General features: G+C 36.0%; 1 long non-coding RNA gene across 1 annotated transcript; it reads right to left on the minus strand.

Annotated features, from left to right (window-relative positions):
- Window positions 1-5976: 5976 nt before the first annotated feature.
- Window positions 5977-37380, minus strand: LOC127560771 (uncharacterized). Its single transcript, XR_007953406.1, has 3 exons — window positions 37329-37380; window positions 8563-8700; window positions 5977-6272 (listed from the first exon to the last, which is right to left on the minus strand). It is a non-coding gene; the product is annotated as an uncharacterized LOC127560771 (long non-coding RNA).
- Window positions 37381-72089: the final 34709 nt, after the last annotated feature.

The raw sequence follows: 72089 nt of genomic DNA on the forward strand, positions 1-72089 counted from the left end.
TGCTCAGAGTGTTCTACACATCATTTCCCCTCAGGATTTGATTGTACAGAAAGAAAAATTATCTCCTCCTCCTCAGTTGCCATTATATTGGTTATTTTCTCATTCTTATCATACTCTATTATTATTATTTGTGATTGTGTCTTATCTCTCCTATATTGTGAATTCTTACTCAGCAGGTTCATTGTTCTTAGTAGTTGGCATAGTACCTTGTACATTTAAACAATCAATAGATGTTAAATGAGTGAATGAATGTCTATAGGCAATTCATTTAGGTTTTGTATGCCTAATTGCAGTGGAGAAGATAGAGTACTTGGCATACTAAGACTTAGTGTCAGAAAGATCTGAGTTCAACTCCCACTTGAGATACTAGCTATGTAATCCTGGGTAAATCATCTAACCTCTCTTTGCTTCAGTTTCCTCATCTGTAAAATGATTGAGATGATCTGCAGGGTCCATTCTAATGAGCTTTTAAAAATGATTTATTGATGATCTTTTTCTTTTATTTCTCTACCACTTACCAGTTACCTATTTTACCATAAAACTTTCCTTTAGAACAAAAAACAAGTTAAAATAAACTTTGTTTAAAAATAACTTTGTCCATATCTATTATACAGTTCCTATAATCAACTCCATCTCTCATAAGAAGAATGTATTGCCAGCAGCTCTGTGAAGTCATTGTGGGTCACTGCATTGATCAGAGTCCTAAGATGTTTTATTGTTGTTTTCCTTTACATTATCATTATCAACATACAAAAAGTTTTATTGGTTGTCATCCTAAATTTATTGAAATTCTTCCTATTTATTATTTCTCAGTATGTCACAATTTCTTGACAAAGATAATCATAATGTCAGATAATTTAAAGTTGTACAGGATCTTGGCATCTTTATAGTAAAATAGGATACAAGACTAATCTATGGGAAGGCTGGTTTATGGAAAGAGCACTGTACTGAAAGGCAGGAAATTCAAAATTCTTATTTCAGCTCCACAATTAAGTAGTACATATAACTTGGAAGAAAATATTACTCCTTTTTGGGTCTCAGTCTCTACATCTATAAAATGGTGATACTGAACTAGGTCCCTATGGAAGATCCCTTCTGGTTCTAACATTCTATATTTCCATGGGAATTCTCAAAAAAAAAGTTTATGGGGGTGTGAGATATTTCATGAAGTACTTTTTTTTTAAAAAAATTTTAGGGCTATTTGTGTTCTAAGTGAAATGTCCTTTGACGTTAATCATTCTCAGTTACATTTCACACAGTTATTTATAAACTCAGGTATACAAAAAGGGGGATAACAGCAGGAATTGATGGGAATGGAAAGTTTAAAACAAGAATTGACAGATGGAGCTGGGTATATCATTTAAATGCTTGTCAAACTCTCATTAGGGTATATTTTTGAGAGCCCAGGTGAGCAAGGACTCGTGCAAAGGAAGCACTCTCTATTTCTGGAGGAAGGCCCCAAATAAGGGTAATTAATAGATAAAGTAAGACCAATAAGAAAAGTAGGATCAATGGCACTACAAAAGAAGCATAAACCATTTGGCTTGCACCTGAAAAAATGGATAATTTTTGTAAGCCAGAGGAAAGAATATAACTTGTCCTTGTAACAGGAAAATGATGGTCTGCTCTACTATTCATATCAAGGCTATCAGTCTATGTGGATATGGGGACCAGTAGTCCTTTTCCTCCTTCCAATAAACACATTTTTAGGCAAGCCTACTTAAAATGAATTATGAAGAACATGTTGAAGTTGTAAAAACAATAATGAAAGGGCCACAGTGAGCAGTGTGTGAAGGAAAGGATGTTAAGTTTTATCCCTGTTGCCTTAATAAGTTTGGGAAGGAAGAAGTTTCTTATATGGCTATAAATGAGGTTCATATCTTTTTAAAAAATGTAAGCACTTAGCATAAAAATATAATTTCCTTTCAGCAAAATACCTATCCTATACACCCAGCACCCATGACAAATGTTTCACTTTCTTATACCTAAGAACCCCTACAAAGAGTAATGTATACTCTTTTTCTACTTTCTAGCAATGGGGATGAATTTGTGCTATTCTGTACATACTTTCATACTTCTCTCTCATCTCATCGGTGGCAACAGACCTTTACTAGGTGGTTGGGTTGTATAAGAGAAAATCTATGACCACCAATGAAAATAATTGACTAAGGTTAGATCCTTAACCCCATTAGCACTATATTTTAATCACTGAGCCAACTAGACATAGATCAAAGGAAAACAAAACTAAAGTTATAGTTGTGTCCCTTAGCAAGATTCAGACTGAATCTGCTTTTGAACCATATATGGATCTGCATTATTACTGCTTTTGTGCCAATTCTTTAAAGATCATTCTCTAAGCTAAGCTATCTAATAACTACAAAAGGAATTGATACTCAAAATGTATATATATATATGTATATGTATATAAAATTTGTATATGTATTGTATATATATAAATGTATGTATATGTATATTAAAAAATTAAAATATACAAGTAACTAAAAGGATCTGTACAAATGGCTAATAAATTTGGAAAAAATACAAAGGAATACTCCATGCAGAGTGTGGTCAACCTGTGGAATTCACAGCTGCAGGAGGCAATTGAGTCAAATACTGTGGGTGGATTTCATAAAGAGTTGGTGTGGCAGACAGCTGCCTAGGCAGTGTAAATTGTACTGCGAAAATTATGTACTGCTTGGGAAATAACGATTGTAGTGAGGGGACAGACACCAGGACTATAGACACAAGTAGGGGGTATGAGCTATTTATATTAGTGAGCACTTTACTTTTTCAAAGGGCTATAGTATCATTTCAAAGTACTTCCTTACAACCATTCCTCCAAAGAAAGGTAGCAATAACATCCTCATTTAAGCCCTGTGGGGAAGGAGCAGTACAGAACTCAAGTACATGGCTTTTTAGGAGAGAAAATATGCTGCAGTATCCCTTTTCACCTTCTGTAGCTGAGAGATTCATTTCATTGTTCCAATTCCTATTAAAGAACTGCCAGTTCTAAAAACAAAATAGCCAATATCCCTCCTCTCCACCTCTCCTTTTAAATGTTCCTCACAGCATTGCTTGAAATCTTCTATTTCTGCCAGGAGTTTGTATAGTAAAAAATAGTGGATTTAGAAATACATTTGACCTGGAGTGTCCCTTTCCTGTGCGACTTTAGGTGAGTCTCTTCAACTCTGAGTTTTTTCCCCTAAGTAAAATGGGACAACACTTGTAATATCCAGCTCATAGGATTACTCTAAGGATCAAATAAGTTCATTCATTCATTCATTTATTCATGACTAATAGGCACTCAATAAATGCATGTTGATTGATTGATTGATGCTTAAGTTGATTCCACAACCATTGACTAAGCAAGTCAATCAACTGAGAACCTATAATGCCTGAATAAATGGTCTCATTTGATTCCCATTCCATGAGGTTAAGATACTTGACATCTTACATACAAGACATTTAGTTAACTTAAGTGAAAGTATTTTGTAACCAAAAAATACTCTGACATTTACTGGCCTGTTACTGAATCTAAGTTTCTTTCTATGTGAAATGCAAACAAAAATACTTTTACTCCCTACCTTAGAGGGTTATGTGTGAGTTATTGTCATGTGAATATGATTATTAGAAATGTAATGATTTAGATAAGTGACAGAGCTTAGCTCTGTGTGGTTTACTTTCTCCTATCTCTGGGATCTCTACCTATCATTTATGTTCTATCTACACAAGCAAAGAGAAGTAGAGAGTTGGACAATCAAGTACTGAGTCTGACAGTAGATAGAATGCTGGGAGTCAGAAAGACCTGACTTCAAATTCAGCTTCAAGCACTTACTAGCTGTGTTACCCTGAGCAAGTCATTTAAATCTCTTTGCCTCAGTTTCTTCAACTACAAAATGAGGTAAATGATAGTATCTACCTTACAAGGCTGTTGTGAAGGTTAAATCAAGCAATATTTGTAAAGCACTTAGCACAGTGTCTGGCACATATTAAGTTCTTAATAAATATTTATTTCTTTCCTTTCTTCTTCCTTCCCTCCCTTTCTCTTTTCTTTCCTCTCTTTCTCCCTCTCTCCTTCTCTTCTTCTCTTCTTCTCTCTTTCCTTCTTTCCTTCCTTCCTTCCTTTTTCCTACCAGATGTGTTCTGAATTATGTGAATCAATCATGCACAACTCCTTGGTGGTTGTGAGTTCTCATCATTCTTTGCCCTCTTTGTATTTTTTTCTCATTCTAAAAGTGTTGAACTATTGCTATAGCATAGGGAATTATGAATTTTTCACTAGATTCTAGTTCAACTCTTTTTACAGATTAGGAAATTGAAGCTCAGAAAAGTCATGTGACTTGACCCAAAAGAAGGGCCAAAATTCTGACCAAAGTAATCTGACTCCAGGGACCAATATATTTTTTTTCTTCCGTGATATGTTGACTTTGAAAAGACCAGCTGAATTATTGACCTTGGTCTTTGATGGGAGATTGGGGGTTGGAGGATGGGATTGATGAAAGCTGAAAGGATGGTGTGTGCTCTGGATCTTTCCAAGGGGTTCAAGGGCAGTGGTAGCTGCTAAGCATCCAAACTAGGAGCAGAGGAAGTGTGGCAGCAGAGCATCCCATGTGCCACTGAAAGAAAGTCTCTGTGCAACCTTTAGCATGTCTGCTTTATGGCCAAGATCACTGAGGCACGCTGCCACCATGTGCACCTAACCTGCATCCTTTCCCACACTGGCTAACTGTGAATCTTTGTAATGATACTTAGGGTGCAAATGAGAAGGAACTTAAGGGATTCAAGTATATTAAGTGTTTACACCTAAGAGGGAAACTCCATTGACACTGGCCCTTAGACTGTTCCATCTTATCTTTTTTTGTAACAGCATTCCAGGGTCCAGTGGTATTCTAAAAAGGGTTTTCTTAATCTGTACTTTACTGGTTCCTGACTACAACTTCTAAGCCATCTTTGAGGAGCTCAGATCAGAACAGATAAACCTACTGAAGTTCCAGAGTCTGTCAAAACCTCAAATTCATTCATTCATTCTGAGTCAGTAAAACCAAAAACATATTTTTCTGAACACTCTCCCCCCCTTTCATTTTTAAAATCCTGTGTAATTTAAGGGAAATTCAATCCATATGCTTGTGATTTGTTTACACTTGTATCATCAAAATATGTTTTTAAAGAGCTTGTGGAGATCCCAAAAGGCTTTTCAGCCTTTTAAATGAGCTTTTTAAAGCCTTTTTTTTTCTTAGTAACAGGAGGTTGCATGTTGCCAAGGGTAAATGAACTTGAAAATGAAGAGGTTTGTGCTGGGTTCTGAATATCAAATCCACCCGTTTTGATTGGGGTTTGAACTCTAACATCCATTTGTGTTGCCTTTTATCCCCTATCCAGGTAACTTAGAAGATACTTCCTGAGGCTACCAAAAGAATTGTAAAAACACTGACCATATGCCCAGAACAATGGGCCCAAGGACTACACTGCAAAGACCAACTCAAGAGGAAAGAAAAGACCCAGACAATGTGCCTATTTGTTCCTTTCCTTCACCAAAATAATTATGAATTTGGGGCAGAGGGGAGAAGCCATCACTTGGTATTGAAAATCCTAAGACAAATTCTTGCCAGGACCACATGATAGACTCAGAGATGACATCAACAAGTAACTAACAAAGATTATTCTGTCCAGTTTCCAAATTCTTTGTGACCATGAAACCACTCTATGTAAGACTTTCAGTGTAATAAATACTTCATAAAATTCATAAAAAAATGAATTCTGGGAGGGAATTTAGAGTTTACAGTTCAGTCCTTTGTTTTTTTTAGAGAGGGGAAAGTGATACCCAGAGAGAAGCAATGAAATCATTCAAGGTCACATTACTAGGTAACTAAGTCAAAGAGCAAGGACCAGTGTCCTAATCTTCTCTCAGGATGCTCTGTTATCTCTGTCACCAATAAATCAATTGAGAGAGAAACAATTTATGTGATTACTTGATTATTTTAAATGTTTTGCATTACAGGTCCTGTTTTTCATTGTTTTGAACATTTTAGGTGTTTGATATTTGGGAGAAGGAAAGAATAACTTGTGCAAGATCATAATGACATGTTGAAAAATCAGAAATCCTTGCATTGCAGGGTTGTGATTTTTTTAAAAGTTTAGATCATTTGACTCATCTGGCATCCCTTTTATTCTCCTGTCCTGTGTATTTCCCATCCTTGACAGATGCTTTAAACTGAAGGTATTTCCAGCATGATGTCTTCTCTCGGTTCTTTTCTCATCTCAGAACAGGCAATCTATAAGTCAAAGGAATCAAAGTATGAAGGTTTTAGGAAAGAGGAAAAATACCTCTGAGCTCTTTCCAAAGCTTCTCTCCCTCATCATCAACAAATATGTATTGAATAAATGCCCAGTGCGTGCACAGAAATTTATTAAGTATTATAGGAACTTAGAATGAACAGAGACAACTCTATACCCTGAGAGATTAAAGCCTTATTTTAAGGTAATTTCCTCTTTGCGGTCCCCACTATGTAATCCTGGAACAGACTAAAAGTATGTTTAGAAATGACTCATTAAAGGTCTGCAAATAGACAAATGTTGGTTGGCTATGAGCAAATCAGCAGAGTCTATCTTGCTGACCCTTCTGTTTTCATCCTAATAGTTTATTTAACCAATGTTATTCTTATTAAATATTTCTTATTCTTATTGAATTCTTATTCATATCCTTATTGAAAAGGCCTTCTGAATGCTGCCTAAAACCCTTAAGATTAGCTTTGTGAACAAAAGAGTAAATCTAAATACTCTTTATCAGCTTTTTCAAGCCTTATATGAAAATCGACTTGATATGGCAACTCACAGGCTTTCGCTGATTCTTTCTCTCTTTCTCTCTCTTTTAATCTCTGTTTCTCTGTCTTTTTGCTCTGTCAGACTGTTTCTTTCTGCATGTGTCTTTCTCTTTCTCTCTCTGCCTTTCTGTCTCTCTCTCTGTGTCTTTGTCTGTGTCTCTCTGTCTTTCTCTTTGTTTCTCTCTGTGTGTGTCTCTGTCTCTGTGTCTGCTTCTGTCTGTCTCTCTGTGTGTGTATGTATATCTCTTTGTCTGTCTGTCTCTCTTTCTACCTTTTTTCTCTCTTGTCTGTGTAGTTCTGTTTCTGTCTACTTTTGTCCCTGTCTCTCTTTTTCTCTCCTCCTTTCGCCCTCTCTGGCTTTCTTTTTCCCATATGTTCATGTATATGAACAAATTGATATAAAGTGAAGTAATTCCAAAACAGACCATGGTCTCAAGGCAGATCATCAGTTCATTATTAATCTTATCTTCAGGTGTTAAAAATCAATGTAATTCAGTACAGTTTCTCTCAGAAGCCAAAATAAGAAGCTGTTGAAATGAAGAGGCCAAGTATACTTCATACTAGGAGTATGCATTTATATGATTCAGTATAGGGTGATTTATATAGTGTTTTCATTTTTAGAAGCAAGATACTAAGTACACAGTATTACTTTATTGCATATTTATAAGAAGCATATTAAATACTACATATTCATTGATTTAGCCTAATCCTAGAATAGAATCTTGGAACAAAAAGAGGTCTTATAGATCATCTAATCTAGCCCTTTTATTTTAGAGAGAAGGAAAATGAGACCCAAGGAAGGGAAATCATTTCCCTAAGGAATATTTGTTTAGTTAGTGGCAAAGTTGGGATGAAAATTTAGTTCTTCTATTGCTTCTCTGTGACCTGTGGTCTTTATTTTACCTTCAAAAGAAAACTGCAAAGGACATTGTATGTTCTGATACATAAGCAAGCTATGTAAGGGTCACAGTTGTAGTAAAGTGGAAAAAGTAATGGATTTGAAATCACTTCTCTACAGCCTCAGTTTTCTCATCCACAATGGAGGAGATCAAAGCAAATAAACTCTTAGGTTTCTCCCAGCTTTGAATCTATAATTCATTTAGGCCCCTTCAAGTTCTAAGTCAAGGAAAAATTTCAATATGTTTGGTGGACCTCATGGGCAAATTTATGAAAGGATATAGGAGTGATAAAGCATGGGTGACAATCTGACTACTTTCTGGTGGTTTTATCTTTTTTGTGCTCTTAATTACAGCAATGTTTTTCATGGAAACAAATCTACTGAGCCTGTAGTCTGAAATAATTATCAATCCAGCAAGTCATAAAAAAAAACTATCATTATTGAAGAGAGTGAATGACAAAAGAATCATATTCCTGGTGTATTTTTAGAAGCCAGTTAGTTTCCTTTTTTATTGAATGGTTGACCAAATTCAAACAAAAAAAAAAGCAAAATCTTCAATCACTTCCTCTGTTTTCTTTAAAAATGAAAACCAGGTAGAAGCTTAAGCAGAGCTCATTTCCATTTAGCATTCTTGCATGTCTCCGAGAACAGACAGACATCTTCGAAGGCAGTGTGTGAAGACTTAAAGTCTTGCAACTTCAAGATTCATTTAAAAATTATGGGTGGATCAACTCATCTTCTGAAAGGCTGCTATTCATTTAAGTCTCGCATTTGGATAGAACACAGGTGCAAGCCTTTAAAGCAATTCAGGAAATGAAACGATGGAAGACATTAAGCACTTACCTAAAACATTACTTCACTCCCAGCAAGATGGCTGAAGCAGGATCTACACCAAAGAAGAATCACATGTGGATGTCATGTCTCAGGTGGAGCCATAGGTCGATAAGGGAATCTTTGTTCCATCTGGTCCACATTTGATGACTTCACAGGATAACAGAGGGGTTTGAAGAGGGAGAAAAGGAGAGAAGTGGCATGAATGGCTTGTGAAGTCCTATTTCAAGTCCTTCACAGATTTAGAGTCTATCCTTTCAAAAGCAGATGAAATGCTCAAACTCTACAACCTTTGGCTTTCAGAGAATTTACCCACATGAGCTGAGAAAGAATGGTTATCAAAGAAAGTCAGTGACCCACTCTGTCCCAACTTGCTATTTGTGTGATCTTGGAAAAGTCATTTAAGCCCCCTTCTCCACCTCAGTTTCCTCATCTGTTAAATTAGGGGGTTGGATTAGATGGTCTCTGAGGGTTCCTTCCAGGATCTGTTATCCTTTGATCATCATTTCCCCTAGGATGGGGGACCACCCCCCCACTCTTTTCCCAGTATTCTGCTGTGGTGTTGGGATCATTTAGTCTTCTGTCAGAATTTTAAGTAAACCTTTAGAAATGAAATTGTTAGCACCAGGGTTATGTCAGAAAGCCAAAATTCATGATTTGTGACTGGCTTTTGTTATTTGACCTGTGGTGTTTTATTTGTGGGCTGACACTGTCAAGAACACTCCCAGGAAAGATCAGAGCACATGAGATTTCACAGAGACCACAAGTTTATTTCAGACATAACCTTTCACAGACAGCAATGCAAATAATGATTCAGCTAACTCAGCAACTGTCTTTCCAAGAGAGGTTTGGATGAGGTCTTTAGGAGGGAAACATCTTTGAAGGGCACCTCCTGGTCCCAGGAAATGATCTATCTTTTCTCCATTCTCTAACCCCTCCCTACAATTCCCTAGGGGTCTCATCCTTTTCCTTTTCAATTCATTTAAAAAAAAGTTTTATTAATGCCTTTGTGAAAAAATATCCCAGCATTCTGCAGATTTAGCCATTCCTACTAAATGATCCTTTGTAACAAAGAAAAACACTTCAAATCCAACTAACACATTGACCACATATAAGTATGTGCAACATTCTGTACCCATAGCTTCCATCTTTCTGCTGAGAGGAAGATCATGCTGTGCATGATCATCTGTTCTCAAATGAGACCAAGAATGGTCATTACGATTTTTCAGAGTTTGACTTTCATTTGATTATCTTTTCATGCATTGTATTCATTTCATATGTTGTTTGTTGTTGCGGTACTTGGATTCTGTGGCATTTTAAGTATTCTTAAATCATTATAGGAATATCCCTCTTTAATTAAACTACGATGGAGAGTATCATGGAGCTGTAGGAGATCTAGTTCTAAGTCCTGCCTCTAATTCTGACTACATGTGTGACCTTAGTTGTGTCATTTAACCTTCTTTCCTAATCCAGTTTACTCATCTATAAAATGAACAGATTGGACTAGATGGTTTTTAAAGTTCCTGATATTTCTTCATGGAATGTATATGTATGAAAGATATGTGATAAATATGATATTTAAGATATCTATATTTCTTTTTTAAAATTTCTATTGTTCTACTTATAGGATAACTTGATAAAGCTGTGAACCATGTGTAAAATTCTCTAAGGTAAGAATTGCTTTTTCTTTATATCCTTCATGTCAAATCAGAGCCTGGTGCAGAGTAAATGTTTAAGAAATGTTTCCTAATTTCTTGATTGGACAGCATCTCTCCCTATCACCTGCTCTAGCACAAAGACATATATAAAGTCAAGGAGACCCATCCAAGAGTTCCAGGTTAGAATTAAGAGCAGATACTTATACAACTCTGTTTCTGAAGAGGCCACCATTGAAAAAGAGCATGAGGGAGAGTCAGAAGATGTGAGTTCAAGTCCCACTCACCAATTCAGCTCTTGATTAGTTACATCAGTTGCTTCCCCTCCTCCAAGTCTCCATTTCTTCATCTGTGTGAATATACTAATGCTATCCTACCTCATATAGTAATTAATGCCTGCCTATTTTCCAGGGTTATTGTAAGGAAAAGGCTTTGGACCATAGAATGGGAACCATTATTTTATTTGCATCCTCTGAATGAGAAGCAAACCAGGATTACACACATCAGTCTCTCAGCTCCCTCCCAGAGCCTGTGCCTATGCCAGGGGTCCTTTCCAAATGGAGAAGAGCCAGGTACCTTTGTGGGGTTGTTGCCTGGGAACACAGCAGAGCTCACCTAGTATGCACAGTACCTTGGGTACCATGCTTCTCCTCTTTTTTTCTCTGGTCAATGAGATTTGGGTAACAGGAGACACAGACAACCTACTTACATGAATGGAGAGAGCAAAATGAGAGGCAAATCATTCTTTACCGTGTACTCTCCCAGCCAACAAACCAGGGGAGCAAACACAGCAGTTATGAGAGACTCCAGATTCAATGCCTTTGGCCACCCAGGCAGCTAACCCCTTCCACAAATAACAGGATAAGCTGCAGAGGGGAGGTGTAAGGCAGCTACATGATGTTACTCAGGCCCTGGAAGAAGGAAAAAGAAGGTGCTATTCTATGTCAAAATACTAACTCACTGAGCAAAAGTTTAATGAGAGAGGCTACCTATACTTATGAACTTGAACCCTGCTTTTTCTACTACAGTTATCATCCTAGCTGAATTCTTTATTTTTGCCCTGTTCTATTGTAATAGTTTGCTCACCTTTTCTTTACACTTTAGTCCAGGAATTCTTAATTTTTTTTGGTCATGTACTTTTTTGATAGTCTAGTCTAAGTATATTGACCCTTTCAGAGAATAATATTTTTAAGTGCATAAAATAAAATCCATAGGACTACAAAGGAAACCAATTATACTGAACTATATCAAAAATATAGCAAAATAATTTTTATAAAACAAATTTGTGGATTCCAGGTTAAGAAGCCCTGTTCTATTGCTTCTGCATCTGATGCCTCCTATATATCACTGCCAGATTAATCTTCCAAACATACAGTTCTCATTATGTAACTTTGTATTTCTAACCAATAAAGTCCAAACTTCTTAATCTGACTTTTGAGGCTCTCCACAACCTACTTCTACTCTGATGTTGCCTAATGTTATCTCCCTACATATAATTTCTGGATCAAACTTTCAAGATCACTTACTATTTTCTGAATACATGTTCTGAATATATTTCCTTTTAAAAATTAATCTTAGTATTTAATATGCCCTTCTCTTCTCCCTCCCCGAAATTTTCCTTCTCTTTTGTTTGAAATCTTACCAGTCCTTCAAGATTAAATTCACATACCACTCTTTTTTCCACCTTCCTCCCTCAGCTCTCAAATTTGAAGTGATCTTTCTTATCAGTGATCTCTCAAAGTATTCTTTACATTTTCCATGTTTCAAAGGATCATAGATTTAGAACTGAAAGGGCCCTTAGAGATTATACATTATCTGACCTTCTCATTTTACTGAGAAGAAAGAAAGTTGAGGCCCACAAAGGTTAAATGATTCTCCCAAGATCACACAAAAAGTAGAAAACCCAGATCATCTGGTTTCTAATACACTGGTTTTTACCACTCATTATACCATGTATCTATTCCTTACTATATTCTACTCAGTTCTGCAGCAGTTTGCTTATAATATTTCCCATCCTAAGTGTCCTAGGTCATGAAATTGTAAGCCAGACTTATTGGGACTATAAAGGATTTTAGATTTCACTTAATCTGATAATCTCTCATTTTCCAAATGAAGAAAGCATATAAACTTCTTAAGAGAAAAAATGGTGTTTATCTTTGCATCTCTATTAGGAGAGAGTTAGTGTCTTATACACAATAGTTCTTCAAATAGTATTGAGATGAATAAAATAGGGTTTTAAATAAAGTCCAATTTCCACCACCTGATCAGATAACTATGTTTAGATTGACTCTGGAGTTTAGAACTGGGAGCAATGGGTAGGTGTTACTATGTAACCTTGGCACATAATACTTAGCCTCTGAGACTTAGATGTCTCATCTCTAAAATAAAGAGGTTGGAGTAAAAAAAAAATCTAATTTTGTATCTAAATATAAAAATGTCTTAACAGCCAGCACTATCTGCTTATTTTTAAGTTGCCCTGTGGGATAGTAAATTCCCCATCACAAAGACATGTTCAAGAAAAAAGTTGATTGTGCACTTTTCAGTGATGTCATAGAGATAATTTATATTTCAGGTAGAAATTGGATGAAGGAATGGGAATGATAATGAATACCCTACATGACCAGAACAACATTCCAAATTATTTAGACTATTTAGAATGATAGGCCCCAATCTCACAGGATGAAATGGATTTATGACAAATATAAAGTCCTATACTTTGGACAAATTATTCAATCAACAAACATTTATTGAGTTCTGTCATGTGTCAGGGACTGTGCTAGGTGTTGGGGTCCCAGAGGGATATCAAAATAGTTCTGGTCCATTGTAAGAGGGGAGAAAGTAGACACTCTACATAATACATACAAAACAGCCAGAACATAGGGATTTGGGATTTGGAGAGGGAAGGGAATCTGGGAAATAAAATAACATGCAAAAATAGTGTTTGAGCTGAATATTGAAGGAATATAGGGATATTAAAAGTGAAGTTAGGCAGGAATACATTCCAGGCATGGGGGACATCCAGGGAAAAGGCATAGACATAAAAAAGGAGATAGTACACGATGTGTGAGGAATAGAAAAAAGGGTAATTGGGTGAGCATTTTCACTGTCCATTTCTCCCATAGTAAGAATGCTCTCTCTCTCTCCTCTTCTCTCCTAGACTCCTTGATTACTGTATATCCTGGATAAAATGATTTTCTTCTAAAAGAAGCCTTTTCTAATTTCTTTTTAAAGTTAATGCCTTTCCTTGATTGATTCATATCTCCAATATGTATGTAATATGTGTCTTCAGATTTATTTACATGTTATCTTTCCCATTATAATGGGAATTTCTTCAAGCAGGTTGGCTCCCTCCTTCCTTCCTTCTTTCCTTCCTCTCATTCTTGCTTTTTTTTCCCTCAGCACTTGGCATAGTGCCTAGCACAGAGTAGTGCTTAATAAGTGCTTGTTAACTTGCTGACTGGACCAAAGGTTAGTAGAAAGGAGACAGTCTGTGAAGAGGGCATTAAATGCTAGACAGAGAAATTTATATTTGATAATAGGGAAGGAGATACTGGAGTTGAATTTGGAGATGTTGGGGAAGGAGGTTGACATAATCAGTCATATTCTCCCTTTAAGAATAGAATTCTGGCAATTATGTAGAGGATGGGTAGAAAAAGAAGAGACCTGAGACAAGGAAGATCAATTAGAAGTTTAATGCCATAACCTAGGTAAGAGATTTGACAGCTAAATTGATATGTGGGGTAAGTGAGTGAGGAGCCAAGGAGTATTCTGAGGTTAGGAGTACAGTAGTGCCCTCAAGAAAAAAATCTGGAAGAAAGAGGGCCTTAGAATGTTTAACCTGAAGAAAATATTACTCAGGAGGAACATCATAATTATCTTGAAAATCAAAAGGAAGGTTTGGAGATGGTGAGGAGTGAGGGGATGGAGAATGAGTTCTTGGACTGGATGTAGAAATCAGGGACTTATCTGCAAAGAAATGATAATAGAACCTCTATAAGCAAATGAGATTAGCAGTTGCATAAATGAGAGAATGAGTGAACATTTAGTAAGCTCTTTCTATATACAAAGCTGTGTGCTAAGCGATGGAGAAATAAAGAATAAAACAGTCTCTTATCTTAAGATGAGGGCATTTCTAATGGGGAAGATAATACATTCGGAAGATTTTAGCTGCAAGTTAGATGGAAAGGTTTCATAGGTCTTAGGAAGCAATGGTAAATCAGATACTAATGCTTCTTCTTTAATGTCCTTTCCACTGATAATACATGATCCTATTCTAATACTGAACCATTAACAAGAGAGTCAAAATATAAAAGAGTAGAGTATTGGGCTTAGGACATAAGATGGATGAAGACTCAGACAGAGTCAATTGTTCAAATACAAAATGGGTCAGCTTGAGTAGACAATTCAGATGGAAATGAAAGAGGTCTTGTAGTAAATGGTAACCTCAATATGAATCAATATCTTGGCATCACAGCTCAAACCACTAACTTAGTCACAGAGGCATAGTGACCAGAACAAGGAAGGTGGTAGTGGACTCTGTCCTAGTCAGACCAGAGTTGGAGTGTTGTATTCTAGTCACATATGACATTTTAGGAATAGTATTGACAACTTGTAAAGAGTCTAGAGGAAAGCATTCAAAATGGTGAGACTTTGGAAGCAGGCAAAAAAAGATTGGTTGCAAGGTCTAAGAATGTTTAACTGAAAGAAACAGTTACTTAGGAGGAATATCATAACTGTCTTGAAGCCGAAAGAATTGTGATAAAAAGAAAAGTTTAGATGCTTGACCTTAAAGGATAAAACCAGGAAAAAATGGATGAAATTTGAAAAGATGTGTATTTTGGCTCAGTATTTTGGCTTTTGGAGGTATCTAAAAATGGAATGTACTCCTTCAAGAAATGATAGGTTCCTCATCATTAGAGGAGTTCAAGTGAATATTTTATTGGATTATTGCAGAGGGATCTTTGGCTCCCTACTTCCCCTAGAATTCCATGAGTTTAGGAATTCTGCCCTTTGGTAAATAATATTATGTTAAGGTTCCTTTGCTTAAAGTAAAACTCCTTTATTAAAAGTTTTTATGGTGCCTTCTACTTAGAGGTCTAGTTCTCTCCATTGTCATGTCTTATAACAGTGAGCTTTTGAAAGTTGAAGAAATTCTGCCACAGAAAACCCAATGTTATTTTTTTTCATGCATTCTTTATACTCCCACATCCAGGTACAGTTTCTTTCCTTGTATCTATCACTTTGGCCAAGGTCACATGGGAATCAGAATTTTAACAGTTTTGATATAGAAAAGAGTTGCTCTGCTACTGTTTGTAACAAATTGGGAAAACTGAGGAAATAAATCAAAGACAAGCAGATTCTCCTGTCAAATGTTAAATTTCTAGAATGAAGCCAGGGACCATCCATCTCTTGTCAGATCTGAGAAGTAAATGGATGTCTTTATTTTTCACAGATCAAAGTCAGGTCTAAGTGAACCCAATTTTAATAAGGTCACCTTTTAAAAAGCAACAATTCTTATCCTGTAGTTTATAGGAATGTGCCAAAGTTTGCACAGGATTATGGGGACAGACTGCAATTATTATTACTTTGACAGCTGTCTCTCCTCTGCCCCTACTCTCTTGTGGGGTTCAAAAACATTATTGCAACATCTTTCCTTCAGCTGCCAAGCTTTGGTCCTTGAGAAATAGAATTCTCCCAATTTCTTCAGAATAAAAAAAAAAAACTTTTAAGGAAGCTTAAATGCTTCCTAATTCCTTTCTTCTCATAAAGTGGAATGAATCTTTATTGAATCAATAAAATATGAAGATTTCAATACAAGTGCCATTCCAGAGATTTTAAAAGGAGCTTATTAGAAAGATTGCTTTTATTTTAAGGCCAGAGGTAAAAAGAATAAGATAGAAAGAAAGAAGAGGGTTTAAGGCAATAGCTACCCAAGAAAAAAAGAATGAAAAACTAGATTGTGCATTTACGGCAAAACCCTGTTATAAAGCCCCTTTCTGCACTATGTCATGAATTCCAATGTGCTGTGAATCACATGAGGGTGATATACAGATGCATCTCCTTTCATTAAAACAATGAAGCCAGTAACACCTTTCTCTCCAGGTACCAGTGTTGTAAAGAGGTGCTGCCCTAAGTGATACACCTTTAATTATGTACGTTAGTGAAGGTAGGAAGCAAAAGGATGATAAGAAATGTGTTACTTTATTTACATGATTAAGTGCACTACAGGTCCAGAGACAGACCTATGAGTTCTTTGAACAGGGAGTTCTTGAATGAGGAAACTCCCACTACCAATTCAGATTGATACCTTCTCTGTAATTTATAATCTTAGAGTGTTTTAGAGCAGTGAAGAGTTAAGGAATTTACCCAAGATCACACAATTAGTATGTGCCATGGGAAAAATTTGAACCCAGGCCTTCCTGGACACTATGTTGCCTCTGTATTCACTATGCCATCTTCCTTCTCTCAATTAATTATACTATATAGGATGAAATTCAAAATGGAATTCAAATGTAAACATAAATGCCCATTATACTGTCACATCATTAAACTCAAGCCAACCATTTATTTTATTGATTTGTACTTGACCCAAAAAAGAACTGGTCAAGAGTAGGGGAGGAAAGATCCAAAGAATCATTTTGTAATAAGGGAATAGAAAGAAGAATTGAGATGTGAACTTGTTGAGAAATGCTTCCTTCCTTACTTCATACCTGATTTTAGCCTAAAGGTTAGCATATAACATTGTGTGGCAGATGGGTAGCTTTTGACACATTGTATTAGTATTACACGTACTGGTGTTTACTGGTTGATAAAAACCTACTCCTTCTACGGCTATCCTCTTCCCTCTGTACTTCAGCTTTTATTTTCATTTTTTCCTATTCCTTTGTTTCCTCTTACTATCTTCTTCTTCCTGATTATACTAGAAATCAAAGGTAATGAATGAGAATGAGGTAAAGGTAATTTAGCCCAAACCTAAAATCACTATCTTTGACGAATAATTGTTTTTTTTTGTTTTGTTTTGTTTTGTTTTTTTGCAGTTGTGAAAAACATTTCCATGTTGGTATATATTTATACAGGAAGACTCAAAAAAATGAAAGAAAAAAATGAAAATAACATGATCCAATCTATATTCAATCAATATAAGTTTTTTTTCTCTGGAGGTGCTAATATGATTCATCCTTAGTCTAGTATGCTTAATTCTTAGTCCTTTGGGATTGTCTTGGATCATTGTATCACTGAGATTAACTAAATCATTTACAATTCTTCATCACACAATATTGCTGTTACTGTGTACAATATTCTTCTGCTTCTGTTAACTTCACTATGCATCAGTTCATGTAAATGTTTCCAGATTTTTCTGAAATCATCTTGCTTGTCATTTCTTGTAGCATAATAATAGTCCATTAAATCATTTATAATTTATAATTTACAGTGTTTAGCCATTCCCCAACAGAAGGTCATTTCTTTGATTTCCAATTCTTAGCCTCAATAAAAAGAGATATTTTATTTTATATGAATAGGTTCTTTCCCCTTTTTGGCTATGTCTTTGGGATAAAGATCTATCAGTGGTATTGTTGAATTAAAGGGCATGAAGCTTTATAACACTTTGGGAAATTTTGAATTGCCTTTTAGAATATTTGGATCAATTCATGACTCATGATTATGACATGAATATGAATATGACCATTCATGACTCAATGAACATCAATAGCATATTAGTGTTCCAGTTTTCCCACACTCCCTCCCACAACTGATGGTTTCCTTTTGTTATATTAGTCATTCAAAGTTGTTTTAATTTGTTTTTCTCTAATCAATAGTAATTTAGAGCATTTTTCATAACTATAGATAGCTTTGATTTCTTTGATTGATCGGTAATTTAAACTTGAGGCATCACTTTCAAAGTAAATCAGATAAGAAGTAGTAAACTGTGATCTGTCTATTAAATGGAAACAATACACGCCTAAATCAGATGCTAAAATTTTCCTCTTAATCTCATAATTGTTCCTTGTAAAAATAATGATATGGGTGAAAGGAATTGGAAATAGGCTTTTCAAACATTTGAGTTTGGAGTTTAATAAATATGATTTAAGGGACAGAAAATGGATGAACCAACACAAATATAAATAACACGAGAATATAACAAAAACCAAAAAAGGGTACAAAGTGATATGTGAAGTTTAAGGTAGGAAAAACCATTTTGTTTTCTTCTCCCTTCCCATCCTTTCCCTCCTTTTTTCTCTAATTCTATTATCTATTTTCTGAGTTGTTTTTGTTTGATTAGTTTTTATCATGGCAAAGGTATATGATAGTCATATCTTGAAATCTAAGAAAGATTTTTTTCTAACTGGGGAAATCAAGAAAGACTTTGTGAAGACAATGGTAGCTGAGGAGATTCTTGAAGTATAAATAGAATGAGAGCATCCTGGTTATAATGTAAAGAACACTGCATCTGCAGTCACAAGATTTGAGTTTGAATCTCATTTTGCCATTGCTATATGATCTTGAGTCAGTTATTTCACCTCCTAAGACTATTTCCTCTTTGCAAAATAGAAATGCTTAAACTACCTTTTTCACCTCTTTTACAAAGGTCAAATGAAAATATATATACAAGTTTTTAAAACATAAAGCCATCATATAATGTTAATGTTATTAACAGGTGGAGGTGGATGGGGAGAATGTTCTAGGTGGGGGGGGGGTTAACTTAGAATTTATGGATAGATATCAGGGAAATCCATGAATTTCGATAGAAACCTTAATTTTCATTGACTTATAACTGAAATATAGCATGACCTTCAAACATGCATTTAAAAAACAATGCTTTTTTGAAAAGGGGTCCAAAGGCTTCATCAGATTGGCAAAAAGAGTCCTCACACACACATACCTACACACAGACAGACACACACATATGTGTGCACATACACCAGATACTGTGGGTGTAGGAAATGTGAACAAAGACATAGATCTATGTGTGGGGCAGGGGGAAGAGGAGACAGTGAATAGTCAGATTTGATTAGAACAAAGACTACCTGGGAGGGAGCCCTGAAAATTTTCCAATTCCTTCCCTGCTTGCTCTAGCTCCTAATGTTATCTGCCTCCTCACTTCTAAAAAAATTTAATAGTTAACATCACACAATTTAGTATTTTCAATAATACAATCTCAGATGAATTTCCATTGCTAAATCTTGCTTCCCCAACCAGGTTTTACACTCTTCTGAGTCATTCACCATACACGTCTTTGTATCCTTTTAATGCTGAGAGGAAAGTTAGACCCACAATAGGCACTCAATATATACTTGCTAAAAGATCAATTTGTTAGCCTGAGACTTAGAATGAACTGATTGAAAAGCTGGGTACTCTCCTCCTCCCAAATTTCTGACTGTCTCTTCAGTCAAAAATATCCTGTGCTTTCACTGCCAATTCCAAAGATACCAGTTTATGAACTCTAAATAGCATGGAGCTCATTCTTATGCCAACACACCCAACCAACACGCAAATGAGAAGATTTCAAAGAAGGCAGCATTTTCTCGATGCAATTAATTGAAGACATTTTCTCCTCTGAGACAGGACTCAGGAGATGAGCTTCTTGCAGCAAAGGAACATTGAAATGATTTCTGCTTGTGGAAGATAAAACCTTTTTCCCTTTTTAATAGGGCATTTAGAGCCCATATATGCCAGGTAATAAATGTAAACCTATCAGAGTTATTCATCTATTGAAACTATCAGAAAAAATTGCTAACAATAAAACAACTCTTTTTCACCAGAGAAAAACATTTCTGTTTAAAGCAAAATGTTTTCCATTATTGCTAACACACATATCAAAACCAGCTGAGCATCTGTATCTCTCTAGTCACTTCCTAGACACCAGCCTAAGTAAGTCTGCAGAGTCTGAATTCTGTGTCTCGAATACTGGCAACAGACATTTGGATCTTCCAGGTGAAAGGGCTTCCCCTAAAGCATTCCAGGTTCTTTGAAGGCAATCAAAGACTTTGGGGGCTGGGGGAAAGAGTATAGTGTAGGGAGGCAGGAAACATAGAGTCATTTCTGGGTTTTAGAGTTGAAAGGAGCCTTAGAATTCATGTAACCCCCATCCCTCATTTTATAGATGGGTAAACTAAAAGTCACTGGGATTAAATGATTTGTCCAAGACCCCCAAAACAGAAGAATCAGATTTCAACCTGGTCTTTTAACTTCAAACCCAGTGCTCATTCGATATAATGTCATTCCATAACATTTGTCTCCTTTATCTATATAGCTAGCATTTATATAGTTGTGGAAGGTTTTTCTTCTCAAGAACTATTGACATTTTCCATCCCTCATATACCTCCACTATCCTCTTCCATGTATCCTCCTCCCTGCTTTCAGGTTTTCCTAAATTCTATTTATCTTTTCAGATCTCTAATCACTACTTACTATCTGACCACATTACCTCACTTACCTGTCAAGAGACATTCTCATTCCTCTCAGCTGACCAGAAATCTATGTCTCTTAAGAAACTGTTGCTCTAATCCCTTGATATTTTTCAACCATTCATTGAAAAATTATGTAATTGGAGGTGGAGTGAGAGGCATGTGACATTCTATAATACAAATGAAAATTTACTATATGACAACATGATATAATTGTAATAATACTGGATCTAGACTCAAAAAATGGGCTTTTAAAACTTGTTTGCTTACTATCCATTCATTTTTAGGCAAATGAGTTAATTTCCTCAGTTCTCATTCTCCTGGTATAGGAGTATATACATATATATAGGAGTATAAAGATATAGAGGAAAGGACACTGGATTGGGAGTCAGATGGCTTGAGTTTCAATCCCATTTCTAAGTGACTGGTCCTCTGTCTCCTCTTCTGTAAAGGAAGAAGTTAGCCCAGAAGATGTTGTTAAGAATGTCTTTGAAAAGTCACAAAGAAAAAGAGTTATAATGAGGAAGAAAATGGGAAACTGACCTATGTCAAGTTTTAAATGGTATAATTAAAATATGGAAGCAAGGGCAAATAATAGAGAGTAAATACAAAAATATGAAATGGTTCTATAAGAATAGTTTCAGAGTTCTGATTCTTAGAGCTAAGAAAAACAAAATTTAAGAACAATGAAAAAAATCCTTATTTCACAATATTGGGGAAAAGTGGAGGGCTAGGGCTGTTGTTTCAGATATATGGGATGATTATTATAGAATGAAGCAGAGCTTCTCTTCCTTTTTTTTTTTTTTTTTAACCAAGCATTTTCAGAATGGAAAAGACAGAGACAAAAATTGATAGTAGGAAGTAAGTGGATACTGCCTCCCAACTTTTTGTGGTTAAGAGAGCATCTAACTAATCTTAATGAGTACCACTCACCATGTCCAGATGATCAGAAGTTTCGAACAATGGAAGAATTGATAGAAATGAATCCCAAGGTACTACAAATGATGGAAAAATTATGGATAAAATAAGAAACTCTAGACAAAGAAGGCAAGATCATAATATGCACAGTTTATAAATGATTGGGTTCATCTTTGGTTACTGTCAAAATCTGAGGATGTATTATTTATTGGGTGGTCAATGAATACCTAGAAATAGAGGAAGTAATCTTCAAGAGCCAGAATAACCCATCAAAGACAGATCCTGCTAGACTAATTTCAGGTACTTTTTTGATATCAGCTTTCTTAGATGGGTAGATAAAGGAAATGCTATAGACATACATACATTCATACGCATACTTGCATATGTGTGTATATATATATGTATAAATTTCGAGATTTTAGCAAAGAATTTGGCATAATATTTGTTTTCATAAAAAAGAGAACTGTCAGTTAGCTGACAATATACTTAGGTGACTTCAGAATCATTTGAAAAGAATAATAGTCATTAGTGGCTCAATATTAAATTTGGGAAGAGAGCATCAGTGATTTCTACTTTGCGTTGCACTACTTAAGAGTTATTATTAAGGACCTGGCTAAAGGCATAAATGACATGCTCATCAAATTTATAATTGACACAAAGCTCAAAGTAATACCTAAAGCATCGAGTGACTAAGCCAAGATTCAAAAGGATTTTAAGATAAACATAAGCTAAATCTTATGCAAAATCTAAGCAGATAAAATTAGGGATAAATGTAAAATCTTACATTTTTTTGAGTTAAAAAATGCTACAAATGAAAGATGGGAGAGGCATGGTTAGAGAGCAGTTTATTTGGAAATAATCTCTAAGTTTTATGGAATTCAAGCTCAATACAAATATATAGCATAGTATTAGAATAAGTAAGCTAATGGGGTTTTAGGATGAATTAAAAGAGGTTCAATATCTAGAATCAGAGAATCCAATCTGCCCGCTCAGACAATAGTTAAGAGTATGTTGTGTGTTTCTGGGCACTACATTTTTTTTTTTGGAGAGGGGAGTCACACAGTTGGTGGGTACCACATCTTAGAAAGAGCATTGATAAACTGTAGAACACTTAGAAGTGAGCAGTCAACATGGTGAAAGAACCTTGAGATCATACATATTGAAGACTAGACAAAGGAACCAAACAATGTTTGGTCTTGAGAAGAGAAAACTAGTAGCTCTTGACAACAGAACTCCAGGACCCTCACTTTACTTCTTCAATGTACAGTGATTGGCTCAAAGTTTTTCTCTTTTCCCCAACTCGTGCCCTCATACTTCAAAATACATATTGATATTCCACTGAGGCACAACCAAAGATAGCAGAGTAAATGTAGGGATTCACCTGAGCTCTCTCAAATTTCTCTTCAAACAACTTTAAATAATGTTTCAGTGACAGAATCCACAAGAAGATGAGGTGAAACAATTTTCTAGCACATAACAACTTAAAAGGTCAGGAGGAAAGGTCTGTCTCATGGGGTGAATGTGCCCAACACAAATCAAGCCAGTGCAGACTGAACCCTGAAAAGCCAGAAGCAGGCAGTGGATGTGACTGAATCACTGATCACTGAATTAGCTTTCAAACCTTTCAGATCATAGATGGTAAGGATCAGACAGTTGAAGAGGGCCTTTTTGTTAACACTTGGAGCAGGACTTTGTCACATTGCTCATATAAAATTTCAAGTTGTAGTCTCAGGGTAAGGAGGAACAAAACCCATTCAAGTGATCAACCATAAGGGAGTGGGATCTTAGTCACAGTTCCAGGGCAGAAAAGCGTGTTTGTGATCATTCACAGAACAGAGCACAAGCCAGAGGAACAGTGACCACATCTCTCTTTAGAGCACAATACTTTTAAAGAACTGAAAATTTACAAAGCCTTAGAACAAGCTCTGAAAATAGCAGCACTAAAAAACTAAAGCTGGAGACAATACCCCCTCTACCCTGGTTGCAGAGCTCAACTTTAACACAAAGGTGAAAGTTAAGAAGAATGTCAAGAAAAAGTCAAAGAAAAATGTACAAAAAAAAACAAAGTTATGATGGTGACAAGAAAAATCAAAGCACAAATTTAGAAGAAAGCCAAGTCAAAATAGGTATATATAAAGCCTTAAAAATATAAATTGGTCTCAGGACCAAAAATAATTTTTAGAAAAAAAATTTTTTTAATCTTACAAATCAGACTTAGAGGAATTAGCAGGAAAGGAAATGAGAGTGATGCAAGAAAATGATGAAGAAGAAGAGTCACCATCTTGGTAAAAGAGGCACAAAAATTAAAGAAGAAAATAACACCTTAAAAACAGAATAGGCCAAATGTTAAATAAGGCACAAAAATCCCAGTGAAGAGAAGAATTTCTTAAAAAGAAAATCAAATGGGAAAAGAAATAAACAACCTCACTGAAGAAAATGATTCCTTAAAAATTAAAATTGACCAATTGGAAGCTAATAACTCCACATCAAAAACCAATAAAACAAAATTTAAAAAATGGGGAAGGGGAGTAAATGTAAAATATCTCATTGGAAAAACAACTGACCTGGAAAAAAGATTTAGAAGAGGTAATTTAAGAATTATTGGACTGCCTAAAATCTATGATTTTTTTTTAAAGAGTCTGGACATCATTTTTTAACATATATCATAAATTATCAAGGACAATTGTCCTAATGACTAGAACAAGAAGGAAAACTAGAAATTGAAAGAATCCACTTATTATCTCCTGAAAGATATCCCAAAATGAAATCTCCCTTAAATATTACAGCCAAATTCTAGTACTCCAAGGTCAAAAATAAAATATTACAAGCTGCCAGAAGGAAACAATTCAAATATCATGGAGCCACAAGCAGGATGACAAAAGATTTGGCACTTTCTACATTAAAGGATAAGAGAGCTTGAAATATGATATATATTTTTCTTTCTTTCTTTCTTTTTTTGCAAGGCAATTGGGAATAAATGACTTGCCCAGGGTCACACAGGTAGGATGTGCTAAATGTCTGAGGCCCAGATTTGAACTCAGGTCCTCCTTTCTCTAGGGTCTATGCTCTATCCACTGTGCCTTCTAGCTGCCCCAGAAATATGATATTCTGAAGGGCAAAAGATGTAGGATTACACTAAGAATCATCAACCCAGCAAAACTGTGTATAATTCTTCAGGGGAAAGAAATTCAATGAAATAGAGGTCTCTTAAGCATTCTGATGAGAACCAGAGTTGAATAGAAGATTTGACTTCCAGTAACTCAAAGGAAGCATAAAAAGATAAATAGGATAGAGAAGTCATAAGTTATTCAATAACATTAAACTGTTTACATTCATACATAAGAAGATGATACTTGTAATACCTAAAATCATTATTAGGAAAGTTAGGAGGAATATATTTAAGGAAAGATGGGAGTGGTGGTAGACAATACTTTAACTTTATTCTCATCATAATTGTCTTGAAGAGAATATAATATACATACTCAATTGGATATAGAAATCTTTTAACCACAAGGAAGTGGAATGGAAGGAGACAAGAGAAGGGGGAGGAAAATTGCTGAAAAGGAAAGTGGATTGGGAGGTAGTGCAGAATGGGTATGGGTAAAAGAAGAGAGAGAATGACAAAGAGAGAGAAACAGAGAGAGAGAGAGAGAGAGAGAGAGAGAGAGAGAGAGAGAAAGAGAGAGAGAGAGAGAGAGAGAGAATGACAGAGAGAAACATACATACACACACAGAGACAGAGATAGAGACCGAGCCAGAGATAGAGGCAGAGACAGAGACAGAGACAAAGATAGAGACAGGGAGACAGAGTCAGAGAGAGATAGAAACAGAGACAGAAAGACAGAAGGCTAAATTTGAGGAAAATGGGGTGGAGGGAAAGACAGAGTAAACATAATTGTGGAAAAATTTTCCTCTGATGAAGGCCTCCTTTCTCAAATATATAGAGACTGAGTCAAATTTATATATAAATCAATTCCAATTGATAAATGGTTGAAGGATGTGCACAAGCAGTCTGTAGTTATATGAAAAAATACTCTTAATCATCATCGAAGCTTTCAATGATTCTCAGATCCACTTGTCCAGCCCTAACCTCTCTCAGAATCTTCAATTACACATCTCCAACAGTTTATTAGACATCTTAAACTATATATCTTGTAGACATCTTAAAATCAACATCTTCAAAACTGATTTCATTATCTTACCTCACTCACTATCATTTCCTAGCTACTTTCCTTTTCTAATTTCCTTATTACAGCTGCCTAGGGTACCAATATTCTTCAAGTCACCTTGACTAGAAACTGAGATGTCGTCTTCCTTTTTCCCTCTCATCATCTGAACTGGACACTCCATGTCTAGACTATTGCAGTAGCCTGCTGGAAGATTTCCTATAGAAGTCTCTCTCCACTTCAATCCATCCTCCATTCAATTTGACCTTCCTAAAATGTACACCATATTTGTACTGCCTTCTCATTTCCTATTACCGTCAGAGTAAAAAAAAAAAAAAATTCCATTTGGTTTTCCCAAACCCTTCATAACCTGGTTCCTCTCTCTCTTTCTGGTCATTTTATACTATACTCTCCTCCAAGAATTCTGCGATCCAATGACACTGACCTTCTTGCTGCTCCTCATCTTCTGATTCAAGTATTTTCATTGTCCCTTTCCTATATATAGAATGCCCTCTCTTCTCATCTCTGCCTCTTGGACTTCCTTCAAGTGCCACCATTTATAGGAAGACTTTCCTGTCTTTTATCTTGGTATCTTACTTCCTGAGACTATTTTCAATTTAATCTGAATATATACTATTTGTATATTGTTGTCTGCATGTTGTCTCTCTCATTAGATTGTGAGATCCATGAGAACAGATATTGATTTTTGTTTTTTGGGTTGTTTTTTTTTTTTTTCTTTGTATCTCCAGTACTTAGTACATAGCACATAGCAGATACTTAATAAAGACTTCTTAACAGACTGACTGGGCAAGGAGGGTAGCACATTTGAAAGGCTGTGAAAAACAGCTTAAAACATTTATTTATTTGTATAACCTATTTATTTATATAGATTTTTTTTTTCTTTTTGAACCCAGAAGTTAGCACTTGGAACAATGGATAGAAGTTGCGGAGACAAATTTTGGTTCAATGTAAGAAGAAAGTTGCTGATAATTAAAACTGTTCAAAAGTGAAACATAGTTAACTGCTCAGGATATAATGCCAGAGAAACTGAACAAGACAGAGATTAGAGAATAATTTAATAATTTATTTAAAAGGGAGAGATTTACTGGGACCAAATGGATCCATGTTTGGTCCCAGGGCTGAATGAGACTATCGTCTCAAAGAATCCAGCCCTGAATGTCGGATACAAGATTCTTTTATAGGGTTACAAGACTGATGACATAATGGGGGAGGTACCTGGATGGGGATAACCTAATGGTGAGAGGCCCTTAGGATGACATAATGGAGGGAGATACTGGAGAGGCTCCTGATATGCTAATGATGTCTAAAATGGATAAAGACCTTTATCCCATTAAACATTAAGAGGGAATGGTTATAACCTGAGGCAAAGTAACTAAATAGGAAAATTAGAGAAATTGGATCAGGATGTTAAAAGAGAACTGTGGCACAAGGAGATAGGGAATTCCCTTTCACTGCAGATTTTAAGTAAAATCTAGTGGAGTATTTGTCAGGTGATTTGTCTATTGGATCATTGATTATGACCATGACCTCATGTATCACTTTCAAATCTGAGTCTGACACTAGAAGTTTTCTAGTCTTTTCTAGCTTTAAATCCCATGGTTCTATGGTTCCACAAATAGGATTAGAGAGACAAGTTGCTATCATTGTGCCAGAGCAAATGAGATAACATATATAAAGTTCTTTGCTATAAAAATGTATCCTATTGCTAATACTATTATTGTTATCATCCTCATCCTCAAGACAAAAACTTGAGACTGTTCATAGTCTCCCAAGAGTATCCGTTGGAAGGGGATAGAAGTCATTTAGATTATAAATCCTACCTTTCTCTTTGAAAAATCAGTTAAATGAAACTTACACAATGTAGTGAATAGGACTGAGTTAAAGAAGACCTGAGTTCAAATTCTGTCCTATTCGTACTAATTGTATAGCCATACTAGACCAGTGACAATCTCTATCAGTATGTTTCTTTGTCTGAAAAATGGGGATCATGAAAATAACATCTTCCTCAGAAAGTCTTTTGAGGATCAAATGGGATAAAACTTATTATGTAGCACCTTGCAAACAAGCATTATATAAATGCTAGCTAGCTATTTGTAGTCATGCTAGGTATGCAGAAACAGACCAGGACTTCACAGAATTAAAGTGAATCTGTCCCAAAGTCCTAGGGGCATAGGAGTGTCTTTCCCTTCTAAATTTTCAGTTTAGCTCTCAGGCCCTTGGTGATCCTCCCAATTAACACAAGAGGAAGAAATAAGGATTACTCTGGATGTCTGGACACTATTCCTGGTATCAGATGGAAGCAATTTCTTTAGAACTAGAGTAGATAGATGTTCTTTTCTAAGCAGGGGGTTAAGCTTGCTGAATCCTCAGTATCTTGAGCTCCTGTCAGCCTGGGAATTCTTCACCTGGACTCTGTTCCTCTGGGCACAGAATACTGCCACTAGACTGCTGGGTTAGCCAGACTGGAGTCTTTTTAAAGGTTAGCAAGTTTGTCTGATGCCATCTGTCTTTCTCTGCGTGTGTGTGTGTGTTTGTGCATGATTCTGTACATTGTGCAAAATTAGAATCTACTTAGAACAATACTTAGGGAACAATTACATTTGAACTCATGGGATATGTAAAGTTTCTTAAATACTTTTCTTTTAGAGACAAGAGCTAGGTAGTACTAGAAATACTAGTCATTCACCATTATGTTAATGCTGGCTGGGATCTTAGAGTTTATAGAGCCCCACACCTTCCCTTTACAGATGAAGAAACTGGGACCCAGAACTAAAAGTGCCTTTGTTCAATGTCGTGAAGTTAGTTAATGCTCGAGGCAAAAACTGAAGCTCAATTCTCAGATTGACATTTTTCCCAAGATGATAAATAATTTGTTCATTTGTGTTTTTACATTTTCAGGGGACTTTTCCATTTATTATTCCCGCAACAAAGCATAACTAGAACAAATTATTCAACTTTAAAAAGTCTAAGTTTTATATCTTTCTCTCCAGTTAATCTTGGTAAGTTTGGAAATGTCTCTGTTCTTAAACATTTATTTGCATTTGTTCCTCTTTGCTTTCAGAGTCTGTAAGTAAAATTTAGAATTTGCTTTGCACTTGATAATGAGCTCATCCCAGACAGTCTGGATGGTTTTGTTTATATGAAAGATTCCATCCTCTCTGATTCTCTCTTTAAGTACTTAAAAACATCCTCAAGTCTCTTGGCTGTTGTTACAGTTACTGGAATCAGCCAGCCAGCCACCTCCAGAGTCTTCACCTGAACCTTAATCATCAATAAGAGACGGATCCTATATATATTATGATCTTTTCCCTTTTCCTGGGACCATGTTGAAACTTGTATTGGTGGGCAGGGGAAAGTAAAGATGTGTTGGGCCATGTATTCAGGAACTATGTCAAAGTAAAGAAAGGTTTCTGAAAATGGAGATGTATGGAAGAGATATAGATATATCCACAGGGAAAAAGGAGAAAACTCCAACTTCAGAAATAGAATTTTTTCTTATCTTATGGGGACAGGGGAGTTAGACAGTGATAACTGCTAATTAAATCATAAAGAAGGTAAGAAGCATATAAACAGAATTATTCTTTCTGTAACCCATCTTAAGCTCGGAATTAAAAGTGAGAACACTAAGTTCCTTCTTAATAACCTTAGACTAATTGCTTCATTCATTCTGTGGCTCATTTTCCCAGTCTGTAAAATTAGAGGGTTGAACTGGTGATTCTAAGGACCATTTCAGCTCTAATATTCTATGATTGTAATAGTTATAATCTGGAAAAAATAGTTGGAAAAGGTTTCTGGAAATGAGAATATCTAGAAGGCACTGAGGACAGTTGAATGAAGATATCTCTGATCAACAATAAAAGAATAAACTATGAAAAAAGAAACAAAATCTCTCATCCTTGCAGACTTGAATTACTCACAATGTTTTTTTTTTTTTTAAGCACTGTATTTAGTTTAAATAAGTTGAGATTTTTACAAAATCCTAGACCTTTGATGATGATGAAAATGATGATATCAATCAACAAACATTTATTAAGCACCTACTATGAATCAAGCACTGGGTGGGAGTGGGGGGGGTGGTTAATATAAAGAATGATTATCTCTACTCTAAAGACTAGAGATAATCATTTTAATGAAGCAAGGGAAAGTATCTGGAAAACTCGCAGACAAGAGAAAAAGAGAAATTAAGTTTCTTTCTTCCATCCTTTCAATCAATTAATCAAAAAACATTTATTGAGCACTATGTTGGGAATGAAACACAAAAATAAAAGTTCCCGTGGGAAGGGAAAGGATTCATGAATAGGATTTGAGCTTTGTATTTATTTGGTTTGTATTTCTCTGTGATAGCAAAACTGGAATGGCTATCAAGTTAATATTAAGGACTATCTTTCTCACCTTTCTCCCTTCCTTCACCCTCTTTCCCTCCTGGTATCTAATGCTTTCAAATAGCCCTAACCTCCTGCTTTGGAGAACAAAATGAATAAATGACTACCAGGAGTGAATTCCCAGTGGGTTAGTCAACATAGAGGTATTTATGTTTAATAGAATATAACAGGGAAGTACATCCAAAGTTACGCTCTATGAGGAGACATTTTAAGAAAGGGGGACTCTCGCCTGATAAATGACTTATAAAAATGCACTGTAATATTCATGGTCTGTCCCTCATATACAGTTTGCTAATATTCTAAAACCAAATTGATCATCAAATTCTCTCTACTTACAAGTAGGAAATTAAATATAGTAGTCTAGGGAATTGAGTGAAGAGTTAGGGGGGAAAATAAAGGAATGAGTTAATTTTTCCTCTCTTTTTTCTATTATGTATTTCTCATTTTATTTCCAGGATGCAATTTACATGCAGGGATAAATTTTGTAAAAGGTTTCTGAGTAGGGTTGGAGAGATTGGTTACACACAGGAGTTCCTATTTCATTTAGAACAATGCCACCCTCCTTTTGTTGGACACCATTCCTTTCTTTTGAAGGCAATACTTCATTTGATGGGATGGGGAGGATTAGGATTCGATTATTTATACTTTAAACTCTAGAATTATAAAGTAATAATTCTATGCCATAGAATATATCATTTTAGGGCTTGGAGATAATTTGTTAAAACATCACATTTTTTATTTCAGTAGGTAGCTTCAAAAGCGCTAGAGACCTTTCCCAACTCTGTGGCTCAGTTTCCCTTTCTCAAATGACCCACACACACAAAAAAAAATCTTCTCATATTGTGAAGCTTTGTGGTGGGTAATTTTAGATCTTAAAGTTCTTAGATTCTATAAGTGCTTAATTAAAAAGAAAAAGAAATTCAGAACCACCACAACTGTGGGCTCTTTTTTTCCATGAGCTTGGCATTGAGTGTAGGGGGAAAGATCGGGGCGGATTCTAATTATATCCAAACCACTTGTCTAAACCATTTCTGATTTCCACCCAGCAAATATAGGTTCCAGGTATCCTATGACAGCACCTGAGCTAGTGGAATGTTAAGTCTCCATTTGTAGAACTTGGCAGAGGGCCAAAGAGCAATCTAAACCAATGGGTGTCTCTTAAAACTAAAACCAGATCTCTTGAGGTTGTCCCATCAGCCCTACAATGTGAGTGTATTTGTGTGTATGTTTTTCTTTCCCAAGTGGGAAGCTGTCTGTTTCAAGAACAAAAGCAGAAAACATCTACTTTTCTTTGTTCTGCCTTTCTTTTGTTTCTATTTTGTCAAATACCATCTGGAAAACATGGACGGATATACTGTATGTGCTATATGAACTGGCTTAGCAACATCGATGGGATGAAGAGGTTGTTTAAAACATAGTAAAGGGAAAATTATAGGATGAAACAGTGGAATTGAACAGACTAATGATAGGACCATCAGCTAGTTCAGAGCATTCCCTAAAATTGTGTGAATTCAGCTGCTGTTGCATTATTATTTGCTTAATGTTTAGGATTTATATACGTATATTATTGAAAATACCAAAAGGTCCCATGGTAATTAAAGTCAGGAAGGATTCACATTCATATAGGATTTAGATATTGACTATGGTGCAGTCAGTTGGCCTACAGATGAATTTGTGTTGGTACTTCAAATTATAACCATTAATCTATTAAGGCTGCGGGGTCAAATTCAATCCTTTCAATAACTCACTTGATAGCACCAGAGAAAACTCAGTTTACTGTTTATATGACCATAGACTTGATGTGGCTTTCTATGCTATATAACAAGTTTTTTTCTTTCTAAAAACTATTTTCTTAATCTATTTGCTAATAAATGCACTCCTGTTTCCCAACAATAATATATTTTTTAAATAGTGCCAATTTTGTCATGGTAGATATACCAGCACTTAGCCCCACTAGTGCCAAATTTCTCCTTAGGCAGGACAGGACTTCCCAAAGCCTTTCTTGGTTGATCCCACATTTTTGTCTGTCCTTGGAGTTTGTGTTCTAAGCTGCTTTGAAGTTGACCCTTTGCAGTATTCAGAGATATTAGTTCATAGTGTACTGTACTAAATTAAAACATTGCCAAGGAGAGGTCTTGGGGAGCTCCTGCAGTCAGCTGGTGCTCTGCTGATGGAGCTGCTGAGTTCAGCACCACAGGCACATTTTCATAATGCATTTGCACAGAGGGCTTTGATTCTGTTTCCGAGTCATGTAAGCACTTTTTGAGCCTGTGTTGACAAAGTTATTTGCTTGTTGACCACTTTGCAGCATACTTGATGTACTTCTCATTGTTTCATGGATATTTGTAGCATCTTTGGTTAGTAACATCCATGATGATGAGCAACTGAACCTTAGTCAACACTTTTTATCGAGTTTAGGTAAATGATGTAATCTAGGGAGCTCCCACTTTGGGGGAGGCACGAGTTCATTTTCTGAAAATGGGAAAATTCTCAACTTTTTTTTATCCCAACTTCATTGCCTCCCCTTCCCATTTATGGAAATTCTAGATACTAAATGATTTTTTTAGCATTTAAAAGAATCTATAATAAAGTTTCACCTTATTTTTTTTTTCCTTACTAAAATTGCAATCTCTAAAGTTAGTGATATCTTACCCAATTATTTTCTTTCAGGTCTTGTCCTTCTTGACCTTTCTGCAATATTTGACACTGTTAATTATCCTTTGCTCTTTGCTATTATCTCCTCTTGGGATTTTCATGACACTGCTCTCTCTGTCTCTCCTCGAATCTTTCTGGCTGTCTTTGTCTCTGTCTCTGTCTGTCTCTCTCTTTCTGTCTTTTTGTTTCTGTCTCTGTATCTCTGTCTCTGACTCTCTCTGTCTCTCTCAGTTCTCCTGTTTGATCACTCCCCATATCCCTTTGCTGAATTATCCATGTCCTACCTTTTTGCTAGGGATGTACTTGATCAAATCTGTGTCTTAAATCTTTTTCCACACATATTTGTCATTCTTATCAACTCTCATGAGTTCAATTTTCCTCACTATGGAGAAAAATTTCCAAATTTACCGTGTCTCCCTTTCCCTGGTCTCTCTCTCTCTCAAGCTTCATGAACTAGTTATTGGCAATTCTGTAGCAAATACAAACTCAATACATCCAAAACATAACTGATGATCTTCTACCATCTCTACTAAGCCCATTCATTTCCTGTTTCTATCAAGGTACCACCATCTTATTAAGTCAACAAATCAAATTAAGTCTAGCCAAAAAGCATTTAATTGAGTGATTACTATTACTATGTTTTAGGAACTGTAGTAAACATTGGGAATACAAACACAAGCAAAAAGAGTCTCTTACCCTGCCCTCATCCCACAAGAAGATTATATTTCAATCAAAGAAGATAACACATAAAAGGAAGATGCTAATATGGCAGATGGGGAGAGAAAGGATATTGAGGAGAAGATCCTTAAGCAAGGTCAGTGTTAAAATCCAGAGAGTCAGAAATGGAGCTAGGACATAAATAAAAGATGGATAGACTGGGCACTTCCTTATGACTTTCAGTGCCTACTATGTGCCAGATATTGTACAAACAAAGCCAAACAAGCCTGGAGCCAGAGGCAATAAGAGAGAGAGTGAATGCTAGTATTTAGCCCCTTGGACTCCCAATCTTGAGTCAATCTTGACTCCCCATTCTTTCTCAGCATATATAGTCAATCAGTCATTAAATTTTTATTGATCTTTACCTCTACAACACTTTTCTATTCACATGACCACCACCCTATTTCAGGCCTTCAACCCCACTTTCTTGACATTATTTCAAAATCTTGACAATAGCTTCATAATGTATATCCCTTGGCATATACCAATTCTCCACTTCATTTTCACAAAACTTTCATCTTTTTTGTAGCACACGTTTGATCATATCACTCCCCTAGTTATGAAGTCCTAGTTACCCCTAGTGCTCAAGTACAAATGATCTTTTTGATATTTAAATCTATATTACTTTGCTTCATGTACTCTATGGTCTAGTCAACTGAACAACATGTTATTCCTTACCACTGACTCTTTCCTTCCCATCTCCATATCTTTGCATTGGTAGAGTACCCATGCTAAAAGTCAGTGGACTTTTTATGGCTCTGAGAATTCCTATCCTTATTGTTGGTGGAGTTGTGAATTGATTTAATCATTCCAGAGAACAATCCAAAAGGCCATAAAACTTTGCATATCTTTTGATTCAGCAGTCGCACTACTGAGCCTGAATCCCAAAGAGGTCATAAAAAAGGGGAAAGGACTCACATGTGCAAAAATGTTTGTAACAGCTCTTTTTGTAGTGGCAGGGAATTGGAAATGGACTGGACGGATGCCCATCAACTGAGGAATGGCTGAATTAGTTGTCATATACAAATATGATGGAATATTATTGCTCCATAAGGAATTATGAGCAAGCTGATTTCAGAAAAGCCTGGAAAGACTTACATGAACTAATGCTAAGGGAAGACAGCAGAATCAGGAGAATATCAAACACAATAACAGCAAGATTACATGATAATCAATTATGATAGATTTAGTTTTTCTCAGCAGTACAATGATCCAAGACAATTCCAGTAGATTTGGGAATAGAATATTCCACCTGCATCCAGAGAGAGAGAAGTATGGAGATTGAATGTGGATTGAAGCATACTATTTTCATCTTTTTTTTTTCCCTCATAGTTTTTCTCTTTTGTTCTGATTTTTCTTTTACAAGATAACTAATGTGAAAATATTGTTAAAATGATAATACATGTATAATCTATATTGCTTGCTGTCTTGGGCTGAGAGGAAGAGAGGAAAAAAAATTTGGAACTTAAAATCTTACCAAAATAAATATTGAAAACTATCTTTACATGTAATTGAAAAAATAAAATACTATTGAAATTAAAAAAAAAAAAAAGAATTCCTAACCTCTTTCAAGGCTCAACTCAAATGTCATTTCCTACATGAAATTTTTCTTGATCCTTGCAGATGCTAATGCATTTCCTTCCAAAATTATCTTGTATTCATTTTTGTTAATATTTTGTATTTATTCAGATGTGTCCATGTTTTCTTCCTTAGTAAAATGTTAGCTCCTTGTGAGTAGTAATTGTTTTAATTTTTGTCTCTGTATTTCCAGTACTTACCACAATGCCCAGAACATAGTAAGACTTTAGTAAATGATATTTAGCTGATTTTGTTTGAAGAATTATGTTCTAAGAAAAAATCATGCTGTTTATATTTAAAATAGGAAAACTTTATTGAAAAAACCATATTAAGGTTTCTTCTCAGGGCAAAGAATTGGAAATTGAGGGGATGCCCATCAATTAGGGAATGACTGAATGAATTGTGGTGTACAATTGCCATGGAATATTGTTGCTGTACAAGAAATGATGAACAGAATGCTTTTGGAAAAAACAATAATCTAGGAAGTCCTCCACGAACTCAAGAAAGTGAAATGTACTATATGCAAAGAAAATAGCAATGTTCTGGAAATGATCAGCTGTAAATGACTTTACTGTTCTCTGCAATAATGATCCATGACTACTCTGAGGACTTATGATGAAAAATCCTATCCATACCCAGAGAAGAAACTGATTGTGTCTGAATACAGATTGAATCATACTCTCTCTTTCTCTCTCCCTCTCTCTCTTAAACTTTATTTTTCTTGAGAGTTTTTTAATTAGGATGGAAGGTCTATGTTTATTTTTACAACATGACTTTTATGGAAATGTTTTGCATAACTTTACATGTAGTTTCTTAATGGAGGGTAGGGGTTGGGATAAGGGAGAAAATCTGGAACTCAAAAAAGCATAAAAATAGTTTTAAATATAACTGGAGGAAATAGTTAAATAAATAAGACTAAAACACAAAAGAAAAGAAAAAAAGAAAAAAATCTCTTAGTTGAATTTAGATAGAGGTAAATTCTCTGACCTACCATTGAAAACTCCTCTACCCTGTGGAGGTAAGGCCTCTAAAAAAAAGAACAGATTTTCCTATCCAAGAGATAGAGTGGTTCCCTACAAGGTAATTTATAATTTTTTTTTTTTTTTGCAAGGCAGTTAGGATTGAGTGATCTCCCTAGGGTCATACAATCTAATAAATATTAAGTGTTTGAGTCTAGATTTGAACTCAAGCCCTCCTGATTCCAAGCATTGGCTTTATCCATTGAGCTATCTAGCTCCCTCACAATATTATTCTTTACACAGGACCAGGACCCAGCTTTAGAATATAATTGTATTTGTGTTATTACCAAGGAGCACTGAGCATCATTTCTTTCTCACCAAAGCAACACAAAACTTTCATTTCCTTTCTAGTACAGTGGGACTGGATTTGGAACTAGAGGATCTGAGTTTGAATTCTAGTTTTGCTTTTTACTGCCCATATGACTTTGGACAAATGAGGAAATGAGACTAAATGACCAGGGAGGTACCTTCCAGCTCCAAATTTATAATCCTGAGAATGATCATGGTACCTGAAAAGCTGCCATTAGAGAATTATGCCTTTGGGTCTCAAAGAGTCCCTTATTAAAATGCAAACACCATGTATTTCTCAGAGGAAAAAAAATATTATAAATCCTTAGAGATTTATTTAATAAAGAATGAGAACAAGGTCCCAAGGGAATGTGACACAGAATAGTCAGGAGGGAAGATGCTGGTCTGTAAGAAGGACCAAAAATATACAAAAAAACAAATTTTGCTTGCTTTGTAATCTTGCTTAGTGCTGGCTCTGCCTGTCACCTATCTTAATTAGATGCAAAAATTATCATGTACCTTTTATTGTTGTTCCAGTCATATCTAAGTCTTTGTGAACCTCATTTTACAGATGAGGATACTGAGGCAAACAAGGTGAAGTGACTTGCCCAGGATTACAAAACTAGGAAGTGTCTAAAGCTGGATTTGAACTCAGGAAGATGTCTTCCTAAATCCATGTTGACACTCTATCCATTGTACCACTCCACTGCCCCTTAGGGTTTGTACAGTACTATATACTTAAATGTTTGGGAAACATGAGCAAAACTTTCCAAAAGGACCTATAGAAAAAGGCTAAACCAATATGTATGTTTAATTAGTTCTTAGATAAGCTGGTTCCTTCTCCACTTAGCCATTTAGGGACCACTTGGTATGATGCTCCTTTCCTTGCTAACTCTACATTCTCCCAACTCTATTTCATATTTCCTAGTGTCCTTTCATTTTCTCTGTAACCTCTTTTCCTAAATAAACTTACCTTCTGCCAAAGAGAATGGACGTTGTGATTTCTTCACATGGCCAAACCCCAACCCCATTTGGTGCCTATATCAGTCTCATCACTTGGTGCTTACAACCGCATCACTAACAATTATGACAGGGCAAGTAGGTATCCCCACTGTACATAGGAGTGCTGCCAGACCTGGAATCAGGAAGACTCATTTTCATGAGTTCCAATCCAACCTCAGACATTTCCTAGTTATCTGATCCTGAACAAGTTACTTTACCCTGTTTGCCTCCATTTCTTCACCTTAAGGAGCTGTAAAGGAAATGGCCAAGAACTCCAGTATTTTTGCCAAGAAAACCTCATATGGGGTTATGAAGAGTGAAACATGACTAAAATGACTGAATAACCAAAGCATTTTTAACATTTGCTACCTAAGTAATCTTTCAAAAGTCACTTAACCCTTGCTAGGTCTTCTTCACTTTTTTTTTTTTTTTTCATTTACACAATGAGAGAATTAGACTAAAATATTGTCGAATTAGACTAAAATATTGTCAAAGTCTCTTCCTGCTCTAAGTTCTCTAAAAACTATCGTTTGGTGGATTTTTACAAGTCTTTAAATTTTTTATCTTCTTTCCTCTTTATTGAATTTGAAAAACTTATCATGTGGGCATTCATTTCTGTGTCTTCTGACTTGGTTTTTAAAGCTCCTTTGTGCTACTGAGGATGATGACTCTTGAATACTGCTTAGCCTAGAAGATAAATATGGTGGCAGTGATCTGTAATCCTAGCTTCTGGAGAGGCAGAGATGGGCAGATCATTTGAATCCTGGAGTTCTGAGTTGCTGTAAGACTAATGCTGATTGGATGTCCAGCAATAAAATGCTGATTCTCTGAAAAAGAGGTTCATTAAGGTGACTATGGAAAGACAAATTGGTCCATATCAGAAACAGGACCCATTAAAGCTTCTATGTTAATTTACAATAGGCTCCCTATTCAATGGGATAGCATACTTCCTCCCTGGGGGATAACTGGAAAAATTAGTTTCAAAAACACCAAAAGACTTGTTATTGAAATAATAAATGTTCTTAAACATTTGCCAAACCCTTTTACATTATATCTGTTGTATTTTAGAGATGCATATAATTGTTTCAAAAAGAGTAGTTCTGAATAGGTAGCTGTATACGGTTATTCTTTAAGATTCTCTATAATGAAGCAGGTGAGAAGCAGAGAACAACAGACAATGTGTCTGTAATACATGCTGCTGCTATACCTAATAGAAGGGAAAAAGAACAGGATAAAATACATTATTAAAGAAAACATTCCACACTGTCTATGGATGAAATTATTCACATGTTTTTTCATGAAAGTATACCAAATAGAAAATGTTAGGATATATGTTGTTAATACAAAACCAACTTCCAGAAGGGTTAAAATGCTTTTCAAATTCCTTTCTTCATTATGAAAAAAAAAATCATGATTCCCAGATCTCATGGTCTGGGAAAAAAATTTAGGTAGCTTGTGTGGTTATCAGGGTGCTTCAGTTTTTCCCATTTGCGTTTGGGAATAGGGAGGAAAAGTAATGTGAATTCTCATAGAGTTGTCCAAGTTATCATATGGAAACAGGAAATGAGCTGCCTATTGAAAATATAGAGGAGGAAAGGGAGATTAAGTAAAAAACAAATTAGCAAATCATGGAGCTAATTTAGTCTTCATAAATGAAGATATTTCTTCACACAATGTGGCATCAACTTTGGAACATGCAGCTCAAAGTGGTGTTTAAGAATAATGATATGGCTTCCTTTGGAAAAAAGAATAGAATAACTATATGTTACTAAGAACATTTATTCTTTGGAAATAACAATACTGTACCAGATAAGGAGAGTTCTTATTTTAGGAAATAAACTAATTGCCTATCCAGGTGAAGGAGAGTTCTTTCCTCTTTCCTCATAGAGTAAAAAGCTCCTCATTTTTCTTGTCTCTTTTGTATCTTGCAATGTTTCACTAGCACCAGGTTTTTCTCAACAATTCTACCCTTGTAATGATGAACCAAATTAATAATTGTTTTGTCTGTGGAATAGCAAGCTTTCCTAAACCCTTGGAGGAAAGCCCTCCACAAATGTACATAAAGAAGTTCCTTTTTTCTCTCTCTTTAAACAGAATCAGAATGATTCCTCATTAAAGCCATTCCATAGCTATAGTCTCTAGGTAGTAGAATGGGTCAGGCACAGCCCCAGTTAATCTTTAAATGAAGGAATATTGGTCCTGAAAAATACTCTGCGTGCGTGTGTGTGTGTGTGTGTGTGTGTGTGTGTGTGTTTTTAAAGAATATGCAACAAAACTGTAAGAACCTGTAGGCATCTGGATAAAGATAATTTTTTTTTTCCTGTATAGGGGCAGAATTCTAGGAAGGATAAAGATATTAAATACATTTTCCCCATTGCTGTGATTATTTTTTCCTAAGTTAGTGAGAATTTGGCCAAATAGTTCCCTGTTCCTTTAAGAAAGAAACTGAGGTTTGACCAAAAAAAAAAAAAAATCAATTCAAAATAAAACAAAACAAAAAACCAAACACATCAATTTATCTAATAATTCTGGGAACTAAACACAGTTCATTAGGCTTCCAGTTACTGAATTCTCCTGCTGTCATATATTGTCGAATTCAATTCATTCATTCATTGAGTGTTCAACACATACAGTACTTATTAAACACCTATTATGTACAAGAAATTGGGCTCACTTTAAGGAGCATCTAGAAAGATATAGAGTCATAAAACAATGCCCTATCTTAATTAAAAGGACAAGATACTGATACCTCTTGCTGGAGACAGGGACTGGGAGTTAATTAGCCAATTTTCTGATCCCATCCAGAAAACCCTGCAGAATGTTCCTAAACTCACTAAGGGCCAGATTCAACTTTTGAAATCTGTTTGTGGGAATCAAAGATGATGGCAGAGGCAGATGGTTGTGAAGAATGCTATGGTGTAACATTTTGTGGGTTATATTTTAACATGATGATTAGTGAGCCTTTCAAGCTTGTCTGGTCTCTGCCCTCCTCAAAATCTTTTATCCATCTATCATCCTTGTTGCTGTAATTTTGTTTCTGGGATTTTCTCTCTGAAGTTCTGTCTATAGAAACATTATAGAAATATTGTAAATTAATACAGAGGTAGTATGGTACCAAGGAGTTGATTTGGATTTGGAGTCTAAGGACTCCAAATATATGACTGTAGACAAGAAATTCAATATCTCTGAACCTCAGTTTCTTCAAATGTAAAATGAATTGAGTTATGTATGATGGCTTTTGAAGTTCCTTTCAGCTCTATCAATTTATGATAAAACTTTAAAGAAGCTATTTGTGTGTCTTCTGTCTAGCAAATATAAAAACAGGAAATTAAATATACTTTCATCCAAAGAATACCCTCACATGTTTCATACCATTTTAATGCATTTCTTCAAAGAGTCAAATAATTTTTTTCACTTTTCACACTAACTCTTTTTCTAAGGAAAAAAGAAGAAGGTGCTATTAATCTTATTTATTTGTTCAACAATCATTTATTAAGTACTTACTATGGACAAGACACTGAACTCAGTGCTGGGCATATAGGCAATTTACCCCTGAGAAGTTTATATTCTATTAGGGGAACAATATGTATATATGTATATATATACATATATATGCATATATGTATCTATACAAAACATATAATGTAAGTTAAGAGTAATTTTGTAAGAGTATTAACAACTAGAGAAATTAGGAAAAGTCTTGTTTGGAAGATGATATATGAACTAAGTTTTAAAGGAAGTTAGAGATGCTAAGAGAAGGAAGTGATAAGGGAGTGAATTCTAGCATGTTTAAAGCATGGAGACAAGAGATAGGATGTTATGTTTTATTATGGGGAATAAAAATTAGCCTGATTTAGCATTTTCATTTATAAGAAAACTGAGATACAATGAGAAAGTCAGAGAGAGAGATAAAGACAGATTTTTTAATACTCAGTTCAGGTACCCTACTCACTAGGCCACTAGACCATGAATGTGTCTCTGTCTCTATGTTCATATCTATATTTATATTTATATCTTTAAATATAAATCTCTATATCTGTATCTATACCTATCTCTATCTCTATAATCATCTCTATATCCATATCTAAGTCTAATTCCATAGCCATATCAAATATATTTATATTTTTATTCATGTATATTTTTGAAACATCCAATCTTACCCATCCACAACAACTGTGAAGATTATCTTCACAGTTAAAGAATGGGGAGAGAACATGGTAATTATATAGAAACATTTTTTGTTTTCCCAAACTAATACTAGTGACACAAAGAAAAAAGGTAAATTTAAATAGCAAAATGAATTTCTGTATCAAAACTCCCTGAACAAAGTGATTCTTTCATAGGAAAGAATCATTTTTTTTTCCATATAGTTTTCATCCACTGGTGGCAAAAATAAAATTCAACTAAGTCCAAAGTGTTATCAGATGAAAATCTGGCTGAATGCAGATGAGAAAAAAAAATCATATGTTCCAGAGATAAGTGAAAATTCTTGACCATGGGTTGAATGTGTATTTTCATTGACACTATTAACATTAACATGTTTATTACATGTATTGGCATATTATTAATTATTATATTCATTCTTTAAATGTAAGGTTTTCAATTCCAATTGTTCAGTAATGAAGAGAGTCATCTATATTCAGGGAGAGGACTGTGGGAATTGAGTGTGGACCACAATATAGTATTTTCACTCTTTCTTTTGTTGTTTGCTTCCATTTTTGTTTTCATTATCAGGTTTTTTTTTTCTTTCTAGATCCAATTTTTCCTGTACAGCAAGATAACTGTATGGATATGTATACATATATTGGATTTAACATATATTTTAACATGTATTGGACTATTTGCCCATCTGGGGAGGAGATGGGGGTAACGAGGGGAAAATTTGGAACAGAAGGTTTTGCAAGAGTCACTGTTGAAAAATTACCCATGCATATATTTTGTAAGTAAAAGCTATGATAAAAAATGTAAGGTTATTCATGAAAGTTACATTATCATATCAATATTATGTGTATGGCATTTTTGTATTCATTTACTGATGTGGGAATTAATATTTTCTGTTCTGGGCGTAGCACCTGAGAAATTGGCCAGGTCAACTCTGCTTTCTTTCTTTTTTCTCAAACTTCTGTGAACCTTGTGCATTTATTTGCTTTGGCACCATTCAAATTTCTTTCCTTATTAAGAAACCTGGCCCTTAATTAGTTTGCCATCCGTCACTGAAACTCGTTCCATTTGATAACTCCTTGGTGCTTCTGGAGCTGTTGGTGCAGTCTTGTGTGGGCTTCTACAGCACAAAAGCCAGATGGATTTTTTAAAACAGATAAATTTAGTCCTGAATAGGGAACTGTGCAACACACACACACACACACACACACACACACACACACACACACACATTCACCAAAAAAAAAAAAATATTTCTCAGCACTGATAAAACCAGTGAGAAATCACAGTTTCTCAAATTAGGAGAAAAGCAAACTTTGCTTTTTGTTTTGTTTAAAAAAAATTTTTTTTTTGATTTGGGCTCAAGAATTGAAAAGTTCTGTTCCCATTTAGAAATGATCACATTTGGCTGTGAGAGAGAACTGGCTGGCTCTGTAGGAGGCAGCAGCCTGTAAGCTCCAGATCTCTTTGGTGATAAATGCCTCTGACCCTCAGTCTTCTCATCTGCAGTAGAACAGTGGTGAACAAGCATGTAGGAGAGGGGGAGGAGGAGGTAACATTCTTTTTTTTTTCATCCTGATACTCCTAAAGGAAAGGCATGGAGGCATTACAAAAAACAAAAACCAACAACAACAAACAAACCCAAGAGAATGCTAGGAGTTTTTTTAAGTTTATTTTTTATCACAAGTTAAAACTGGCTCTTACCTTATCTTGGTTTGCATGTATTTACCCCATACAAAGATGGAAAGCTTAAGCTCCATGTAGATTTCTATGTTCTATCACTATAAACTGTATCCCAAAACTTAGTCAACCACCTATGTATTTTATAAGGACTCCTGGACAAGAGAGTTTGTAAAGCTCACCTCAAATTTATTCCCTTTATTTTGCACCCCATTGATGGTGAATCAGGGGATTAAACAAAAGCGAGCTCTTTATTCATCTTAAAGGAGTCTCTCAAAATATTTTCATTACCATCAGAAGTAATTTGGTTGGGATATTAATATTGCAAGGATAACATTTTGAAAAATACTACTGCTCTTTTAGAATGATAACAGCCAACATTTATGTGATATTTTAAGGTTTAGAAAGATTTTATTAATATCTCATTTTATCCTTGCAACAATCTTGACAGGTAGATGCTATTTTTTTTTTATTTTACAGATGAGGAAACTGAGGCAAACAGAGGTTAAATGATTTTAGAGTTATAGCCACCTTTGCTCAAAAATGATAACACAAAGTTAATGGCCCTGAATAGCCAAGAAAGGTCATATAGGTATGGCAAGAACTAAATGTCATAGGAACAGAAAGAGAAGAAAGAAATATAGGAAATTAGAAGAAGAGAGAAAGAGAGAGAAAACATTCAGAAAGAAGGGAGTGAAACAAAAACTACCAAAAGGAGAAAGGAAGAAATGACTCTTATTTTCCCTAAGCACCAATCTCATCCCTCAAAGACCATACTGGACAATCACTTTCCTTCTGAATCAATTGGGTTTTGGTGGTGAATATACTCAAGCATTGAGAGTTCCACCCATAAACAATAGTTCTAGTTTGACCAAAATAACTGGACGTGGTATAATTATGTCCATTGCTAATTTGCCAAAGGCAAGCTAGATGGCTCAGTGAATGGAATGCTAACTCTGGAGCCAAGAAGGCTCACCTTCCTGTGTTCAAATCTGATCTCAGATACTTACTAGCTGTGTGACTCTGGACAAGTCGCTTAACTTTTTTTCCTCATCTGTAAAATGAACTGGAAAAGGAAATGGAAAACTATTCCAGTATCTTTGCTGAAGAAGTACCAAACGGGGTCATGAAAAGTCAGATATGACAGAAAATGACTAAACAATAAAAATTGTCAAGAACAGGTGATGAATCAAGAAGTCAAAATCAAAAAAGACCCACTGAAAATCTATTATATTCCTGAGACTGACCTATGTGGTTGAGTAAGGAGGAGGAAGGCAAAGCAGGATATGATCTCTATCCTCCAGAAGTCCCTCTACAGTTGAATATAGAACATGTGAAAAATAAAATAAAAGATTAAAATAACAATTCAGGACAATAATAGAAGAGAACACAAGGAAATAAATGATTAATTTCTGCATGAGTAGAACAGGGATTCAGAAGAAGAAAAAATAACATCAGGAAAGACTTGTCAGAGGAAATAATAATTGAACTACATCTTTAAGGATGGGTAAAATCTAGATGAAGTATCTAAAAGACTCAGTGGGTAGAGCACAGGGTCTAAAGTTCTAATGACATGACTTCACATCTGTTCTTAGATTCTTACCAGCTATGGCACTTAAACTCTGTTTAACTTAATCCACTGGATAAAAAAATGGCAAATTATTCTAGTATCTTTGCCAAGAAAGGTATGTTCCATGGTCACAAAGAGTCAGACACAAGTGAACGATAAGGATTTAGATTGGTTTCTACGGGATGGAGACAAGCATGAGATAGGTGAGGCAGCATAATTAAAAATAGAGAGAGAATAAAGTATGGGGTATATTTGAAGGAGAGCATAGACTATAGAGCCACATAATATTAGTGCTAGAAAGTACCTTAGAGACTTATTTAGATGGAACAAGAGAGTCCACAAAGAGGAAGAACAGGAGATAAGTCAAATGGTTGAATAGGTAGTCATAAAATTACTCAGCCCCCTTGGTAGATGGTTTCTCAATACATTGCTTGAATTCCCTGCTGTTAAAACATTTTTAAAGGGTTACATTTCCAATTTGGTTGACTGAACATCCTGGGCTCACATTCTGTGCCTTTTTTTAAAATAGCAAGCAGTAACACATTGAAATGGTACCTGTGTTTGGTCTCCATAGCAGCAATTCAGAAAAGTCTTCATAGCATCTAGCTGAGAGATACAGAGCCATTGTTATCCCCACCTCTATTAGGAGATGAAGAGGAGATAATAAAGAATAAAATCATGATTTTCCTTTCCCTTCATTGCCTGATTTAGGGAAAAGGACATCATTAGCACTAGCAGATCCAGAAAGAAGATATCATGGCAGAAGACAAAGGCACCAGAATGTAATAAGTTTGATGTAATTGGGGCTGAGGCAGACCACAGGCTCAGTAAAGAGCTATGAACCATAGCCATTGTGACTCCTGGCCCAATAGCAGCTAGCACTAGGGGATAAGATCCTAAAAACAGGAGGCCAGGTCAAAGGCTTGGTGACTGAGTGTGGCACCTCTGTATATCAAGTCATGTCTCTGAAATGTTTGGGAAGTGACCCAAAGTGATTCAGACACATTTAAACTTTCTCTGGCTTGAATGGATCATCTGAATAGCTCTTACAACTTGAAGTTCAATTTGGGTAATTCTTGGTTTCCCAAGGGAAGCAGTGTGATACAATAGGAACATGGGCCTGGGGTCAAGTCCCACCTTTAATACTACCTCTGTGACTCTGAGCAATTCATGTAACAGTGCAAACTTCACCTTTCTCATCTGTAAAATGATGTGATGTATAAAAAATTTGAGAGACATAGTTTCTGATTAATCAATCATTTTATTAATCATTGCTAGCAGATAATTAATAAAAAGGGGTCAGTGACATTCTCCAGTACTCACAATCCCTCATAGAATCCACTCAATGATTATATGCCCTTGGAAGAGGGGATGTTCCCAAGGGTGGCAATCAACTCTGATTGGTTAACAATTAATGAGAAAAATGAATATTGTAATGAAAGATGGGCTTATTTCAATGAGGGTCTGGGAGATAAGACTCTAATCTAGACAAAAGGGATCCATCTCTACACAGACTTGGCTAACTAAAACACAACTGGCCAAATTTCACCTTAGATTAAGGTGATCCCACCGTTTTGGACAGCAATCTCAAACTACACCCAAAGAGTTATAAAACAGTTATAAAAAAGAGTTTTAAAAGGGTGAATACCCTTTGACCCAGCAGTGCCATTACTGAGTCTGTATCCCAAGGGAATCTTAAAGGAGAGAAAAAAACCCACATGTGCAAAAATGTTTGTAGCTGCTCTTTTTGTGGTAGCAAAAAAATTGGAAAGGGAGTGGATCTCCATCAATTGGAGAATGGCTAAACAAGCTGTGGTACATGAAGGTAATGGAATATTATTGTTCTATAAAAAAATTGATGAACAAGCTGATTATAGAAAGGCTGGGAAGATTTACATGAATTCTGTTTTGTTTTTTAAATCTCTCCCATGGTTTTTCCCTTTTGCTCTGATTTTTCTCTCCCAACATGATTCATAGAGCAATGTGTATCAAAAATAAACTTACTGTAATAAAAAGAAAAAAAAAAGATTAAGGTAATCCCACCTTAGATCTTTGTAAGATTAGGTGAGGTTATCCAACCAAGATCAAAAAGTCTGATTTGGGATTTGGGCAATTTCATCTACCAAAATGTTCTTCAGAAACTAAACACCTATAGATTTATGAAAAAATCCTGATCCTAATTAATTTATTATTAATATAAGAAAAATAATCATTTCTTTCAAGGAGGAGGTTGGACTACATGGCCCCTGAGGTACCTTCCAGATCCAGGTCTATGATCCTATATATAAATGGTATTTTGGAGATAGTCAGTATAGAAATAACGAATCAACACAATTTCTGAATTGAAAAAGATCAAAATTGTCTGAGCCAAGATGAATATCTCTTGAAAAATTTAGGGAATAGGGAAATTTTAAAATATGTGACTAATTGTGTAATTTGGGGAAAAAAAACAAAAAACTTCCAGTTGTATGGATAAAGCAACCAGAAGACAGTAGTAGAAAGTTAGCAGGAGGCCAGCAGACATTTTGCACATGGACCTTTTAGCAAAAGTTCTTCCTGACAAATGGCATGGCAGCAATTGGCCTTGTATGGCCTTATGCTCGTGCCTATTGCTACTCCTGCCTATGGCCTAACTTCACAGCCCCTCCAGTGGCCTTGAAGTGGTCAGGATAAGGTCAGGAAATCATTAATATCCATCTTCTTTTCATTAGTATTCTATGGTATTATTATTGTCATGACTATAATTTCATACGTGTGACTGGCAAAAATGTGCTAAACACACACACTAAAGAAGCCAAAACCTCTGATGAACAACAAAAGAGAGACTTTGAATATATCATTTGTTATCTTCAGCCTTGGGATTTACTCCCTGACCATATTCCTTTCAAGTCAGTTAATATGTAATGAGGCCCTACTCTGTGCAAGACACTGTGCTTGATGCAGTGGGAATACAAAAATTAAAACCAAAGAATTCCTGCCCTCATATTGCTTACATTCTAATGGAGGAATACAACGGATATACCAAATGGCAAAAGAAGACACTGGAGGGGAAAAAACAAGAGGAAGATTTCACAGCAAAGTCTTCAAGATACCGGAGCTTACCTTTAAAGGACAATTAGGATTTGAAAAGGGATTATGTCCCAGGTATGGGAGAAAGCTTATGCAAAGGCAGTGAGGTGGAAGATGGGATGCTGAGTTTGAGGAATATTTATTGGTCCAGTTTGGCTATAATGCAGAGTACAGAAAGTGGAATAATATAAAATAAGGCTGAAACAACTGATTGAATAGAAGGGGTAAAGAGGATATAATAGTTTTTTTTAAAAAAGAGCTTCTAATTCTGAGAGGCTGGAGGATGATAATGTCATCGATGGATGCAGAAACATTGGTCACTTTTTTTTTAATGTAGACAAATAGAAGAAACCTTCAGAATGAAGCAGAAAAGAGGATGAAATACATAATTTTGACCACATCAAACTAAAAAGATTTTGTAGAAATAAAATCAATACCATTGGAGAAAGAAGAAAAACTGATTTGGAAACCAATATCTCAGATAAAAAAATTGCTATTTAAGATATATAAAAAATGTGCACTAATATGGGAGACTAATAGATATTCCCTAATAAATAAGAAAGGAATATAAAGAATTTCAAATCATCGAGTCATACAAAATATATTCCATATACCTAATTAAGGACAGGTAATATGTACTTATACAGCATCTACTCTGCGCCAGACACTGTTAAGTGCTTTACTATTATCTCATTTGATTTTCACAACAACCTGGTGAGGTAGGAACAGTTATCAACATGTCCTGTGGAATGAATGAAATTATCTCTATTTTATAAATAAGGAAACTGGGGCAAACACTGGTCAGTTGGGTTTGTCCAAGCTCACAGAGCTAATAAAAGGGGGCCAGCTAGGTGGCACAGTGGATAGAGTACCAACCCTGAAGGCAGGACCATCTGAGTTCAAATCTGACCTTAGACACTTAACACTTCCTAGCTGCCCGACCCTGAGCAAGTCAGCCCCGATTGCCTCAGCAAAAAAAAAAAAAAAAAGAAAAGAAAAGAAAAAAAAGTGTATGAGGCTAGATTGAAACTCAGTTCTTCCTGACTCCAGACTCAAAACTTTATCCATTGTATCACCTAAAAGCTGCCTCTGCATCTGAGAAGAAATTTTAAAAAAAAAATCAAATTAAAACTGCTGAAGCTTCTTTTCATTCTCATCAAAATGGACTGACTAATGCTCATAGAAGGAAATAGTCAATGCTGGTTGGGTTTCAGAGAAATAGATTCACTGATTCTAGAAAACATTTTGTGACAATAATTGGTAATATTTTTAAAAATTCTTTTATGGGCTTATTTTGCTGACTCTTCATTTAACCAAAGGAGGTCACTGAGGGGAAATAACAATCCTATAAATATCAAAGTATTTATAGCAGTAATTCTTACATTTACAACAGACTGCAGACAAACTGACCTCAATTTTCTCAACCAAGTGAGAGATTAGGTTATCTGCCAGTATAGTGGGGTTAGAGGAGATAGAATTTTAAAAAGAGACAAAGGTTTGAAACTGTCACTATTGGGGGAGGGTAATAAAGGACCAATCAGGAATGACTCAAGAATTGCTGTGCGATAGTGAGGACCCCGATTGGGATTAAATAATAAGAATTAGATTATAAACTCTTTGAGAGCAGGGACTTCTCACCTCTTTTTTTTTTTTTTTTAAATCCCCAGTGTTTAGCACAGTGCCTGGCCCAAGGTAACTGCTTAATAAATATGTATAGATTAAATGATTGATTATGATTGATTCTGTCAGCACCATTGCACAACTTCTTTCAAAACATTCAACACCAACTAAGTAAAACAGAGAAGGAGAGAGTAGGAGGTGACATGATGGTTGCCAGGGTGCATATGGTGACAGGAAGATAGGGTAGATGACAGAATATAGTTGAACTAATAAACTAAAAGATCAAAACTGGAAAGAGAGGAAAATAAGCCTGAGCAGGTGTCTTGGTAAGGACAAAGAATAGCGTTGAGAGGATCAAGACAGAGGGAAGGAAGATAATGATAATATGTTATGTCTATATATATGTGCATATATATGTAAGTATGTGTGCATATATGTGTATAGATAAATAGACAGATACATAGACTGACAAACAGATAGATAGATAGATTATAATCAGAAAGAGGAATGCTAGAATTTGAAATTATGAAGATGACAGGTGACTATGGTCATATAGACAGCATCTTTCTAGGTGGTTTAACTGGAGGGAAAAGGCAGATCATAAGATCTGAAGAGACTAATAAAATGGAAGGCCTGGGTGTAAATAGTTAAGCTTCCATATATAAGAGTAAGAGTACAGGTAGAAGGGAAGACTAAGAACCAGTTACTGAATTTCTTATAATAAAGCTAAGAACAAAGTTACGTACATTTTTCAGACCCAGCCAATGTGGGAATTTGTTTTTTCTAGACTAGGCATATATTCACTGAGTGCTATTTCCTTCCTCCCTCCCTCTCTTCCTCCCTTCCTCCCTTCCTTCCTCCCTTCCTTTCTTCCTTCCTTCCTTCCTTCCTTCCTTCCTTCCTTCCTTCCTTCCTTCCTTCCTTCCTTCCTTCCTTCCTTTCTTTCTTCCTCCCTTCCTCCCTTCCTTCCTCCCTTCCTTCCTTGCTTTCTTCTTCTATATCCATTCATTTTTCTTTCTTTCCTTTCTTTTTTTCACCTCCTTTCTTTCTTTTTTTTTTTTAAAGAGATAGGTAAGGGAGAGAAGCTAAATGACAGAGTAGATAGAACACTGGGCCTGGAGCAAGGAAACCCTTAATTCAAATCTGTCTTTATACATTTTCTAACTGTGTGATCCTAGATAAGTCACTTAACTGATGTTTGCCTCAATTTCTTTATCTGTAAAATGGGAATGATAAAAGGTATTACCTCTCAGGATTGTTGTGAAGATCAAATGAGAATAATTGTAAAGTTCTTAGCACAGTGAACGGCACAAAATAACTGCTGTATGAAGATTTAATATAGCTATTGTTAATAAAAAATGAATTTTTTAAAAGAAGCAAGAAGGAAGAAAAGAAGGAAGCTTTTATTAAGCTATGTATGCACTATGATATGCACTTTACAAATATTATCTCATTTGAAGCCAGCAATAGCTTTGAGAGATAGGTGCTATTATCTTCATTTTTACATTTAAGAAAACAGAATTTGGTAACCTGTCCAGGGACATAAAGCTAGGAAGCATCTGAAGCTGGATTTGAATTCAGGTCTTCTTGCCTCTAGGCTCAAGGCTCTACCCATTGGATCATCTAAGCTATAGGTACCTAGAACTTAGTATATTATGACAAAATGGATAAGGATAGGTTGATGCAGATGGATAGAGTGAAGATTATAGGAGAAGTTACAAAGGGATCAAAGCAGAGAGAATATCCTAAAGGGGCCGTGTGGAGCAGGAAGCCTGCCAGCTCCTCCTCCTGGCCTCATGTGCCAAAGTGTGTGGGAGAAAAAACAGTCTTCCCTGTTGCCAGGGACAGGGGGTGCAATGTCTTCTGGAGAAAGTCGGGAGCCCTTCAGAAGATGGAAAGAATGTGAAATAAGGAGATGTTGAATGAAGGGAAGTTTATTAACAATAGTGGTGGGGAAGCTTCCAAACGGCTCAATGGAATGGGAGGGCAAGGTAGGATAGGAGTTATGGAAGAGCAGGGTTGAGACTGCTCATTGAAAGCAAAAATTGATTTTTTCCCCCTTTGGCTTTTGTAATCTCAACACCTAGAATAATGCCTTAGCACAAAATAACCATTTAATAAATTCTTATTGATTGATTGATGAGAATTCAGGAGAGGTGGTCGAGGTTCAAAGGGGTTTTGCCTTAGCTGGTGGTGATTATGAATCACAGAAATGAGGAAGCAGCCAGCATGGCATAGTGGATAAAAAATAGCTCCTAGAAGTAGGAAGGGCTGGATTAAAATACTATCTGACACTACATGAAGGTAGGATTTTAGGCTTAGCACCCAAGACAATTTGGTTGCAAAGGAGCTGCTAATTTGCTTTAGCAGAGTGAAACTACTGGGTTTTTTAAGGGAGTAAAAAGGTAAAAAGGTTAAGAGGAGATCACTGGAGAGGGAAAGAACAAGTTAGTTTACTGGGGTCCCCACTTTCTGGGGTTTTGTGAGCACTGAACATGTTATATGTATGGTGATGGGGGGATTGGGCAGAATATTTTGTTCCTTAGCTTGATACAAGTAATCTTATAAATCTGCAATTGTAGGTGGCAAGAAGTTTGGAAAGGCTACCTGGGCCACTAAATACCTGGTAATTGGGTCAGGCTGACGAGGTCCTGAGTGACTGGATGTGGTTGGTAGAGAGGGACTGGAGTATTGATGGAATTGCTTCTTCTTGGGGCAGACAGAAAAAGGCACAGATAGGGCGAAGTTTAACCTCATATTTCCACATTCTATGGAGGTCTTAGGCAGCTCCAGGTTGCTATGTCTAGTCAGAAATCTGAGTTGTGTCAAGCCCCTGAGGTTAAATTTCCCCTCTAAAGCTATCCAAAGCTCACAGCATCTTGGGTTAAAGTCCACCATAGCATTCTGCATCATGATGTCTTTTCTCTCCCCTCTCCTCTATGCCGTGTGTATCTCTCCTCTCATTCCCCATCAAGTCTCTATTCTTTCTCCTTCTTATAGCCAACTAATTCTTTTAGGGTGTTATACTCCTCTATAGATTTAGCCCATCAGTTAAGGACATGCTCCAAACTAATGGAGTGTTCTCTTTCTTCTGGTTAATTGTGGTTTCATTAGGAAACTTGTCCTTTTTGTTGTTAATTGTTAAAACCCCTTTCCTTGCAAACTCTATGCTCTCCCAACTCTATTTCATATTTACCATTCCTAGTATCTGTTGTATCATTCATTTTGTCTGTAACCTCTTCTCTTAAATAAACCTACCTTTTGTCAAAGAGAATTTCCATTGAGAATTTTTCAAACCCAACATTTGGTACCCACATCAATCTAATAATTTGGTGCTGAACCCAAACACATCATTTGGAACCAGGAATTATTCTCCCAAATCTTATCATTTGGTGCCAAAAATGCCTGCTCCTAAACCACATCAAGGTTGCCATCAGAGGTCATCTTAGAAGGCTTTACAAAAAAACATGAGTAAGTGTTGAGAAAATAAAATATGCTATAGTTTTTATCATAACAGCAAGAGAAAATTGTTTCATATTATTTAAAGTGATCTAAGGAAAGTGAATTAGGAGTGGAGAAAAAGGATTAATCAAGTAAGCATTTATTAAGCATTTACTGTGTGCCTAGTATTGTGCTAGGTACTAGGGATACAATGTTATTCTTTCAAGGATGACAAGTGCAAAAAAATCAATACAAGAGAATTTATTTGAGGGGTGTCGGAAGGAAAGTACGAATGGGTGGGAGTATTAAATATTAAACAATGGCCATTTCCTAACTTCCATTTGCACAGAATGCTGACCAGCAAGACCAGCAGCTGACATGCACTTACTGGGGGCTCTGTATTTCTTCTTTTGCCTCCCTAAATTAGCAACAAGTGTTATCAAAGCATGAAACTGGGATGAAGTCCAGTGGAACCGGCTCATTACCCTTTAAATTGATGGAGGAGAGGATGTAACAAAGGGTCAGAAGTGGATAGGGCAGGCACAGGAAACCTTCATGGTGTCATTTCTGTCCCAATGCAGGATGCAGGAAGGAGAGAGGTCAAAGTGCCAGGAAGTCTAGCACAACAATCAAATACTTCATCAGGACCAATTGGTTTTTAATTGTTTCATTCTTTGTGGCAAATGCTGCAAGAACGCTTAAGCTCTGATTGTCTATTGTATTTTAATGGAGGGGGAGAGAGGCTTATCATTATTTTTTCAAGGTCAGCAAATAAAGTACAGCACATACTGTGGTACATAGGGCTGGGGGTTTGGGGAAGTGGTTGGAACTTTTTCTAACAAAAGATCTAAAAATGAAAAAGGCTCTGGCAGATACTTTATGTGACCATGATCCCCCAGCCACATGTCCTGCCAGTAATTTGAGAGCCAGGTTATAATTTGGTATCTCTGGCAGTGGCTCAAGCAGTGCCCTGGAGTCCCTGGGAATCCAATTCCATCCCATTCACTAGTAGGAATTATAAAAACAATATTTACATGCTACTTGCATTTACATAGTACTTTCACATATTTCATTTAATTCTCACATTGAGATAGATGCTATTATTCCCATTTTAGAGATAAAAAAACGAACACTCTTAAAAGTTAAGTCATTTGACTAAGAACATATGACTTTAGGGGGAAACCGGGACTACCATGGGATTATATTTTCTAATTAGTACAGAACGCTTATCATCACGCTGAATTGTAAGTGGGATTTATGTGGTATTCAGGAAGGCTTGAGAACGTGCTGAGCCCTTTTCTGAGTTACTTATCACCCTTTGCTGGCCATTCCCTCACCCAACTCTCACTTATGACTTCAACAAGCTGTAACATGTACAATGGCCACATCCCAATAAAATTGTCTAGGTAGACGGGATAAACCAAGCTGAGGGTAACTGGTGGGAGTTAGAAGGGTGTCTATGCTAAGCTTGTGAAGACTTTCCTTGGTGGAAGAGGTGGATGAGAAGAAGAAGCTCTTGGACTTGGTCAAAGAGGCTACCAAGGTTATCCTGGGCCATCACCAGTCATCCTTACTGTTGAATTCTGGACTTCACTAATTCTGGAAAAGAATGAGGTTGATGACTTTGCTCAACTCTGCTGCATTTAAATCCATTTGCACACAGATCAAGACATCATTCTATGATGCCATTGGTTCTCTTTGAAAACAAAGGAAAAAAGTCCTCTTTGAAAATAACAACAAACTATAGTACCATCTTCCTATCCAGTGGAACTTGTACCTACTCCCCTATCATATAAGCATGTAATTTACATATTATATATAATGAATATTTATGTGTAGATCACACATTTATAGTCCCCTATCATATAAAACTATACATATTAACTAATCATTAACTAAAAACATTAATATTAATATTACTGATGAGGGGAGCCCCAAAACTCTCTTTCTCTCTCTCTGACTTTGGGGGAGAATGCTAAGCTCTCCCCTGAGAGACCCACCCCAGGGAAAAATAAAGTGGTTTCATTCTGTTATCTAGGTGGGGCTAGTTGGGTACAGGACCACTCTTACTTATTGGAGCTGGAGATTCCAATTCTATTGAGTTGGAAATTAACCCAAAGATACTCTTTCAATTCCAAGATTTTCTATTCTGATTCTAACTCAAACTGCTCCCAGCCCTCATCAAGAGCTGCCCCCAGCTTCTAGCCAAGGCTTCAATTATAAGAAGAGCCAATGTGGAGTTCATTTCTTGCAGAAGGCCTAAAGTAACTTGTTCAGCTGCAACCCTCTGCCTGCTGAAATGATATTCTCTTTCAGCGTTGCCCCTTCTTTATCTCTTTCTCATTTATTTCCCTAATAAGACCTTATTCACCTCTCTATTAGAGGCCTCTAATTCACCTCTCTGCTAGAAACTTTCTCTCCCTCTCTGCCAGGACTCCTCCACTAGAAACTTTATATCTTTCTGCTAGGACTTTGCCACCAAGGAATTAAGTCTTTCAGGCAAAAGCTGACTTCCCAATGCCAATAATAAACTTCTTTTTGCCAATCTAGCTTTTTGGGTTCATAAATTCTTTTACAAGGACCTCTGTACCAACCAAAGGAGTTCCCACAATTCCCTGCCCTGCGCCAAATCCTAGGGAAATTGAGGGGACCCTGTGCCCGACTGACCAGTGGGAGTTGAGGGGAGCTGAACTCTTCATTTGGTTCCCTGACCTCCAGCAATCCCAGAACCTCTTCATTTGGCTCCCTGACCACCAGGAATCAAGGGAAGCCAAACCTCTTCATTACTAAACAATATCTAATACATGCATATCTTTACCTAATAATTCTTATATAGTACATAGTATATAATACATAATAGGTACATAAGATATAACATGTTGGCGTATATAGACATTACATCCGTGAAACAGATCAACAAAGCTATTTCCTCTAGCAAATCACAACCTTTAGGAACACCTTTATCCTCACCTCACAAGAGATCAGCAATCTGCCATCTGAAGACACATGTTCCTTCAGAGCAAGCCCATGAACTGGGGACATGATTACTTAAAACTTTCCCTTTCCTCTGGAAGTATGTAAATAATGACAGCTGATACATACCTTTCATAGCCCAGTTACTCAATCTGGCAGCTTCTTTGACTATTTCTGAAATTCTGGGTATTGGGCAGTAGAAGGTACAGGGTTCTGGTTCTGCTGGATATTCCCATTAGCTAGTTTCACTTCTCCAGGTTCAATTTCTGATAATTCAATCATTCAGTCAATAAACACTTATTAAGCATCTAGTAAATACCAGGCACTGTGCTAAATATTAGAGATAAAAAGACAAAAAAATAGAGCATGCTTTTAAGAAGCTCATGTTCTGTTATGGAGACAATACACACATGTACAATAAACACAAGATAACTGTCATGAGAAAAGCAGCTGGGTAGGGAGGAAAGATCAGGAAGTTCTCATGTATGAAGTAGTTCTTGCACTGAGCATTAAAGGCAACTTGGGATTCTAAGAGGCTAACTAAGGTCATCAGGCTATTGCCCGACTTCTTCAATCTTTCTCCTTCGTCCCCAAAGCTTGGTTCCAAACTCTCAGTTCTTTTAGGGAGTTCTGTAAAACAGAACCCCTCTTGAGCTCTCTAGTGGCAACTATCCTGTTACATGATATGTTTTAGGCAACAGCATGCAATGTCCTATGAGAATTAATAAATCATGAAAGCATGTACTTAAAAAAAAAAAAAAAAAAAGCTTTCACACTTTTCCTGAGTAAAGCACACAGAAATCTCACATCATTATATGTTTGCTTAGGAGAACAAGTCCAAATGATAGCACATGGTCCTGCATATTCAACCCTCAGAACGCCTAAGCTTCCTGAGTGAAGGGTTCATGCATGTTAAAAAATCTTGGATCTCTCTCCCTGCCCTCCTCAGAACTTAGCATAGAGCTCTACTGTCTTTATTTCTGCTTTTATTTGTATTCCCAATACATGGCACACTGCCTAGAACACAGTGAGTGCTTAATAAATGCTGGCTATCTTGATTTTAATATGTATTGCCTTGCCTCTCAATTCTTTTCTGGGATACTGCAGCAGATCCCTAAGCACTTCCTTGGCTCAGTGTGAATTCTAGGGACTCCAGCTGCACTCTTCCCCACCCCTTCCCAAACAAACAGTGAGTTGGAAACTACTAAACACACTTCTATAGTGAATTCAGTCTAAATATTTCAGGGAGAAGTTACAGTCACCAACATTGGCCTATAATTTAAATGATTTCTTGTGGGGGGGGGGCGGTTTGTCAAATAAGCTATAACTATCTGAAGTGCTATTCTAGCAAAGTATAAAAAGAATAGATTGCTCAAAGCAATTAATAATGTAAGGTCACCTTTAGGTAATCTTAGGGAAATTGTTTTACTGCTCTTTCATTCATTTTTTTTTCCTGTGAAATAGGATGTTTTGACTGGGTTATCTCTAAAATTCCTTCTATCTCTAAGTCCTCTGATCACAAGCATGTCTTCCAATCCTACTAATTTATGATTTTACAATCATTTTCTTTTTGAAAAAGACCTTTTCTTGGTCTCATCAATTGATTTCTAGGGTGAGTTACTCTTTCTTAAGACCAGAGTGGGTGTCCTACTTTTACAATAGATTAAATAGATCATAGATTTAGAGATGAAAAAAAAAAACTCAGAGGTTATGGTTCTAGCCCCTAAATGTTACAAAATGAGAAACTGAGGTTCTCATAAGTGATTCATAAATCTAGTATTTCTGCTGGAGTCACTGATTCCAAATGCTGTGCTCATTCTATGCACTACTTCTTCTTTCTTCAGGATTCTCTGCTTCCAAAACTATTCCTGACTAGAATAACATATTGCTGACATCCTGGCAACTGATGCTTGGCAGGTAAGGGGGGAAAGAAAAGCTAATCTCAGAAAGCTGCTTCCCTTTCATCTGCATAAGAGAGTAGGAAAGAATGGCTGGATGGGAGGAGTGCTACTGTCATACATACTTCCAGCTACACAGCCTCAACACACTTAATTAGAATTTAATTTGTGGGAGACTTTATGAATAAAGGTAAAACCTTCAAAATAGTAATCCACTTCTATTCCCATATTCATAGCTGAGTGGTGGCAGGGGAAAGAAAAGGGAAAGTTGGGCTTATTGGGTCTACATTCATGTTATATGAAACCATACCCTTGAAAGGCAAAAATAAAATCATCGTTAATAAAAACCACCATTTCTCCAATACAGCTATCAACCAGTTTCATTACCCAATGTCAAACAATTTTGGAGATTGTTCTTTAATAATTTTTTTTTAAATTTAAAATTGAGGTTCTTCCTATACAAACTGATTTTAAGTAGAGGGAATAAGTACAAGTCAAAAAAAGAAAACAGATGCTTGATAGAAGCAACTGGAGTTCTTAAAACTTTTAGTTTCAAAATGGTGGGCTCTTTCCAAATCTAACCAAGTGTTCTTACAATTGGTTCATATATTGTTTGAATATTATTTTTTTTTTTTGGCACTAGGTAGGTACCAAAGAACCTACTGGAAATGGTCACAATTCACTGTGCGTGTAAGTACAAGTCTAAACTAACTAAATGTGGGTAAAATCTGCAGTTTTCATATTGGCAGCCTTTCCAGAATGCCTTCTTCATTAGTTACAAATGGAATTACAAATTGTCTTATGCGACCTAAAGCATCATAATTTCCAAGCAACTCCTAAATATTGAATGACTTTTTAGGACAGTACAAAGACAGTTCAATCAATATTTATGAAAATTTCTAGAAAATTCTATTTCCTGATCAAGAAAAGTATAAAGGAAATAACTCTTAACTACTGAACACATTGCCACAATTATTAGAGATTAACTTAGAATAGCTTCAAAATATCTATAGGACAAGAATTCTTTTATTTCCTTGGTATCAAAAATCACAGATCATAGAATTTAAGTTGGAAGGGACTTTAGGCATCATTCACTCCAAAGGCTTCATCTTGGGATTGAACAGGCCCAGAGAAGGAAAATCTTCTTTGGGTCTCTTGAACCATGAGATGGTTAGACTGTGGGTTAGACATTGGTACAGAAATCACTCATCCAAAAGTCCATTCCATTGTCAAACTGACAGAAAGAATCATTCAAGCAATAACCAGGACAGCCCATTATAAGACCTAAAATACTGTAAGTAAAGTCAAAGAATTCAGTACATGATCTGTATTATAAACTAACTCCAGTTCTAAGAATGAAGCACAAATAGATCTCTGATACTAATATATCTCTCAGGTAACATTCGGTACAAGATTTGAAATTATCTTAGAGTATCCCAAATTATTTATTGAAGAACAAGTAATAATTTACATTTTTATGGTATTTATGGATTATAAGATAGTTCCTTCAAAACTGCCCTGTGAGATAAATGAGATAAGTGTTGTTCCAGAGAACATAACTGAGTCTCAAAAAAGTAAGGTGGTCACAGAACTTTTTAGTATCAGAAATGATATTCAGCTAAATCTGCTTGCTCCAAGTCCACTGCATCTTCAACAAGATATTAAAAAAGGATCTGAATAGAAATTAGTCATACTTAGAATGCTATCCCTAAGGAATGGGCTCTCAGAATAGTAGTATCATAAGGCTCCTCCAATAGTTATTGAAATGAATCAATGAGATGTGATAGAATCAGCAACTCAGGGATAGAGTAAGTGTTATGGCTAATGCCATTTATACCTAAATGTGTTTATGCATCTTGAATAAGCACATAGCTGGCATTCAATAAATATTTGATTAGTTGATAAGAACTGAAACCTGAGAAACAATATTCCTTACCCCCTGGCCATGTTGGTGAGAGCCTTATCCTGGCTGCCTGGATCAGAAACCACATTGTTGAAGGTTTTAACCCTTTTTGTTTCCAGAACTTCCATGCAGAGAGTCCTGTTTAGTGACTGTCTCACTGGTGGCTTACTATTTTGGTCAGGGCTCAACTATAATTTCACTTCACTCTCTAATGCCATCCATTTGCCTTCACAATAGTCTTGCCATCCCACCCCTCCTTGCCCCAGTACTTTCTGACTCTGTTCTCAACTCTGCCATTTTTTTCCTGGATGACATGCAATGGTTTAAATAATAATAATAATATAATAATAATAATAATAATAAATGACATTTAGATAGTATTATGTGCCCCTTGTAATGTTAAGTATTTTACAATTATAATTTCATTTGATTCTCACAACTACCCAGCAAGTAGGTACTGTTATTTTTCTTCATTTTATAGATGTGTAAACTGAGATAAACAGAAGATAAATGACCGACTCAGAGTCACACTGCTAGTAGATATTTAAGGCTGGATTTAAACACCACCTGGTCTCACTGTAACTTTACAGACTAAAATGTAACTTCCTGGCTATCACCTTCCTGTGGAGGTTTTCTTCCCTTGCTAGAAAATAAGTTCCTTGGAGACAGGGACTAATGTTGCATTTATATTTGTATTCCCATTACTTATCACAATATTCAGCATATTATAAGCACTTATTAAATTACTTTCACTCACTACCCATTCATTCAGTATTGTGAGCTAAGATTTAAAAACATAAATGGTATGGAGAAAATCACAGGATTAGTAATGATCAAAGGGGAAAATGATGAGCAGAGAAGTAATATTTGGTATAAAAGTCAGATAAGCCAAGTAAATTCCTGAGCTGTGGAGGAAAATGTTTCACTCCTCTCTTCCAAAATTGTAAACCATCAGTACCTCTTTGGCCAGCTTGTTAGCTTCTTGGTATTTTAGAAAACTATAATGCTGATAATACTTCCCATAGGAATTCATGGTACTACTCCATTTCATATTAGCAGTTCTGCTTGGCTTGACTCTCTGGAACCATATGTCCTTCCTCCCCAATCCCCAGAACAAGCTGATTGTCTGAAATCTCATCAGACTTGACTGATGACTCAGACAAGAATGGATATTCTACATTTTCTCAACCCACCCTCAGATAATTCCTCTGATTGGAGGGCTGCAATATGGAGCACTAAACTCCTCACAGCAGGTACCTCCTGGTCATTCCACCCCCTTTACATTTTATTGTCTTCCCTCAGTAAGACTATAATCTCCTTGAGGGTCAGGAATTGTCTCCTTTTCTTATTTATATCCCAAGACTTTATCAATAGTGCTTGGCACATGGGTAGGTGCTTAATAAATGCTTATAGAATTTAAATATGAAATTGTATTCAAATTATTCTTTCAAAAAAGAATTAGGTCCAAATCTGAGCTTTGTGAGTAGGAAGATAGTGTTGGAACCATTTACAGGTAATTTTTTTCCTGGATTCTAAAATTCATAGGTGTTTGGGTTAACGATGAATGCTTCAGCACTTCCATGGCTATGCATAAACATCTACAGGCAAAACATCAGCCACTCTGTTTATCACAGCTGTATGTAAGCCAACAAAACTGTTTCTGCCATTGAGCATGGAGATTTCTCTTTCTAAGTTTACCATCGAAAATACCTTGAGGAGAAGTCATTCCTTTAGTGTTACTTTCTGGAATGTCATATACCCATTAAGGTTGTTGAAAAGGTTTGGAATAATCAAAACTAAGGAGACTTCCACTGATAAGCTTGGAAAGTCCAACTGCAATCTTTTATTTAAAGCAAAAGTTTCTTTGAACAGTGAAAGTAAAAGCAAAATGCTCATTTCTGAACTCACTTAAGAGTGGTCATTATAAGTAATCATTGCTAATTAGGATTACTAAAATGGATCCAATTTTAAATATGTGCCATGTTTGTTAAGTAAGATGATAAAAACAACAACAGCAGTGTCATAGTTAACATTCCAAACAAAACAGAAGTGACTCAGAAAGGGGTCAGCATCTTCCCAGTGAATTGGTCTCCACAAATCTTTCCACAATGCCAAGTCCTCATACAGAATTCCCAAGACAGCAGGGCACTTTGCTCCTTCCCACTTTTGGAAAGGAATTAAAGAGGAAAATTACCCCATAGAGCTCTAAGTAAATGCCTCTGAAGTCCTCTAAAGTGGATTCCATTTTCCATTTCCATGCATTTGCAAAAACTGTCTCTTCTTCTTTTTTTTTTTTAATGTAACACTATATTTTATTGTATTTTTATTTATTTTGTTAAATATTTCACAATTGTGGTTTAATTTGATTCAGGTTGAATTCAGGAATTTTATGGACTATATGTTTGTTTTTTCTTCCACTTAGTTTATTTACAGGACAGAGTGGACAGAGAGAACAAATGTATATATCAGGGAGAAAATAGGATAGAGGAAAATACAGAGCGGGTAATCATAACTGTGAATGTGAATGGAATGAACTCTCCCATAAAACAGAAGTGAATAGCAGAGTGGATTGAAAAACAGAATCCTACAATATGTTATTTATAAGAAACACATTCAACACAGAGAGACACATACAGAGTAAAGGTAAAAGGCTGGAACAGAATTAAGCTTCATCTGAAGTAAAAGAAGCAGAGATAGCAATTCTGTTCTCAAAGAAAACAAAAGTAAAAATAGATCTTTATTAAAAGAGATAAGGAAGGAAAGTACATATTGGTAAAGAATATTTTTTTTTCCCCAATGCCCTTTTAATTACAGGCAGAACAGGCAGTTGATTCCATGGAGAGGTATTAAGGATATCAAGAAGACCTAAATGTAATTGGGGGAAATTGCCTTTACATGGTAGTTAATGTCTGAAATTCTATTTTTACTCTTTCATCCATTTTGCCAGGGACTCTGATCCATTGATAAAGTGCAGGGATAGCCAGAGGCATGTGGGAGTCAGTTTGAACTGACTACTGAGAGCACATTGTTAAATTTTCATTGAGAGCATTACAGGAAATCAAGAAACACTACAAATTGGGGCCTGATATGGCTTTATTGATTGTTAAGCCTTAAGAAAGTGAAAGGAGCAATGTTAATAATGTACATCAGTGGCTTCAGACTGGAATAGAAACAGATCCCTGTAATCCACATGTTGATTTAGAAAACCACAAATTAACATTATCTATATTGTGTTACATTTTTATTTATTTTGTTAAAAATTTACCAATTACATTTTAATTTGTTTGGAGTAGGAATTTTGTGAGTCTCTCAGGGGTAAACTGGGAGTTTGACAGCTTTGGTTTAGATTAAACTTTCTTCCCTCCATCCTTTCCTTCCTTCCTTCCTTGCTTCCTTCCTTTCTTTCTTTTTTTTTCTTCCTTCCTTCCTTCCTTCCTTCCTTCCTTCCTTCTTCTTCCTTCCTTCCTTCCTTCCTTCCTTCCTTCCTTCCTTCCTTCCTTCCTTCCTTCCTTCCTTCCTTCCTTCCTCCTTCCTTCCTTCCTTCCTTCCTTCCTTCCTTCCTTCCTTCCTTCCTTCCTTCCTTCCTTCCTTCCTTCCTTCCTTTTTTCTTTCTGTCTCTATTTCTTGCTCCCTTTTTCTCTCCTTCCCTCCTTCTACTTCTTTTACTCCCTCTCCCTCCATTCCTCCCTCCCACCATTATTTCCTAGGAGAGAAATTTGCCTGGCCAAAACATCCCTAATCTTTTGCACATATCTCTAGTCTGAGGAGGAATCATTTAAGAGTGACACTGTCCTGAAGAAACCATGCAGGCCTTCTTTTATCATTCTTACTTGGCCACAGTTTAATTTCCTCTGGTTACAAGCAAGTTTTTTGTTTTGTTTTGTTTTGGTTTTTTTTGGGGGGTGGTCCTGGTTTTATGGTCTGGTGCTCATTTAAATGGCTCTAAGAATGGATTAATGAGAATGACTCATAGAATGTTGGAACTGGAAGGAAACTTAGACTTTATGTAGTACAACTTCTTATTTCATAGATGTTGAAACCGAGGACTAGACAGACTAAATAAGTGTCTTTTACTGTGTCTGACAATGAGCTATGGAGAAAGCCAGGGCAAGAAATTGCATTACCTGAGACCTGACACAATGGTCTTATCAGGACAGGCTGCTGCCTCTCTTCCCAAGAGTATATGCATCCTATTATAACCAGTTACTTCCCAAGTACTACAAATTAAAAGAATGACAAATGAGCTTTTCCATTTAAAAATTGAGTAAATGGAATAAAAGGACTAAATTGTTGCCCAATGAAAAGTCAAAGATAGACCAAAATTGGCTCTTTGAGCTTCCACTAAATATCCTGAGACCCCAAAACAAGAATGAAATGTGAAACTGTGCAAAGACCACTGGATATGGAGCTTTTTAGGTACGGAATTAGAGCATTTGAGTATGAATCCCATCTACCTGTGTGGACTTGAGTATGTAACTTCATAATTCTGACTCCTATCAGTGAAATGAAAATGTTGTACTAGTTGATCTCTGAATTACTTTCCAGTTCAAGAACCTATGAAAGCAAAATGGACAGTTGAGTAGCATGGTATTATTACATGTCATTTTTATAACAGCATTATAGTCATGAGAGCAATCCAACTCAATTTGGCAAACATAAGGGATGATTAATAGTATGAGACTGAACTCTAATCTAACAAGAAAAATCTCAGCATCTTTTTTTTTTTTAGAAAATTTCCTTATTTTCCTAAGATACCCTCTAGTTCTCATAAATCAATCAGAAAATGTCCCATGGCGTTTAGATGTGCTATAATGACTTCCTTACATATTAACAGCATAAATGACTACCTAGGTAATTTTATTTCAAGGATACTTTGTCTTTGTTTATTTTTAATTGTGTTTCATTCTTTGTGACCCCATTTATGGTTTGCTTGGCAAAAATACTAGAGTAGTTTAGTACTTCCTTCTCTGTGGTGTTTTTCTTCTTTAGAATAATATAATGGTTCTCTCTGGGAGAAAGCAGGTTTCTTGGGGAGGTTTCTAGTTTCAGTTGAAAGTAATAATCACTCCAAAATCCAGCCAGCTGATAAAATGCAAATGTTTATTTTCTCCTTCCAAAATAGCCCGATTACTTTTTCTTAGTGGCCTATCTTCCTGCTTGGTTCCAAGAGCTCTTGCAGCTTGTCCTTTGCCTCTGCTTTCTTCAGCCTCCAGCCAGCACAAAGGTGGAAGATAGAATGAATCGGACTCCACCTCCGAGAGTGGGCATGTGGGCTTCCTCCCAGAGTACTCCTCTCTCAATCTGATTCAGCTGAATTCCCTTGACTGGGTCACTGAAGCTCTATTTATGCTCTTTCTCCGAAAGAGTGGGATTATGGATTTTCTCCCAGAGTGCTCTCTGGCCCTAAGAGCTTCAAGGGAGGTGTCAATTCACAAATTTTACAAAGTTTACATACTTGTGAACTCCAATGAGTACTTAAATACTTCTTGCTTATATGAGCTCTCTAAAGGTATGAACATAAGCATTGTATCAATTAGTTCTACTTAGTACTTTGTTTCAGGTTCTAGCCCAAAACATCTCCTTGTAAGATCAAATCAAGGATAGGGAACCATGCTAAATTAGATAATTATTGTCTCTATCAATTCTAATGACTTAACAGTTTGTAAAGATTCCAACACTTTTTAAGTTCATTTTACAGACAAGAATGAATGAATGAAGAGTCGAACTCTAACATAATCCTATGAATATTGCCTGGAAATGTGACTGATTTGGGAGTAATGCTTCTTTTTGCTATTCTATTCACATCAGAGTTTTCAAGCATGAATTTTATGATCATTATTTACTGGGAGGGAAATTTGTCCAACCAAATTATCCATTTTTGCACAAATCTCTAGTTTGAGTGAGGAAGCATTTAGGAGCAACACTGTCCTGAAGAAACCGTGCAGGCCTCCTTTTATAATTCTTACTTGGCCACAGTTTAGTTTCCTTCAATTATAAACAAGTTTTTTTGAGGTCTTAGTTTTATAGAAGAATAATATTCTATGAGTCATTCTTCTCATTAATCCATTCTCAGATTATCTGAGGTTAAGTGACTTGGCCAGGATTACACAGCTAATGTCTAGGACCAGACTTTAATTCAGGCCTTCCTGACTCCAGGGTGTATCCATTATACCATCCAGATATTCTAGGAAAAATCTATTAAGATATCTTTTCTTTTCTTTATGCCCTCAATCTTCCTGCACTCTTTGACTCCCCACCTTCCACTCAAATTCCATTTCTGTTCAAATGTTTAATTGAAGGCATCAGACTTTAGGATCCTTTGATGTTTCCTGGAGATATAATATTTTAAATTTATATCAGTCATTTATATCTTAGTATGAAATAATGCTACAAAAGAAGATTTTTTTTTGGTAAGAGAAAGCTTGAAGACACTAAGAATCTGGGAAATAAGTGGTTGCTAGAATAAAAGACACATAGCAAGACTCCTGGGGCTCAGAATCTGAAACAGAAGCTAGTAAAATCATAGTTTTGTTCAAGGCTCCTTTTGATTCTTAATTAGAGCCACTCTGAACTACCTGAGAGAACAAAATTCAGAGTCTATCATTGCCTGATAGACAAAATATTTTTCTAATTAAAACAAAAAAGAAAGAAAGAAAGAAAGAAAGACAAAAAAAAAAGGAAAGAGGAAGGAAGGAAGGAAAGGAAGAAAAAAGGAAGAAAAAAAAAGGAAAGAAAGAAAGAAAAAATATTGTTTTGGAATCCTTAAGCTATGTCTAATTAGAAGGCAAAGCATAATAAATAATATGGTTCCTTTAAAATCCACTGCCTTCCTTAGAAAAACAACATTAGAATCGTGTTTGATTTTTTTTTTATCTTTATATTGACTGTGCCTAGTAAGTACTTAATAAATACTTGTTGATTGATTGATCTGACTGAACACAGGATAAAATGGCATTGAGAAAATTAACTGAAATTATTTGAGATTTACTCAGACTGTCAGTAGTATACACTGGCCCAAACCAAATTACTTAAAATAATTTGGAATTACCAGAAACTTCCCCATTAACTATGATGAACCTTATCTTCATAACTATCATCAGATGGGATCATTGAAGATTATGATTTTAGGATTAATAGTGAGCAACAAGAATGAAATTAATAAAATTACAAAAAGGATTTCTATGTTGTGTTCTTAGTATTTGGAAATTTAATTTCTACTGAATTCAGGATGCTTCAGGTTTGACTTCTTAACATATAAAAATATACTCTTTCTGTAGGTTTTCTTTCTTTCTTCCTTTCCTTTTTTCTTCTTTCTTTTCTTCCCTGCTTCCCTTCTTTCCTTCCTTCCCTCATTCTCACACTTCCTTCTTTCTTTTTAACCCTTCTTTTCCTTCCTTCCTTCCTTCCTTTCTGCCTTCCTGCCTTCCTTCCGTTTTTTTCCTCCCTTTCTCTGTTTGTGTGTCTTTTTTCTCTTTCATTCTTTCTTGACATAAGATTTCCTCCTGGAAGTTATTTGACAACAAAGCAACTATTTCTACAAATTTTTATAAGTCTCTTTTCTCCCTGACATCCCCCACTCCAGTTTGTTTTAACGCTAAACACCCCCTGTTCCTTTGCCTCCCTAGCACAGCAATATCTGCCTTGCTCAGGGAGGACCCCATTACCCAGTGATTTATGGCTGGTGACTAATTAGAAGCCTGTTGCTCTGGTCTGAGGCTGAGATCAAAGGAGCCATGTGTCAAACTGAAGGGAGGGGTGGCCAGGCTGAGGCAGGAGGGTGGTGCTGTTTGTTTGTAATCCTAACCAGAGGAGAACTCAGCCATGGCTGCTTAATTGGGAAAAGACTCTACATCTGAAAAGAGGCATGAAAGCAAAGTCTGTTCTATGAAAAGAATCGGTGGGTTTTGCAAATCAACAATATATAGTGGTAGGTGAACCCTCCCGGGGCCAGGGCTGGACGGTTTGAATTAGTACTTAAAGGTTTGAAGGGAAACGTGAAATGTATGAACACTGAGTATAAAAACATTGCCCAAATGGGCTCACTTAGGAGATTTCTGGTATTTCCTTCTTCTGGTCAAGCCGGAAATGCCATGGGAACAACTGCAATATTTCAATACTTCTGTATCTGTCATCCAATTTTTCCAGCGAATATCAATTCTTTAGGCTTTCTGCCCAGAATTCCTGTTGAAACTCCAATGAGGAGGTCGGTCCTAGGGCAGAGGTATGTGGTGGGCTGGAATGCTAGATTCTGAGGGGTATAGGAACTGTCAAGGAGCAAACAACACGGGCACAGATGGTTTGTAAGTGGGGCATTAGAGATGAGAGCTTTAGAGTGATAGTAAAGCAAGGCAACTTATAGGATCAAAGTGGAGAGTTGAGGGAGATTTCATATGCCACATCTTTATAACTATATAAATTATCATGGAGTAATAGGAAAAAGCTCTGAACTTGGGGTCAAACAAGCTGATCTCTACCCCCATCTGCTTCAGACCAACTTTATTATTTTGGGCAAGTCACAACCTCTCTGGGTCTCATTTTCCTTATATAGCACTTTGGAAATGTTAGCTATTATTGTCATTTGATTATTATATAATATTTTACATATACTATATGTGATATATTATTAAACTATATTGTGTGTATTATTAATATCATTATATTATATACATTTTATAATACTGTCCGGGAGACAAGAGAGACAATATACTACACTGGAGAGTTCTCTGGTTTTGAACTTAAAAGTCCTCAGTTTAAGTTCAGCCTGTATGACTCTGGATAAGTCATTTAATCTCCCTGGACTTCATTTTGGATGACCTCTGAGGTCTCTTTCACATCTCTGATCTATATCTCAGATCTGGTCTACATCTCTGATTCTAAGACAAAAACTCTCTGCAGATTTAACAATTTATGACCATTTGTGGCAACGTCATGATTGTGCAGTTGTTTGAGTTAATGTTTCTATAAAGCTATCCCTCCAAATAATTATATTAGCTTTTTCTTCTCAAACATATTCATTGAATGGAGATGGAAAATGGAGTTGTATTTAAATATCTGGCTCCGCAAGACGAACACACTCAGATTCAAATACACACAGCATACAGATTGCATGGGATTGAACCGAACAGACCTTGTCAGTGTTCACAAAGTAAATAAGAAGCAATCTTAGACCTTGTTCACCTTGTAAAACTACAGATGTCCAGATGATGAGATTAGGAGCAGGATTGGATGAGATAAAAGTCCTTCTTTTAGGTTTTTGAAAGCCAAAGTGCAGTGGAGAATGTACTAATGCCAACCTTTGGCGAGTCGTCCATCACTGCAGCACTTGTCAGATAAAGGAAAAGGACAGAGAGAGTCACAGTTGAGACTCAGAAGAATTGAGCCTCTTTAGATACTCTGCGTCTTCCAAAGGATACAGACAACCAGCAGGGCTATTGTCACGGCTCCTTACGCATGACCCATATACCATGCTGCCATCTAGTGTCCACTAAATAATATCTTTACCACTTTACAATTTAAAAAATAAAGAGAATTAAAAAATAAGAGAAAGACAGAAAGAGAAGCAGAAAGGAAGGAGGGATTAAAGTGGGGGTAGAAGGAAGGAAGGAAAAAAGAAAGGAGGAAAGGAAAGAAGGAAGGAAGGAAGATCAAATCTTGCTTTTCAAAGACTTTTTTTGTGTTGTAGAGAAGGTATTGTTAGATACAGATGATCTTTACCTTTTCTTCCTTTCTGATGATACTACTTTTAGTTATTGTTTGAAAGAATATGGTCAATTTGAAATCAAAAGAAGATAAAAGTAAGAAGCCATAGGGGTGGATTCTAGCAGCTGAATATATAAAACTTTGTCCACTATAAAAGGTACCCAAGAAAAACTATAAGCTTCTCAAATTTTACAAATGACATATACAACAACAACAACAAATGACATATGAGTGTTGGCTGAATCTGCCATTAAAGTCAGTGAAAGGTAGGTATCTTATGTTTGACTGAATATTGTAAAAATATTTAACATATTAAACATCTCTTCAAGACTTTTGTACAACAATGGATATATAGTCTTGATAAGGCAAGTAATGGGTAAAATTATGCTAATAAAAAAAAAAAAAAAAACAACCTTACAGGGTGAGTAATTTAGTAACCTCTTCCTGAGTATAAGAGCTTATTTTAAAGTTCCAAATGGCACCATAAATGTAGTCAGGCATATATTTCCATACTGATACTGGATAATAAACACAGTCGGAGTCTAAAGTACCTTGAGGGACATCCCACTGTGCTTATTATCCTGTACTTCTCTACTAATTACTAGAGCCTAAACTTTAATACTCATGTATTTGTTTACCTAACACTTTGGCAAGTCCTATCCATCTTGGGTTTTGTGTATGTGTGCATGTGTGTTTGTGTATGTGTCTATGTGTGTGTGTGTGTTTTTACCTTTCTTGGAAATAGAGCCAGGAACATGTAACTCAACAATTTCATTTCCATATAAATTCAAGCACTTTTGTTTATTCTTCTTTTTCCCTGGCTTGCTACAGAGAGTGACTAATCCATCAAGATTCTGGCTCCATCCATCTAATAATATACCTCATTTTTTAGTGAATTTACTGTTTTTCTATACCATGCCCTCTTTCCCTCTCCCTGTGAAGGGATTTGACAATAAGGAAGAGCTGGTAAAAGGAAGGTAGCTACCTCATCCTGTGAAAGAAGGCCCATAAAATGTGAAAGTATATAGCAAGAAAGCATGGACAAAATGAATTTAAGAGAGATTGACTCAAACTTTAGTTCTCTTTTCAAGTGAACTAAAAACTTAGCACATGTTAGCACAAGTCAGGAAAAAGAAAAATAATATTGAAATATAGAATATATTCAATAGATAGTTCACTGTGACTGACCTTAATGATCTCTAAGGATTTCCATGTGATTGATACTACTGCAAAAATCCTAATAATGTGTATGGGTCAGAAAATAGATCTGCATAAACCTACAGATGGAAAATTCAGAGGTTTATGTGGAGAGGACTGCCCTATGCATGAGAGAGCTGTGCTCTTTTAAAGGAAGGATTGAGAGAGAAATTGTAGTTTGTGGGTAAGAAGTCAGAAGGGTCAAAAGTCAAAAGGAACTCCAAAATTGTGCACTTGGCAAAATAAAAAGATAGTGATTGCACTAAAGTGAATAGAGAAATTGGGAAATTGTCAACTTTTTGGACAACAAGACAAAGGAAAAAGGAAAGACAGGCTCTGTGAGTCGATAAGCACTGTGTTAAGGCACTGTGCTAAGCAGTGGACTTACAAAAAAAGGTAAAAGATAATCCTTTCTCTGGAAGGATTCATAATGTAAGCAGTAGAGAGCATGCAAATAATGATATACAAACAAATTATGTGCAGGATAAATTGAAAATAATCAACAGAGAAAAGGCACTAAAACTGAAGATCAAGAAAGGCTTCCTATAGAAAGTGAGATTTTAGTTGGTACTTGAAGGAAGCCAAAGAAATAAGAGATGAGGAAAGAGAACACTGTAGGCATGAGAGAGAATCAATGAAAATTTCTGGAATTGGGAGATAGAGTTGTTTTTAAAATGTACTACTATGTATTCAGACACTAAAAGGGCGTTTAAGCTCCAAGTGTTGTTGTTGCATTATTGTTCAGTTGTTTATATCATATCCAACTTTATATGACCCCATTTGGAGGTTTCTTGCCAAACATACTGGAGTGGTTTGCCATTTCCTTTTCCAGCTCATTTTACTGATGAAGAAACTGACATCAATGGGATTGAATGACCTGCCCAGGATCTCACAGCTAATAAATATCTGAGGCTGGATTTGAAGTCAGGTCTTCCTGACTCCAGACCTGGCACTTCACCCACTGCACTACCTAGTTGCCCGGAGCTCCAAATAATTATTTTGAAATTGAATTCATATTTTTTGAGTGACTATATTTAGCCCCATACTGGGCACTGTAGAAATGAAATATATGAGCCTCTACTATTCTATGTAAAACTTAATGCCTGCCCTCAAAAAACTTACAATCTACTTGTGTATGTATATCACTCCTAATTTCACAGAATAATTCCTGATTTCCCCTTGCATCTTCCTTGTTTTACAAGTATTTACCATTAGCCAAAATTAGCATTATCAAAAATTACTAGGTGACATTCTATTACACAAGGTTCAATTCTCCAAGCCATCTGTGCTATGCTCAACATCCCATTGATGTCTCTTTTAAAAGTCCAGTCATCTCAGAACCATTAGGGACTTATCATGTAAAAGACAGAAGGACAAAGTTATATAGTGGATAAAGAGCTGATCTGCAACCTAGGAGGATCTGAAATTAAGACCTGCTTCTGGCTCATACTGGTTACATTTTCCTGATCAAGCTGCTTAACCCTTTAGGACTCTAGATAACTGTCTGAAACAATAAGTTGC

Source organism: Antechinus flavipes, chromosome 1, assembly GCF_016432865.1.
Source record: "Antechinus flavipes isolate AdamAnt ecotype Samford, QLD, Australia chromosome 1, AdamAnt_v2, whole genome shotgun sequence".
Lineage (NCBI taxonomy): Eukaryota > Metazoa > Chordata > Mammalia > Dasyuromorphia > Dasyuridae > Antechinus > Antechinus flavipes.